Source organism: Pipistrellus hanaki (assembly GCF_964339955.1).
Source record: "Pipistrellus hanaki genome assembly, chromosome: 4".
Taxonomy (NCBI): domain Eukaryota; kingdom Metazoa; phylum Chordata; class Mammalia; order Chiroptera; family Vespertilionidae; genus Pipistrellus; species Pipistrellus hanaki.
The window spans coordinates 39,063-100,010 of NC_140506.1; the positions used below are offsets into that span (position 1 = coordinate 39,063).

At 49.0% G+C, this 60,948-nt stretch overlaps 1 protein-coding gene across 2 annotated transcripts; it reads right to left on the reverse strand.

Moving 5' to 3' along the window:
- Positions 1–25,344: 25,344 nt before the first annotated feature.
- RAB3C (RAB3C, member RAS oncogene family) lies at positions 25,345–60,652 on the reverse strand. Of its 2 annotated transcripts, none has more exons than XM_084880655.1 (5): positions 60,401–60,652; positions 50,523–50,750; positions 38,700–38,818; positions 28,776–28,900; positions 25,345–26,301 (listed from the first exon to the last, which is right to left on the reverse strand). In XM_084880655.1, the coding sequence occupies exons 1-5, from the start codon at positions 60,416–60,418 to the stop codon at positions 26,114–26,116; spliced, it is 678 nt and encodes a 225-aa protein (XP_084736781.1). In that variant the 5' UTR covers positions 60,419–60,652; the 3' UTR covers positions 25,345–26,113. The 2 variants fall into 2 exon arrangements, with proteins under 2 accessions (XP_084736781.1, XP_084736780.1); XM_084880654.1 differs by lacking the exon at positions 60,401–60,652 and adding an exon at positions 59,603–60,048.
- Positions 60,653–60,948: the final 296 nt, after the last annotated feature.

Genomic DNA, 60,948 nt, shown 5'->3' on the forward strand with positions numbered 1-60,948 from the left:
AAGAGACGGCAAACACAAACACATGAACGTACAACAAAAACTTGCTTGAAAATAACTTAAATCTGCAACGTTGAAATCAACAATACTGGAAAACATGGAGACCGGTCGTGGAGGAAATATGGCCAAGGACAACCATCATTATTATAAGAACCATTGAAAAAAAAAATAGGACTGATGACACATCATACGTAAATATGGTTTCTCTTTCTCTCGGGGGCATGATTCGGTGGCTGCGATGGTCACAATTAAAAAATGCACACGAGACATCTTCCCATGGCCATCCCCATCCGACACTTCGAAAATCTCAAACTAACTCCAGAAATTTATACACAAACCCGTGCCACAACACAAGATATTGGAATACAACAACACTTACAATTACCTTCACGCTGCTACGCACACTCCTTTTCCATGGACAACCTGCAGCTTCATTCTTTTCCGGCTTCACAGAGTCACTACACGAGCCTTGCAAAAAACGAGCCATATCCCACCCACACTCACTTGTCCGGGAAGATGGATGGCCATCCTTTATTGGGAGCAAGTGGCACTTCTGAGGGAGAGAAAACATAGGTGACATGAAATACTAATAACGAAAACATCAACAATATCACCATGCTTTCCTTCTATCACGGACGTACTGCGTACATACACACAGAGAAAACACACTTGCTTGGGTTCACGCTCCACACACAAACTTGGCACCTCATCTGCCGCTGGAACCATGACAGGGGAAAAATAAGACACGGATACCGATTCATACACCACACAAACACTATAGGCATGCAATACTCTCGGCATGAATGTATGAAAATATAATGGGTGCTCTGCGGGAAATACACATTCACTTACTCAAAAGGATTCGAAAAAAGGGCTCAAAAAAGTCATAAATAATTAACTAACTCAACTAATCACAAACCATACAGACACCAGGGAAACTGCCAGGAACACCCATGATGCGAAACACACTCAAAACTTCAAAAAACATTGCATGGCCACTACCATGCACAAAAATACATTGCCTGTTCAGGGCTGCCTCCTGCCCACCCCTTCCTGTTGTGCCATGAGTCCAACCCTCTCCTGTTCCTCCCCTTAAAAATACCCCCAGACCAGCCACGTGCCGCCGATCTTCCATGTCCAGGTGGCAACCCGGCTGGGTCAATCCCCCCTCCCAACTCCTTCAATTCTGATTTCTCTACCTCCGTAATGAGTCTCGTTCATTACTGGGGAATAAACTTTACTTTAAAACTCCTTAGTGGTCAGTTTCCTGCGCCTCAAACCTTACAACAGGAACATGCAGCAGCACACTGGGACATTTACTGCACACTCCGCTACCACATAGGACGTCAATGAGACACTTCGGTGCTGCACAACACAGAATTCAGAAAATACCAAAAATCATGCAAGCCACTTCGAAACATAACCTATCAAGGCACAACGTGGCATCTTCTTTCCGAATTCAAACGACCTTGTCCATCTCATACACCAAGAGAGCAAGAGGGGCAACACATACAATCATCAAACAAATACCATCTTTCACTATTCAAAAACCAATCAACACAATTTCAATATGGATAGTTCTGCCTGGGTTGCAGGAAGTCTTACAAAAAAATAGCAAGAAAAACATCTGCCGGGGGAAGGGGTGGAAATTTAGCAGCCTCTCTAACCCCTAACACACCCATTCCACCTCATGCAAAAAAAACTGCTGCACTTAAGGGTGACAAGCTAACCACACTCCGACAAAGGAATACCCAGGCCTCTTGCTCTCAGCCATCCAAAACCAACACGGACCTTCTTCACTAACCAAAGCAAGGAAGGACACAGTTTGACCGATTCTCAATCTCAAATACACGGTTTTACACAAACCGACAGGAAGGGATTGGACACAATACACAAGATCAATAAAACACCCTTTTGCTCAACATGCTCACAACACATCAGCATGGCATCAGCTTACACTGTTTATCAGCATTCTGTGCAATTCTGGCACAAACATCAGCACACTTCTCTCAACAGCACACTGCCATCTCAGCAAGGAAGCATCATCTCAAATCATTCCATCACTTCAAGTCCATCATTCACACTATCCAACCATCAAGTTTGCTTACCTGAGGAAAACAGAAAAAAAATGGGCAAAGGCTCACAATGGCTCACCACGTGGGGAAGGCCGAAACACACAAGAGAACATGGACATTGCTGAACAGTCAATTAGCTTACAAGGACCTCACTAGCCTGCAAAAAAAAGACCACAAAAAAAATGACCACAGGACACTTCACCACACCACACAGGACACAAACGCACAACACACAGAGCACAAAAAACACAAACGGACCCTCACCTACCTACACAAAAATAGACCACAGGGCTGGCCCTGCCCGCAACTGCCTCCATGCACCCACTAAAACAAACCGATCCACAACGGCTCCTTCAAACACAAGCACACGGTCCAGTACAAAAAATGGGACGAGGAGGATCTTACCTGGCCCAAGGAGAAACACACAGGGCCAAGGTCATCAAAGCTTAAGCATGGATTCCGTCAGCCAGCCGCACACCACAGAGCTGAGCCTGGAAGGCTCCGGCACCCAAAGACGGAGCTCACTTACTTTATAAAGGACTTTGGTCGGCAAGTTTAGGGGTGGAAACTTCTTCCTGCATATTCTGAACTAACGGAGACAATGCCAATGGCATTACTGAAAGGGACAAGTACTCTTATACAAAGGGAATAGCCTGAAAAAATGGCCGAAACAGCCACTTCCACTTCCCGGGGGAAGGACAGCAGCAACTCCATGGCTCAATCAAATCTAACAACAGACACCCATGAAAATTACATACTCACACTTCTACAAGGAGACGCTTACTGACACTTCCAATAGGCAGTTGCTGAGCATCAACAAACCAACATTTCATAAGAAACCCACCAAACAGGCCAACAGAACAATACAACCACTAAGGACCTGGGGAGGGGAGCTGGCAGGCTCACAAATGAAAGCTTTAAAAACTAAAGGATACCAGCCTACAAACAGGTCTATGCACATACCACAAACAACACATATATCTATCACAACAGCGTTTCCTATCCCCATCTCTCTAGGGGAGGACTACCTCCTTCTCTGGCCTTTTACCATTCCTTTCAGTGACATTCTCACACAAGCACATCTCTTAGGAGGGAAATTCCAAAAAACAACAGAAAATCAACAACAATTTACAAAGGATTAACAAATTAAAAGTTGCTTCAACTGCCACTATCTCAACTACATATTGATTTCATAGCTCTGACCATTGAGGGCCATCAAGGTTGGCCAGCTCATTTCACATATCATTACCAGAGAGAATCTTCACTTTCCAGCACTTCGGCACTGGAAGCCTTACTACAAATCCTGTCTGCCTGCACAAATAAAGCACAAACACCTTCAGCAAAATAACCTCACAACCTCCATGTGCTCTTACACTCTTCAGTTGGGCATGCACGAAAAATATCAACAGCAATACAAACTCTCTAGCATAGAAAAAGATACTAAAAGCACACCCTACCCTCCCGGGTCCCCTCCAAGAATTACACAAGCCCATTGCATGCCACAAAATCGTCTGCTGCAAGTACCCTTTCACATACAAAACCAATACTAACATTTCCAATCAAACGTGTCCCCAAAGAGCCTCACTCATGTTCCCACCCATCCCACCTCCCTTCCACAAAAAGCTAGTGCACCCAGGCCACTGCAACCACTGTCTGCACCTTGGCTCTTCCACCACTCTCAGCAGCAGCAGCAGCAGCAGCAGCAGCAGCAGCAATACAGGCCCTCGGCCATTCAGAAAGGAGCTCACACACTTACACAGTCCCCGATTCGGGACACGATCCTGGACGGCTCAGAAGCGCACATTGCCATCAACCCTGCAACATGACCAAAGCTCCATGCTCCACACCAGCAAACAACACAAACCAACTGCAAAGGGCCCTGTCCCCAAAGAGCCCTACACTCACAAACCCACAACCAACCATAAATGCACAACATAATAATAATAATAATAATAATAATAATAATAATTACTTTCTCCTGTACCAAAGAGACAACTGTCCTTGCACCTTGCCCACCAGCTCAGATGTTCACCGACTCCGTGACCTCATCTGGACACTGACTGACTCCAAGCCCTAACCCCAAACTGCCCTCTCAGCAGACACGGCCGAAAACAGTGAAGGAAAACAAATCACCTGAACCTGACAGCTTCTCGCTCTTACCCACACTCCTCCCACTATCACCTCACCAAATCCACTTGCCCTTCTCCAGCTAGGCTACAACATCAATAAAACACAGGGACGTCACCCCAACAACGCATGCCATCCAAGATGCCTTTCAAAACACATGGCACCCACAAACCACCTGTCCTCACACCACACCACTCAACCTTAGCATTCCTTACATCCAAAATCAGCACAAAACAATCTACCTTGCTTGGCTCCTCCTACACCTGCCTAAATCTTTGCATTCCTTCAAAAATCAGCACAAAACACTCACAACTTGCTTGGCTCCTCCTACACCTGTGTACACTCACGCCTCACTTGCACAAACCTGTCCTACAACAATACACACACCATAAAGCGTCCTCCATGCTCCTTCAAGACCAACAAAACAACCCAATGCAAAACACTAGCCACACACACCTACAGGTAAACATTGGCTCACCTGAGGATGGATCCACACCCACAAAGCCTGGCCCAGAGACTTCCTCCCCGTTTCAAAAGCCCTATTGTCATGCACACACCAACAACTTCCAGCCTTTTCAACAGCCCAAGGCCTTTTGCATTCAACCTCCACCTGGCTTTCCTCTAAATGGCCCATTGGATACTCCCTTTCCAGAATGCCCTAGGGAGAGAAACAGTGCTTGAATATCAATAACACCCTCCACACAAGAGACTTCCTTTAAAATTCTTAAAATTGGAAAAACTAAATCAACACAAGCACAGGCATCAGAACTCATGGCCTGAACACACAATAGAAAACATCAACGATGAAAATGGCAATTAAAAAAAATTAACATCTTAACACAATCCCACAGTTAAAGGACACGTTACCATCAAACATCCCAAATGCTTCCACTGCCGAGCACACAGGCCATCCAGGATACCACCTAACCAATGACACAACAAAGGACATGGACAACACTTAAAATTAAAACTTGCAGAAAACGGTTTGGCTCAGTGGATAGAGCGTCAGTCTGTGGACTGAAGGGTCCCAGGTTCGATTCTGGTCAAGGACATGGACCTTGGTTGCGGGCACATCCACAGTAGGGGGTGTGCAAGAGGCAGCTGATCCATGATTATGTATCATTGATGGTTATAACTCTCTATCCCTCTCTCTACCTCTCTGTAAGAAATAACATATATTAAAAATATAAAAACTTAAAACTTGACACAATACATACCACTATCTCAGGACTCAAAAATGCCTCCACCTAAACCCCAAACAACCTCATCTCATGCCACCCTCACCGAGACCCATGGCTCACCTCACCTCTCACCACAACACAACCCTTGCATGCTCCCACCTCCAATGGAGCACCACATGCACGTGCGTGGAGTCCACACTAACGAACGCACCATTCCAGGTGGACAAAGTCGTCTCAGAGGGATCAATAAACAACACTATTTTCCTTACTTTGAAATTCAACATTAGAAATGCTGCCAACAGCATGCACGCAGGCTCCTTCACACACACATCCTCATGGACGGAAAATGGGCACCTGGCTTGCCAAACCACACTGTTGTGGGGTCGAACCCTGGGTTCAAAATAAGACCACCGGAGGCTGATTAATTAATTTTAAAAAAGCAGGCAAGGATTTATTGACTGGCCAGGACAGCTACAAGAGCACCACACGCAGGTGGACTACAAATGACTGCACTGTTTCAGGGGTATGCAATTTCTTTTAAAGGTTTAAACCACAAGAATTTTCCTTTTATTCCTAAAATCCGAAAGACTACATTCTAAAGAGTGGGGACAGCCCGCAGGGTTGGTTCCCAGTCATATCCTGCTGGACATTGGAATGTGGCCCTAACTTGCGATAGCGATAACACAGAAGCAGAGCTCACCGGTTACTCTCTAAAGGTTATCTATAGTTTCTATCCCTAAAGTTACTGAGTCCGTGGGAATCAATCTCCTATGGTCCTGGTCCTAGGCAAGGGAAAATATGCCTTAGCCTCCAGGTCTTCACCTGGAAGCTGAGGTAAGTACCCTGTGTTTTAATCAGATGCAGGGGCCAAACTAGAAGGGTTGAAATTCAAACAGCAGTTTTTACCAAAATATGGTTGCCACTATATTTCAAACACACTAAAAACTACACAAGCACAACTCAACAAATTTCATCTGCACTTTCAACTCATGGAGCTAATGAGTCAATGGCAAGCAATCTCCTCTGCTTATGGCCCACAGCCAAGGAAAATTATCTTACCTTAAAGGTATCCATCTGGAACCTAACCCAACTACCCTATTGTTTAAGCAAGCAACTGAATATACAAGCCACGTTATCAGGCTGAAAATTCAAACACTACTTTTGACCTCAGGATGCTTGCTACCATACTTTCCAGATTAAGAAAAATTTTTGAATGAATCCAAATTTTAAAAATGAACACACACAGAAACAAGGAAACGATCCAACTTCCTGGTTAAAAACAACCATGGAACGACTGGGACGACCACGGCACTGTGACTGGGAGAAAAACCAACAACACGTGGGAGATAAAAAAAAAAAAAAAAATAATAATAATAATAATAATAGCGACATACACATAGGACAATCTCATGGCATCGTTTCTTAAAAAGAAAAATATAAAAAATCCCCTGAGAAAAATCTAAAAGCCCCCTGATACAATGGCCCTGCTGCCGCTATAAACATCTCTCCTCAGACCTCCTTGCTAACATGGAACTTTTACACGACCATGACAACCACACAACAGAAACAGGGCACACAACAATTTCCACGCGTGGACACACTGCTCTACAAAATGCCGCTTTGCAACACCTGGTTTCACACATTGTCACTCAAACAAGGACACGCACATGCACCAGGTGGAAGAAACCAAACCACACAATTCTGGGCACTTGGGTGGCTGGGCTATTTGGCAAAAAAAGAACAAGGAAATTAGGCAGCTGCAGATGACTAAACACTCGCCATTCACAAGAAAACCACTTCTCAGCCCACACAGGGGCCCGGGGCTGCGCCCTCAGGGGGACCAAAAATGGAACTTCCAACTCAATACCACCTTTCACAACTAGGTCCTCAAAGATGCAAAACAACAATGGCCCACTTAAGATGCAAACGGCTTGTCCTCAGAGGACACATGCCCACCCCAGGACGCAGATATCCAGGAACTCCTTTGCATTTCAGCCTTTGCATTCATCCACAGCCTGGAAGGGGGGGGGGGGGGGGTTGTGACTAATTTTCTTCCTTTGGCAATGTACCAAGCACCACTGCCCTCAAAAGGCCAAAGAAACTGAACTGAAAACAACACAGGAAACACAACCACAACTCAACCCACAAATAACACCCCAGCTGATTTTTCACTACAAAAAAATGCTCCACGCACTTCCATACCATCAGGGAATCAAGCCAACTCAACACTCAATCCTCCCACTCAAACCGCATCTTAGGGTTTGCCCAGCAAGCCCAATGCACGCCACCGCTTCATCCTGCAAACCTTACAGGCACCACACATCCCGGAATAGGTACTCAACAAACGGGCCTGAAAAAAATGCCAATGGCTGCCTTCACAATGCCAAATCTGGGAGGGAAGGGGGGACACAGGTCCACAGGGGCTGGGACCAGGGAACATAGCCTCCTCATGCCTCAGGGACATCGCCTCCTAAACACAACACTCACTCCACAGAAAAACCTTCACATTCTTCACATGACAATGCAATCTTCTTCACAAGGAATCCCAATCTACAAATAATACACCTCTTATGGATCACACATCACACTATTTCTTTTAAAATGAAAATAAAAAATGAAACCTCACAAGTGGCTCCGAACAACATTTAGGAAATCTTAGCTCGGTTATAGCACACTTAGGAGAACAAAACATTACCCTAAGGGAACAGGGTCACCACGTGCCTCCAGGAATTTCACAAATAACAGCACACCTTTTCCCTTTCAGGAACCTCACCTGGGATACCCCCTTGAAAAGGCCCCCTACAAAGGCCCACATAGGCCCTATCAACATCCCCACATCACACATCACAAGGAAATCTCGACTAAAAAACAACACACAAACATGTCTCATCAGCGAGGACTTGGCGACACCTGCTGGCGAACACAGGAAACGCCTTTACAACGACAGACCTCTGAGGACCATGGGAGCAAGTTGACAACAGGACGGTCTTCTGCTCTCCTACATCATTCTATTCCAACAAACATAGCTTCAGTACCAGAATATATTGCCTTTAAAAATTCTTAGCTTGTGGAAAAACGGTTTGGCTCAGTGGTAGAGCGTCGGTCTGCAGACTGAAAGGTCCCGGGTTCGATTCCGGTCAGGGGCATGTACATTGGTTGCGGGCACATCCCCGGTAGGGGGTGTGACAGAGGCAGCTGGTCGATGTTTCTCTCTCATCGACGTTTCTAGCTCTCTATCTCTCTCCCTTCCTCTCTGTAAAAATCAATAAAATGTATTTTTTAAAAATAAATTAAAAATAAATAAAAATTCGTAGCTTACTAAAATAACCTTCACACATGGAGTGCAACAAAATAAACAAAAAGGAAAACCTTCACGTTTCTTCACTTCTCTTGCACCACTTCATTTCAAACTATTACTCATTTTGGGCTTTCAATGTCACACGACTCACAAAATTAACCAATGATCACGTTGACACATTTCAAAGACGGAAAACGGCACATCAAGCCCAATTTACAAAATCACAAATTCAACTAAAAGAACTAGGGATCACACATGCTGAAAACACAATAACGACAACACCTTCACTCACACTCAAGGCACCTGGGATGCAAGGCTTGCAATGCCACATCATTAACACTCAATAGCACCTCCATCCCGCTGCTGCTCACTCATCACACCATCAACTTACAACTTACACAGCTCAACATTCTCCACTTCACTTCAAAAAAGAAAAGGGGGAGAGGGACAACATCTCGCTCAGGGTGCCACTCGGTCATCTCACAGGGAACTGCCATACAAAACCCTACGGATAACCCCTTGGCAGCCATCAGATAAAAGGGGTGCACAACCCACAGCAAGAACGCTCAAGAATGCAAATTCTCCCTCATCAGGGATTCTACAGCAGCATCCATCGATATTTCTCTCTCCTCTCTCTCCCTCCTCTCTCTTCCTTTAACAAATTAGAAAATAACTTTGCAATACATTTTTAAAAACACTAAATTTCTACAACAAATTACTCAGCGCAATCTTTTTCTAACACATTTACATGGAAAAAAAGGCATGTGTCCACTATGAACAACCTTCACAAATAACACGCTCCACACTATGGACTATCCCCTACATCGGCTGTCTCCAAAGTACACAAGGCCTCATCAGGGACAGCATTGCCTTCCCGAGACAACATAAATAAATACATACAGAAAAAAATACCTCCACAATCTTGCCCTCCAGCTCAATGCCTCATGCCTGATTCGCTCAGGACCACCTACAACAGACTGCCTGCCTCAACCAGACCGCCCTCCAGGGCAATCCATGCCTCCCTCAAAATTCACCGCCTCTCCAGGACCATCTCTACAACAACATCTTCTCGCAACACCCCTACTGCTCCATCCACTGCCTGCTCCACAATTGAGGCCTCCAGGAACTCATGGCCTTACCCATACCCACCTCTGGGAAAAAGCTCACTTACTCAACGCAACCAAAAACCATGCCTGCGCACCGATCAGAAAAGCGGCCCTTGGCGTGGCTGGGCCGAAAACAGCTCACAAATACACACCTGCCACTTCAGTCCATTCACCAAACCAATCATTGCACCCCTCGACAGCACCCACGATTGCCTACCTTTCTTTGGGGCCTTTTTTTTCCTACACACATGTTTGCGGACCTCAAGTTTCAGCACCAAGGACAGAGGCACAAAGTCTGATTCCGCGATGGTCCACAAAACGCCAGCAGAGGATCGCTTGCACGCAGGACAAAACTCACAGCCATTGCACCTTTCCTCAGCCAACCACACTCTCTGGGCGGTCCAAACAAAACAAAAACCCTCAAAAATAGAAAAACACAAAATGCCAACTTCCATCTGGCGCACTCACGGCATTTAACACGTAGGTTGCTCCTCACCTTCATGGCCCTCTCTAACATTCACCTTAGCCTGCCTACAACACCCACAGCCTATTGGCTTGATAACAACACTTCTTCCACTCTCACTTCCAAAAATTGTCAAATTCACACACCGGGCCCTCTTAGCTGTGTATCTGCTTCATACTCATACAAACACATTTTCTTCTTTCGTCTTTCACACAAACTGCAGGAGAGGCAGAAGCAAGCAGCACACACATACAAACATCCAGATCAAGGACAGCCCCCACAATTCCTTGCCTCACCTACTGGCAGGGGATCAAACCCAAAGCCAAAAAGCATGTGAGCGACGCCAGAAAGATGAAGGACATGTGTGTGGCAGCTCTCAATACAAGCATCCAGCTCCTTCAGGAGGACTTACACAGGGCTCAACAAGCACTGGCCATGGCCCTGCACAAGCTACAAGAAGCACAAAAGGCTGCCGATGATAGCAACACAGGAAGGAAGGGGGTACAAAACTGGGACAGGAAAGAGGAGGACAATATGGACATCCACGACTTGCAGCTCAAACACGCCAAGCACATTGCACATGAAGCTGACCGCAAATACGAGAAAGTAACTCAGAAGTTGGCCATCCTGGAGGGCCAGCTGGACACAGCGGAGGAGCTTGCCCAGGGGTCTGAACTAACATGTGCTCACCTGGAACAACAACTCAACAATGTCACCGACAACCTCAAATCGCTGAAGGCTGCTTCTCAAAAGGATTATCAAAAGGAAGAGAAATAGGAAGAAGGAATGAAACTTCCGTCTGACAAATTCAAACAGGCCAATACCCGTGTGGAACTGGCAGAGACAACATGTGCAAAACTGCAAAAATCGATTCATGACCTGCAAGAAAAACTCGCTCAGGACAAAGAAGACAGCGTGGCCTTACATCACACACTGGATCACTCAATAGATCAACTGAACTATAGAGAAGCACAACACAACAGTCTCCTTCCAACAGAACCTCCAGACCTCCATTTCTTTCTCTTCTCTTGGAACAAGTTTCTTTTCTTATTGCATCGAAAGAAATTAAGACTATGGGACCAAATAGTTTGGACTGCAGAAACTTGAAACGTCACTTAAATTGAATTCCTTCCCCTCTTCCACAAATGGCACCATATTTTTCAGCTCTATTTTTTTGCTTTAAATCCCATGGATTCCTAAGATAGTCAGGGTGTTTCCTACCCAACATTAGTGTCTTAACACTCAGGCACATGCTTGTTGGGACATTCCAAAACACACTCTAGTATATACTCACTAGACAATTGAAAAGCTTTAACAATACAACCACTGTGCCACTGTGGCACACACTAGAGGAAGCCAGGGAACATCACATTACAATGGCTGGGAATTTGCAATCCAGAGGGGAAAAAAATTTGCAGAGAGCCTATTGTGGCAAGTCTCAAACCATACATACATTCATCATTCTGCCTCTTTAACACACTCTACTGGGCACAGCATCCTTGGAGCAAACAGAATGACAATAATTGCAAAATACAACATGGACTCTGATTTCAGGACATCCACTCAGCAGCAATGAATTTGGTCATGTTCACAAACCCATACCAAAACCACTGCTAGCCTTCAAGAATTGACCAACATTTTTCTAGTAAACATGGGCCACAAGGGTCCTCTCTGGCCCTACACAGAATGGAATCACCATAACTTATCTCCTCTGCACTTTGGAAATGGTAAAGTAAACATCTACTTGCTTAGGCCTTTCGTTCCTGCATCAGGAACAAGTTCATAAAACACTAGCAAACTCCTCATTCCACTGGATAGGCAGCATTTTTACAGACAGGGCTGGCTGCACATATGGGCTTTCTTATAATTTGGCTATCTTGCTTAACATCTCAGCGGAAACATTCCATATTCCCCAGCAGTGGACAATCAAGTGGAAACTTCTGCCTAAAAATCACCCTGATGAGACTTGCAAATCAAAACAACAATGCAGTACCATCTCACACCTGTCAGAATGGCCAACATCAACAAATCAACAAACGACAAGTGTTGGCGAGGTTGCGGAGAAAAAGGAACCCTTGTGTACTGCTAGTGGGAATGCAGACTGGAGCAACCACTGTGGAGAACAGTATGGAGCTTCCTCAAAAAACTGAAAATGGAACTCCCATTTGACTCACTAATTCCACTCCTAGGAATATATCCCAAGAAGCTAGAAACACCAATCAGAAAAGATATATGCACCCCTATGTTCATAGTAGCACAATGTACAATAGCTAGGATTTGGAAACAGCCTAAGTGCCAGTCAGCAGATGATTGGATCAAAAAATCATGGTACATCTACACAATGGAATACTATGCTGCCATAAAAAAGAAGGAATTCTCATCATTTGCAGCAATCTGGATGGAATTGGAGAACATCATGCCGAGTGAAATAAGCCAGTCAGTGAAAGAGAATAACCTCACTCATTTATGGATGATAAAGAACATTATCAACTGAAGAACCAGATGATAGATATAGAGACAATAAAGCAACAAGAAGACTGTCAAATTAAAGAGGGGAGGTTAGGGAGATCTGGGGGATAAGAGATCAAGCAAAGGACTGGCATACAAGCATATGTAAGTATGCATGCATATAACCAATGGACACAAAACTCTGGGGAGGGAGGGCATGTATGGGGGGGGGGGGCAATGGTATATGTACAAAGATAATAATTTAATTTTAAAAAATTCAAAAAAATAAAATAAAATAAAAATCACCCTAATTCTTTTTCGACTCCTCTGACCCTCACTCTGATTTATTATGCATCACACTACCAGGAGATACACTAGCAAATTGTGCAATTCAATAAAACCCACACTTTTCATTTACATTCTTGCAACTTATCATAGGGAATAGGATCAATTTTTCGACATTTGGGTCAAATACATTTTTAAATAAACTAAAAAAAAAAATGTTCCTTCACTGGAAATCACACAAGGGAACCTTCTACATGCAGGCACACACTCTATACAATCAACACCCCGCACAGGCCACCTTCCTGTTTACCCCTCACAACATTCAGGACTCCAACAACCAGCTGCAACGCCCAGGCCCTGCCTACAGACACAATGGAACATGGGACCACACAGCTAAAGACATGGACAGACAACTGCTTCTCCACATACTGCTCTTCAGCTGCAACACATGCTCCTCAAATGTGCTAAGGACCACACGAAAGCCTTCCTAATCTACACCCGCCTCTACAAACTGCAAAAATGCACAATGCTTCACCTTGACCTGGGACCTGCTGTCTGGCTGGGGCCCTCCCAAAAATAGTGCTTTTAAATTCACAATTCAGGCATGCTTTGGCATCATTTACTAGAACTTCTATGCTGATATGTTAATTTCCATGCCAATGAATGCAAATAACGCTTAGGGGTATGGAATACATACATACATTTTGGGAAATGGGCAAGTAGGCTCAGACTGACCAAAAGGCAAATACACTACAAACATTAAACAATTTCTAAAAACAAAACCACAAGCAATACAACATACACAGCTGGGCGTGTTCAACAGGATCCTCTTAGCAGCATAAACATGGAAACCTCACACATAGACGCTATAAACAAAAGCAAAGCCTCACTGCCATCACCTGTGCCCCCCGCCCCTCAAATCCTACAGGTTGCTGTGGACCCTACCCTCCCGCATCACACCTGGGGAACTGTGCTCACCTTCTGCATGCGCAGCTCCCCTCACTCTCAGCCTCACACACTCTCAGCCTCACACATGGCCGGCTGGAGCTCTGACCGCTGGGGACATACGATAGGACTGCAGCAGCAGCTCCTTTTTTCAGGGATGTGCTTTTCACTCTTGTCACACACCATTGATTACAGAATGCATCTTTAGAATGGCCTCAGAAGAAACATTCACCGTAAAAAATAAAAATTTTGATGAGCTGAAACCGGTTTGGCTCAGTGGATAGAGCGTCGGCCTGCAGAATGAAGGGTCCCAGGTTCTATTCTTGGTCAAGAGCATGGACCTGGGTTGCGGGCACATCCCCAGTGGGGGGCGTGCAAGAGGCAGCTGATCAATGATTCTCTCTCATCGATGTTTCCAACTCTCTATACCTCTCTCTTTCTCTCTGTAAAAAATCAATAAAAAATATAAATATAAATATATATATATAAAATCTTACTGAAACTGGTCGGGCTCAATGGATAGAGCATCTGTCCCATGGATAGACAGTGGACTCAAGGTTCATTCTGGGTTCATTCTGGTCAAGGGCATGTACCTTGGTTATGGGCACATCCCTGGTGGCGGTGTTCAGGAGGCAGCTGCTCTGTGCTTCTCTCTCATCCACATTTCTGTCTTTATAGCCCTCACCCTTCCTCTCCATAAAAAAGAAATTAAATAGATTATAAAAAATAAAAAAATAAAAATATTTGCATTTCAAGCTCTTCGCAAGCATTCAAGTCCTTTCTCTAGGAAGCCTCACCAAAGTGGCTCAGGACTTCATCAACAACCTACAACCATGACCAATCTCGCTTCCTTCCTTTGCAAACAACTGCAAAACGATCCAGGATGGCATGCTCACCTGTTTCTCGCCACATGTGCACACAACTTTTCAAGTGACATACTGGGAACATTCACAAACCAGAATTCTCACTACCAACAAGGAACCAAACTTGGGCATGGTGGCAGTGAAATACGAGATCTTTTGCGGGGAGAAGAGAACGATGACCACATGCCACACATTACCCATAACACTTCACTGGGCACCAAGACACAGTGAGACTTAACAAGTTGACAGACATTTCCCAACTCAACCATTCAGACGGATCCACTTTTTAACAAGATCATTGAAGTACACTTACAAAGGAAACTTTGGACGACAAATTTCATTCACTCAAATAAAAAGGATTGATAATACAAATGGTCCACACATCACACATATCACTGGAGCCTACAATTTACTACTCAAATAACAACTATAGACAATACATTGGACATCATGTTCAAACCCACTGCTGTGCACATGCATGTCCAGAAACCTCTTCTGTCTTGCACAAAGTCATCGTGAAGTAGGTGGTGTGTGTGAAAATGAGCAACACCAGCCAGAGCCCATTCCTTCCACTTTGTCGGGGGTGTTTCTCTTTTCCTTGTCCATCTGCACCACGGAAAAGGAAACAGTCAGTTAATTTAAGAAATTAAAGAAAGAAAGAGACCAGAGGCAGCAAGAGACTCATAGAGCTGGTAGCAAGGTGTACACCATTCTCTCTGATAGAGAGGCAGAGAACACTAAGCCACGCAGCAGGTTTATTTTTAGACCCCAAATTACCAGGAAGGAACACCAAAACTTGGGATCAAAGGAGCTTATTTGCATTCTTACCTAGGCCCTAGCATTCCTGGATTTACATATCTAGACCCACCCCTACTGACACCTGCACAAAGATAAGTCAAAAACTGAATAACACCCCCCCCCCACGACCTCTTGGGGGGTGGTGGTGTGTGTAACCAGGGACACAGACTATGACAGTGCTTCAGGCTCAGCTGACAATTTAAAAATATCTTTTATTGATTTTTCACAGAGATGAAGGGAGAGGCATAGAGAGCTAGAAACATCCATGAGAAAGAAACATCCATCAGCTGCCTCCTGCACACACCCTACTGGGTATGTGCCCACAACAAATGTACGTGCCTTGACCAGAATCGAACCCGGGAATTTTCAGTCCGCAGACCGATGCTCCATCCGCTGAGCCACACCAGTTTCGCCTCAGCTGACAATTTAAAGAATGTCCATGTGCCTTCCCAGGAGGCCCTCTACACCACTTAGCACATGACAGCAAATATCCCTCTTTCCTCTAGCAAAACATAGCCGATCCATAATAACCATTCGTCTTGGATCTTGCTCTCTCCCCATCTCTTACTTTAGGAAATAATAAATATCCTATCCAATAAAACAGGAATATGAAAATTCACCATCAATCCAACACACAAGATGGCCACCATCACGGGGTAAAACATGGCTGCCCCCATGTGGACACAACATGGCCACCACAACACGGCTAGCAGAGGAGAGGAGGGGAGTTGTGGCAAGTTAGGGGTGACCAGGCTAGCAGAAGAGGGCAGTTAGGGGTGAACAGGACAGCAGAGGAGGGCAGTTAGGTGTGAGCAGGCCAGCACAAGAGAACAGTTAGGGGTGACTGGGACAGCAGAGGAGGGCAGTTAGGGGTGAACAGGACAGCAGAGGAAGGCAGTTAGGGATGACAGGGACAGCAGAGGAGGGCAGTTAGGGGTGACTGAGACAACAGAGGAGGGCAGTTAGGGGTGAACACATCAGCAGAGGATGGCAGTTAGGGGTGAGCAAGCCAGCACAAGAGAACAGTTAGGGGTGACTGGGACAGCAGAGGAGGGCAGTTAGGGGTGACCGGGACAGCAGAGGAGGGCAGTTAGGGGTGAGAAGGCCAGCAGAAGAGGACAGTTAGGGGTGACCAGGCCAGAACAAGAGAACAGTTAGGGGTGACTGGGACAGCAGAGGAGGGCAGTTAGGAGTGACCAGGCCAGCACAAGAGAACAGTTAGGGGTGACTGGGACAGCAGAGGAGGGCAGATAGAGGTGACCGGGATAGCAGAGGAGGGCAGTTAGGGGTGACCAGGACAGCAGAGGAGGGCAGTTGGGAGACACCAAAAGAATAAAGAAAGGCAGTTGGGGGGACCCAGGCCTGCAAGAGAAGACATTTGGATGGGGACCAGACCTGCAAGGAGAGTACTTGAGGGGGAACAGGCCTGCAGGGGAGGTAACTTATGGGAAATTAGGACAGAAAGAAGGGCGGTTAGATGTGACCATGACAGCAGAGGAGGGCAGTTGGGGAGGAACAGGCCTACAGGGGATGGCAGTTTGGATTGGGCCTAAACAGGCAGTCATACATCCATCAAGGGGTCTCACATTGCAAAGGGTGCAGGCTGAGCTGAGGGACACCCCTCTCCATGCACAAATTTTGTGCAACACACATCTAATATTTATTTATTTTTTTTAAATATGTTTCCACAAAAAACTTGATGGTGCATCTTTTTCTCCTGGTAGTAACCATGATGACCCTGCATCTGGACGTACCATCAACAAACACAGCCCACACAGTACTGGTGGCATCAGGAAAAGACACCTGCCCACCAATGGCTGCCTTGTCAATGGTGACCTCCCCAGGACACACGCCTTCAAGAATGGCAGCCTCTACGGGCCGGACTCACAGAGGGAACACACACCTTCACAATGGAAGGGCACCACCCAAGCCTCCCTTTGCAGGGCTGGGCCAGGAATGGGTGTCAAATCCACAACAGGGACTTCAGCCCACCCAGGGGAGAAAGGATTCCCGCCATGGACACACTCCAGGGTTGGGAGGGTTTTCTTTCTTTTGGCTTTTTGTTCATTTCTTTGTTCCTGTTTCGGCACAATTATTCCTCGTATAAGCTGCAATTTCAGCAACACGGACACAACCACAAGGTGTTATTTTTGGAATGGCCACAACGATAACATGGTAACTAGGAACCAGGAACCTGGGAATGGAAACGAATGACCTCCTGGTTCAGAGGTCCAAGCTCAACCACTGAACAACACCGGACGGAGGGCATGCGGTGGCCTTAATGGTCTCCTCTGCACTTAAACCTACAAACGACAAACAAAAGAATGTTGGCTTGGAAGTCAGAGGTGAACTTACCAGGCACTAGAGGCTCCGGGGCCTCCAGGAGGGACTCTGTGCTCGAACCCTCACCCCCAGCCTGTGAACCTGCAGCCATGGTCAGGCGGCCCCAGGACAGGGTCCTCCCGAGACACTAATTCCTATGCCTCCTGAAGAGCCCCCTCCCAGGCCTACTGCCACTGCCCCTCAGCTGATAGGTCGTCCCCACCCGCAGCTCTGCAACCTGGCACAGGCACCACTGTGGTTCCCTTAACAACAACAACAAAAATATCTTTTTGAAATTGATTTCAGGGCGGGAGAGGAATATAAAGAGAAACATTCAAGATGAGAATAACTAACTGGTGCCTCCTTCACAACCACACCGGAGATGGAACTTCAATCTAAGAATAGGACCCAGGACAACCCAGTTCCTAGGTCAAAGCTCAATCACTTAACCACACTGCCCAGGCACACACACGTGTATCCACTCATTCAGCAAAGTGCTAAGAGTCTGTGACAGGTTCCAGGAGGGGGACCGGGAGGGGTGAAGACTCCATGCAAAGGGCACCTCTCACGGGAAGGGGGTGGCAGCTCTGGCCGCCTGCCGAGGGCATTCCTGGGACAATGGGCCACATTGCAATTCCATCAGAGGACTGGATGGCAGACACGCATCAGCGTGAACACACCGATGCTGATCGTTGTGCAGGAGAAGGCCCTGGTTTATAGGAAATTGCCCCTGCTATTTGGGAGGAAAAAAAATTATAATATTTGCCGGGTCACAGGGTATCACACGGGTAATTTCAGATGGCTAGTTTTGCTTTGAGATGGCTAAAAAAAAAAAAAAAAAAAATTAAGTTACGCAATTCCAAAGATATCCACAAGGTGGCGCGATCAGCCCACAAACTGGTTTTACCAGTAGTACTGGTTAATAATAGGGATTTTTTCCCCCACATAGATGGAGTTATTACCCTGTTTCCCCAAAAATAAGACAATGTCTTATATTAATTTTTGCTCCCAAAGATGCGCTAGGTCTTATTTTCAGGGGATGTCTTATTTTTCCATGATGAAGAATACAGTACACATTTATTGTTAAATGAAAATAAAAGAAATTTATTACCTGTATAAGGTATGGTAGTACAGTAGTTGTCAACACAAAATGGTGATTTCCCCCCATAGATGGAGTTATTTGTAATGAACTAAAAATTCCTGCAAATGCCACTTATTTTTTTTGCATTAAACTTGTCATTTTTAAGCGTTAAAATATCTGATGTTAGCACCTTCAGAAAATATAACATGAAGTTTTGAAGATTATTTATTCAAAATAACATACATATCAATCGAATATATATAAACATATGTGCACTTGGCATTTTGTTTAGTGGAATTAAGAAAGTTTTTCTTTTTTTTTTACTATATTATGGATCTCAGAGGGGAAGGGAGAGAGAGAGAGAGAAATACCAATGATTAGAGAAAACTATCCATAGGCTGCCACCTGCACACCCCACTTTGGGGATGGAGCTCACAACCTGGCGTGTGCCCTGACTGGGAATGAAACTACCAGCCAGGGAGGGACTGAGGGAGGGCTCCAGGGCGTGTCTGGCCCATCTTGCTCAGTCCCAATTGGTGGGACACCAGCAGCAAGCTAACCTTGTCCGAGTGTCTGCCCTCTGGTGGTCAGTGCATATCATAGTGACTGGTCGACCAGTTGACTGTCTGCTCCCTGGTTGGTCAGTGCACACACATCTTAGCAAGTGGTTGAGTGGCCATAGCATATCATTATCATATTACGCTGATTGGTTGAATGGATGAACAGACGTCCGTACACCTAGCATATTAGGCTTTTATTATGTAGTATTATATAGGATGTGGGATATATTTCTCCTCCTTCATTTTGTGCTGTTCCACTTTCTTCTGATCATGTGTGTGTGTGTGTGTGTGTGTGTGTGTGTGTGTGTGCCTGTGAGAATAAGGAGAGAAGGGAGAGGTCAGAGATTTTTAGAAATGGATTTGTGCCCTTTTCTGTTTTTTTTTTTTCATTATGACTTAAAAGCGCAAATGAAAAATCTTCAGGGAGACAATGGTATCTAATGAGGTGATGACTCCAGGGATGCTTGGCCTCCTTCAAGTCACAACAGGCAGAAAGTTCCTGACTTAAAAGGTCACAAGCAACACAGTTAATGCTGATGCCTACGTCGAAATTCAGATGTTGAGAACCCATAGCCCTAAATGAAAATCTACTCACACTCTGTCTCATGTTTCTCAGCATTGGGCCTAGACGAGGAACATCATGGGAAATGGAAATAGGCATCCTAAGATGAACAATAATACCAATTGAAGGGGGATATACAAATTATCAGACGAAGGCTGGGAAATTCAGGAATATAATCTCTTAAGATATTTATTGTAATCTCCAAAAATTAAAACAAGATAAATCCAAAGAACCAAAACCACTTTCTATACAGAATTCACATACAAATTTAATACCTAATAGAGCACATACCATTCTGACACAATTTTGGTAAAGAGAACTAAAACTTTACAATGTGAATACAGTTTATAGCTTTGAACCAGACAGGAGCCCTGTGGATAGGTGGGGAAGGCTGTGTTCTGAGTTGCAGTTTTCAACCAAACGCCACACCCACTGGAGGGAAGCACGGAGCTGTTGCTAATACTTGCTCAGGACACGCTCCACGGTGCCCCAAGGAGCCGGCACCATCACAGAGGGAGCTTGTCTGTCACCCCAGGACTCTGGCACAGAGAGCACAGGCACACTCCGGGCGCCATGGCGCCCTCTGCGGGTGGTGGTGGAGGGAACAACCCTTGGTGCCTGGGAACAATGTCAATGCTACTAACATGGCTTCAGGACGATGCGTATTCTGTGGCCACGTCTGGGGCTGCGCAGCACAGAGCGTGACGGTGCTGCAGCCTGTCTTCCTTGTGGGACAGAAAGAGGCAAACGGGGGGCGCGGGGGGGGGGGGCGGTGGAGGGGTTGAAGGGGGGGCGGGGGGGTTGGATGGGCCCATTTGGCTCGGGAGAACAATGACTTACAGCTGCCAGCTGTCCTCTTTCTGTTCATGAAGAACAGCCGTCCCCGTCCTGCTACGTGCTGGGCACAATCTCCTTGGGTCAGATTCTCCCGGGGCCACCTCTGACGTCTTCCATGGAGTCATTCCCTCCATCAGGCAGGCCCCATTGCCTGTGCCCTCACTCCTGCCCTAACTTCACGTTTAGATAGCATCCTGCCCACTACCCGCCGCCTCCAGTCACCACGCTGAGTGCTGGGCACATGGGCCTCGGCAGCTGTGCGATGATGGAATGAACATTAAAACACTCTTATGATGCTTCTGATGGCTGCCAGCTGGCATTTTTCTTCCCTTAATTTGGTACAGAGCCATCACTAACCACCAACTTCCTCAGTTGGTTTGAGAGCTGAGTAAGAGTTTCTGGCTACCCCAGGTAAGCCAGGCTCACATCCCAGTGGGCGCCCAGAGCCATCGGACATGACTAGCAGGTCCTCACAGGCGATGGCCCAGCAGAGGAAGGAGCGGAGGCCATGCAGGAGGTGCCGATGGCCACGCCGTCAAGACACCGCTTTTCGTCCTTCTGAGTGAATGAGTCCTCTGTTGGAGGTGTTGTGATGTCCTTTGCTAACTGAGGAGGCAAAGCACGACCTTAAGATGAATCTGTGCCTAAAAACTGGGATGGCAGAGAGGAGTTCAAGGTTGTTGCCCCACGTTAAACATCACAAACATAAACAGTCGGAGTGTTCAGAACCAGCCACCAGGCCTGTCGCTGGACTTTGCATCGCAGGGAGCTCCAGGCCACGGCTGCGGGGCTGACAGATCTCAGGGTGCACGTGAGGCTTTGCGACACCAAAGTGATGTGGGAACATGGCTTTTCTATCTCCACATCCCTGGTGACAATTGAGAACTGAACGTAATGTATCATTAGCTACAACCTAAAAAGACACGACTATTTTAGGATTCCCAGGGTTGACAGTGTTACATTTGCAAACAAAATACAATATTGAGTTACAATAACTATACATACAAATACAAGAGTGAAAATTCTTAGTAGACAGAACATGTGATCAACATTTCTGAGAATAAAAATGACTTTTCTTATGTGCATATATTTTCTTAGGTAGCTAAATTGGCCTCTTAAGGCTAACGGGGAATTCTGAATTAACAAGAAAATTGCTATATAAAGTAAACTAACAACCATTCTGTCTTAAAAACAAAACCCACAATTCTAAAAGGCAAAATTGACATACTTTTGCAGGTACTAAACGTTTGGTCTCATAGGAAATAAAGAAGTTTGAGGTAGCACAGAGGAGAGTCACACGACACGATAAGGTACTGACTGTAGAAAGCACACGCTAGACACAGCTACAGATCATTTAAGTAGGTCACACACCACCCACAGCACTTTGCACATTCATTATAGTTCACTTTCACTCATTTATATACACTGAATAAGTCATTAAATATTGCACTTATTGGCCCATGAACCCTCAATTCTGAGGTGTTGAAAATAGGAAAAAAATCTATTTTTGTAACATATCTCATGCAACATTTAAGACATTTCAGTTCCAAAAACACCATTAATAGTTGTACATGTGGACAGTCCAAGGGCGTCACATCACATCTGACATTAAGGACATATTCACAGGAACACGAAGACCTTCCATCAGCACACGTCCTAGGGGTGATGGGACGACGCCCGGAAAATCACCGAACGGTGCAGAGACCCCCTTCGCTTTGATGAGGCGCAGGAAACCCCTGGACGGACACAGGCCACGCTCACCTCCCTGAAAGGCCTGGGCTTGCAGCTCACACACCGAGTGCCAGGAGGAGTGCAGCCATGAGCCACAGCGACCCTTGGCCACCAAAAACACGGATGTGGAAAATGTTCATTAAGAAATAAAGTCACAGCCAACTCTCAATTTTCCACAGTGAAGGGAAGTATGAACTCTGGAAAATGAAATACAAGGTAAAGCCCCACCTCACTTCAGCAAGTGACGCCCGGGGCGCTGCAGGGCAGGGTGGAGGAGAGGGGGGAACGCGGACGTCCCCGCCAACGTGGCCATGCGGTCCTGCGAGGCAGCGCGTTAACACACGCAGCAACGCACACCCAGCGGGAGAGGAGAGAGCTGTACACAGAAAGCTCGATTTGCCCACCAGATAGATGGTCTGGTCTCAATGCCTGAGCTCTAACATAGTTTCAGAAAGAATGCATTTTGTCTAGAATGTTTGCAAAATGGGTTTTCGCTATATCCTCTTTTTAATGGGAATCAATTGTGTGCACAGACACCCAAATCAGTGTGACAATCTGTTTTAGAGACCTTTAAACAGTTGTGAGTGACAGCTGGAGTGTAGCAAAAGCTCCCTTTTTCTAGCACTGAGCAAGCGCAGAATACAGGCATCTCCCTTCGTGAAAAGTGTGTGCACATGTCTCTGCATGTGTGTCTGTGTGTGTGCATATGCCCATGTGTGTGCACATGGGAGAAACACTGAGTTTGTGGCCCAAGTGCAAACATTTTCACCTACCAAAAAGGGAAATAGTATTTGACTGGAGTGTCAAGCATTTCTATAGACTTGAGAGAAAACAATGTTTATTGATGAGACACCAACAAGAATGGGTAGATTTGTCCTCGTTACACTCTCCAGACCTAGCTCTGCCCTCGGGGGAGGCTATTCTTGTGGCCTCTGGAGCCTTGGGTGCCTGCAGGGATACTGATGGTTTTCTCTGGTCATAAACTTCATCTTTTACTCAACTTGTTTCACTTCGTTCCAAAACATAAAGCAGGTGCATGTCTTTGACTGGCTTTGGTCAAAATTCACCTAAAATATAAAGAACTCTAACAAGCTGACCCTAATGGTCAGCTCAGCAGCAAGACTCCACGCTGTCCTGGTGAGCTGTGGGGTGCAGCTGCTGTGCACGGCGGGGGCAGGGCGGGGGGCGAGGCTGCCACACGGTGGGGCTGTGCCTTCCGGGGCCACGGGAAAGGCCCCGAGCACCCTGGCAGAGCACAGGGAGGTCCTGGAACCACACATGCAAACTTACGTGGGAGGATTCTCCAGACACAGGCCGCTCCCCAACCCCCAGTGGAGCCTCTCAATAAGATGAAAACTAAATAAACACTTTGTCTGGAAGGGATTTCAGTCATGACTTCAAAGTTATCCCTTTTCCATATGCAGCTGCTCCCTCCGCCCTGAGACAGCCTGGCGGAGCTGGACACATTTCTAATGGAGTTCCAGGGCCTGCAGGCTGGCACCAGGCAGCAGAGGGACGCGTGGGGACCCTAAAGAGGAACCTGGAGACTCTGAAATGTCAGCGAGGCAGAGGAGCTACTTGCGGAGCAGCAGCATGAGCTCCTCCTGTCCCAAGTGGTCCTTCTCAGTCACCTCAGGGGTCATGGGGGGACCCCGGGGACTTCCCATTTAGGACTTAAACTTCAGCACCTTACACCCCCGCATTCCCCCCAGAGGCTGAAATGCGGATCTGCTCCATGGATGCCTATCTGATGAAACCACCTCAGCCCCATGTTTCCATCTCCTTAGGAGCCAAGGAAACATCCCCAAACCAGAGTGCTCGGCAGTACTTACTCAGATCAGTCAAGGTTTGTCTCTGAAAGTAATGGCGGGGGGTGGGGGGGGATAGGTGTCCAGAGGAAGAAAAATCCGGTTGAAACACTAATTGAACAGCATCAAGGACCACGATGCATGTCTGGTATCCACAAGTAATGGGGGTAGGGTGCATTATGGGGATAGTGTGTGCTATGGGGGTAGTGTGTGTTATGGGGGTAGTGTGTGTTGTGGGGGTAGTGTGCGTTATGGGGGTAGTGTGTGCATTATGGGGGTAGTGTGTGTTATGGGGATAGTGTGCGTTATGGGGTTAGTGTGTCTTATGGGGGTAGTGTGTGCGTTATGGGGGTAGTGTGTGTTATGGGGGTAGTGTGCATTGTGGGGTTAGTGTGTGTTATGGGGGTAGTGTGTGCGTTATGGGGTTAGTGTGTGTTATGGGGATAGTGTGTGTTATGGGGGTAGTGTGCATTGTGGGGTTAGTGTGTGTTATGGGGGTAGTGTGTGCGTTATGGGGGTAGTGTGTGTTAGGGAGATAGTGTGCATTATGGGGTTAGTGTGTGTTATGGGGGTAGTGTGCATTGTGGGGTTAGTGTGTGTTATGGGGGTAGTGTGTGTTATGGGGGTAGTGTGCGTTATGGGGATAGTGTGCATTATGGGGTTAGTGTGTGTTATGGGGGTAGTGTGTGTTGTGGTGGTAGTGTGTGTTATGGGGGTAGTGTGTGCTATGGGGGTAGTGTGTGCTATGGGGGTAGTGTGTGCTGTGGGGGTAGTGTGCGCTATGGGGGTAGCGTGTGCTATGGGGGTAGTGTGTGCTATGGGGGTAGTGTGTGCTATGGGTAGTGTGTGTTATGGGGGGCTAGCTAGTTAAGTGATGAAGGAGTTCATTCTACAACTACTTACACCCTTGCTGTCAGCACTCCTGTTGCACAGCCTTCAGTGGAATCCTTCCGGTCAGCCAGCACCCTCCAATGCCCAGTGTGTCGGGAAGCATCAGTGGAAAGAGCAGTCCTGGGGGCTGCCCTGCATTGAAACGTCTAAGCCACGATCAGCCTAGATCAATTTTAGCAGGCGAATATCAGTCTCTTAGGAATCTTGAAAGGGCCTTAAACAATATTTCAATTTCTTTATAGATGGTGGTATCCCAGTTATTCATAACTAGACACGTTTCTTATATAGTCACCTGTCCTGAAAACGGCGATTTACTCAGAAAGCATGAGTCCTATGCCTGCTTGATTTTGAATTAAGAGTAAAGCAAACAGGTATCCTGAGATCTCCCGTCTCCCCTCCCGACACAGCCACGCCTTGTTACCATCCTCTCCAGGGACCAGGGAATTCGAGCCCAAAGCCAGCAGAAGTGGATGTACAGCCTGAGGTCCCAGCAGTAGCCCAGCGAGAAGAGATCTGGAACATAAAGACCCTAGAAGACAAAGCACAGGTCACACGCAAATGCCAGGTGTGTGGGTGGAGTCTCGCGGATTGACGATCACGTATTTGCCCATTTGCACTCAGGGAACTGCCCAAGCATTCAGTGCATGGAACAGTCTTCGACACACAGCTCTCCCCGTCTCTGAGGCGGTGAGTGCAGGCTGCTGGCCTCCCGTGGATGCTGCTGGGCTGGAGGGATTAGCAGCCACAGCCGGGCTGCGGCGGGGGAGGCGTCTCCTGCAGCCTCGCGCTCTGCTTCGCGGCAGTGGCGGCCTGATCGGTGTCCAGACTCTCAGACATCTTGTCGCAGATGACGTCCACCAGGCGCTCGAATGTCTGCTTCACGTTAATGTTGTCCTTGGCGCTGGTTTCAAAGAACTCGAACCCTGCAGAGACACAGGAAGCAGAGCCGGTCATTCTGCCAGGCGGACCAGACTGGGGTGGGTTAGAACGTGACGGTAGGACAGGGGGTGGGGTCTGGTGGGGAAATGTGTGCTGCCCTTTCCACAAACCCTGGGCTCGGGGATGCTCAGGTGCTTTTTCTCTAGGATCCTCCTGTGCTCCCAGCAAGGCTGCACAGCCGGAAGGAGCCCTCGCTGGGGTCAGGAGCCGACACTCAGGATCCTTGACACAGAATTTGTCTCTCCTTCCTGGTCACCGTGGAACCTTGTGAAATCTTTCCTAGGACTGATGTTATTTTGCGTTTTCTTCCTTCCAAAGAAGATTCTACCAAAATAATTAATTTTCATAGTTATTCCATTAATTTGAAGCTTAGATTCCTGTGCAGAGTCTGTTGTACCAACTTGGTCCAGCTCTCAGTCTGTGTCCCCAGTGGAGGGTTGGAGGGGGGCTTGGTGAGTGTTCAGGATCTGAACGGCCACCAGGGGCGCTACCGTGTCCTTGAGTTCCTCAGAGCTGTGCCTCCTGCAGGAAATGCCTGAGTGGGATTAGCCGACCAGCCTTCCAGGGCTTTGCCCAGCTTGTGTCTCTTGGTGGTAACATTCCCAAAGCTCTGTCATCTATCGGATGCTCTCACAACATCTAGGGAAGGACCCTGAGAAATTCCAAATGAGCAGCTAGAATGTCAAGTATAAAAACGCAGGGACGGTTTCACACTTTGGACGTGTGGAGGCACCTGGGCCCAGGCAGCTCGGCATGATGCTCCCCAATCAATCTAATCTCTCCACTCACACCCGCTCCTCCTCCAGGTGTGCCAATCAGTGCCCATGATTGCTCTGATCACTTGGGGATATTGATTAAGGATGCAATGGGTTGAACACAGAAATACTTCCCTAATCTAGTCTGCATTTACACCCTGTAAGTTCTCTGTTACATCTGGCTGCAACTCAGAGGAGCCACGGGTTCAGAATGATTAAATCTGTGATTTCACCCCAGCTCCTGGGGCCAAGGGCAAAGAAGGGACTAATATTCTGCATCCATGTCAAAATCCCTCTGGCAGTTCTTCAATAGCCCTGAAGGGTAGAGCACAAACAGCCATTCTCATGTGTTGGGATGAGACTTGGTGGTGATACGTATAAACAGATGGCTCACCTGAGCTTGAACCACACTGGCTACTCTGAGTCCATGACTAAAGTCTATGTGACTGGTGGCAGGACTTGAGCTGAAGGACCTCGAGTAGAGCAAGGTCAGTGAGACAGGGACGGACACTTCAAACCCTCTTTGGCTGGTGTTTCTCTTACATTCTGCGCTTCTTTACAGAATGAGTGGAAAGAGTTCTCTTCTGTCTGTGCAGCCCACAGGCCTGCATGGTCTGGATTTCAAAGGGTAGTGTAGACCCAAGAACCACCCCTGGGTGGAGCTGGCAGGTGGACTGGCCTTCGGGGGTTCCCAGTGCTCATGGGACTGCTTCCTGTCTCAGACGCCAGGACCCACTCAGGAAGCCAGAGCACTGGCCTGAGACTTTGGAGACAACGATCTCTCAGTTCAGCACATGGTCTCGGCTGCTGGTTCCAGCCTCTCGTCTCTCTGCCCACACGTCCCTCTTATCGGCATGACTCCGGAAGCACTGACCCGGTGGCATCCAAAGGATTTGGCCATCAGGACAGCCCGGAACCGCAGTCTGAGTCCAATGTGACTGCTTTTCTCTACTGCAGGTGCATGCTTTGAGGTCATAGAAGGGGCCTTGGCCCACCAGGCAGAGTGCTCTCGTGCCCTGACCTAATGAAGATGATTGGATTTGACACTAGCATTAAATGCAACAAAAGCAAGAACAAAACCAACAAAATCTAAACAGTAATAACAACAAAACAAGTGGGACTACATCAAACTAAAAAGCTTCTGCACAGCAAGAGAAATGATAAAATGAAAAAGCAATCTACTGAACGGAGGCAAATATTTCCAAATATATCTGATAAGGGTTTAATATTCAAAATATGTAAAGAGTGCATACAACTCAATAGCAAAAAATCCAATTAAAAATGGACAGGGGGTCTGAACAGATATGTTTTCAAAAAAGACGCACAGTAGGCCCAGGAAAGATGCTTAACAACAATGGTAACAGGGAAATGCAGTCAAACCCGAGGAGATGCTGCCTCACGGGACCGGCAGTGCGCACCACGTCACGGACGAGGAGGAAGACTTGTGAGGATGTGGGGAAGGGAGCCCGTGCAGAGCCTGTTTTCACGGAGTAAGAACGGGGCCCTAGACTGGGTCACAGTCGGGCGGCCCCGTTTGCTTCTGTGAGGGGCTTGCACCCTCATGATGCCCGAGTGTGGGGGGACCCACTCGCCCTGAAGGGTGTGCGGGTCCCCACGGCCAGGCTGACCGACTCCACCAGCCCATCACCCCACGCAGCTGGCCTCGGGGACTGCCAGCTCCTGTCCTCATCGGTGCCGCTTACCAAGCTGTTCTCCCAATCGCCGGCCCCTCTCCACTGAGATGACACGCTCGTCCTCCATGTCACACTTGTTCCCCACCAGGATCACCTGCGCGTTATCCCAAGAGTATGTTTTAATTTGAGTTGACCTAAAGGAAAAAGAACAGGCAAAAAAGTGATCAGAAGAAAGTGGGACAGCACAAATGAAGGAGGGAAATAAATCTCACCCCTGCTGATAACAGTAAAAAAAAAAAAAAAAAAAAAAAAAAAAAGGCCCAAATTTAACACCAGAATGAAATAGTATAATGTCACCCATCAGCACTTATCGGGAATAACAAGTCAGAAATGAAGGACCAGCCTTTGATTCCTGGTCAGGGCACACACCTTGGTTGCGGGTTCGATCCCCAATGTTCGATCCATGATTCTCTCTCATCACTGATATTTCTATTTCTCTCACTCCCTTCCTCTCTGAAATCAATAAAAAATGTGTTTTTAAAAATCAAAGTACAAAGGCCTGCGTGAAGGATTCTTCTGCATTTGATGAGCTGATGACTATTCCTCCTGTTCCCGCTTCCCCCTTCACAGCTGAGTGCACCCTGGCCCAGTCTGCCCAGATAGCCTCTGTTTTAGGAGAAAAAGTTCCGTTTTCTGAGAAACCACTCAGTTCCAAGAAATCTATCACACAGAAGCCTAATTTCCCTTGTTACCGTGACAACTGAATAACCTGTCAACTGGGCTAGGAATGGGGAGGTAATGGTAATTTTTAAAATGAACTATAAGAACTTGTAGTCATTTTTAAGAGAAAAACGACAGGTTGATCAATATCAAAGCTACAGTACAATGGGCTGGTGCTTTAATTTACTATACACAGGAAACCTAGGATTCAGAATAAATTTCCATGTGACCAACTCTTGATTTTAACTTAGATAATAATTACAACAGGCAATATTTGCAGGTGAGTGTCCAGTTTGTATTTGTTTCGTTAATTAATCCTTAGAGCCACGCCGGGGACACTGTTCTACCCACACTGCACACTGAGGCAGTGAGGCCGGGGCAGGTGAACCATTTGCACATCTGGAAACAGAGCGGCAGTAGCAGCCTCAGACGACCCCCCGCCCTCCGGCACCGCTTGTCACAGGCAGGCAGGGGGGTTCCTTCAGGGCCTCAGGTGTCACGGGGAAGCCGAGAGGAGCAGGTCTTCATCTCCCTTTGTGAGGGCAACAACCCTGGCTCAGGTGGGAGACGTCCCTTGCACTGAGTGGTCAGGAGAGAGGGGACACGTCGAAAAGCAAAACACCTGACGAAAGTTTCCAGGAAAATACCTGCAAAGCGTGAAGAAGGGGAGCTTGGGTGTGTCCTTACCAGCAAGTTCCAGATCCTTCTGGATTATTAAACAGAAAACAGCCATGAGCTCCTTCAGAAAGCCAACCACTCTGCCATGGAGGGAGGTGCCCAGAAGGATGTGCGAGGGGCGGGCAGGGTTAGCTCAGGGCACCGGATGCAGCGAGCTTCCAGAGGAGATGGAACCATCTAGTGAATGTGATCTTAGCTCCACCTCGGAGGCACCAGGTTTTCTCAGAAAAATCCGGGGACGTGAGCTTCCTAATTCTGGTGCCTGAGTGAATGTTCCCCTTAACGACAGCGAGACAGGGCACATGCCCCTCCACCAGGAGCAGAGGCAGCGCTCTGTGCCGTGCGGATCCGGGAACCGGTGGGTCCCGGTGAACTACGGTGTGACTGATCCTGCACATGGGAGACCTGGGCCCGCTGGGCTCACAGCGTGTTATACAGAAACCCCACGTGCCTCCAGGGGCTCAAACAGAGCGGTGCCTCGGGGTGCGTAGGTCGCCCCCTGCTCCCGCGGTCTTCGGAGCCATGCCTGGCCTGGTGCGGGGAGGCCTGGGCAACCCTGAGCTTCCAGAGAAGGTTCCCCTCGGGCCACAGCAGGGGCCACCGCCAGAGAGGGGCAGTCAGCCTGTGTGAGGGGTGGCTGAGTCAGGGACAGGCTTTCCCGGCTGGAGGGCCAGTGCCTGTGCCATTGGCCTCCTCTGACCTCGGCAAACCTACCCGGGATGCCAACACCTCTCACCAGGTTCGTGGGGTGCCCACTTCTGCCAGAGACCTTCTCAGCGCCTCGGGCCCGGGCTCCTGGGAGGAATGCTCAGCATGCACACATTCCCCTCCCTCACCCCCAGGAAGGGAGTGAAGATGTGCTCGGCCCGTGAGGAAGAAAACCAACCTGCAGCAACGGGATGTCAGCCTGTTCCCCAGCCTCGGCCTCACCAGCGAGGCCCCACCAGCCGGGCTGCAGTGGGCGGGGTGGGCTCAGGAGGTCACCCGACTTCCTGACTCCCAGCATCTCTTCACAAACAGTCTCAGTCCCAGGTGAGGCCGTTCTTCCTCCCAAACCCAGCTCAACGCTCTCGACCCCATCAGCTAAACGACAATGCGCTTTCCCTTCGAGAAGCTCCACTGTTGTCCCCGTTCTTATCGGACTGAGGTCCTCCCCGGGCACCTGTCCGGATGGGAGCGAGTCCTCGCCTGCGTGTTTCCATGTGTTCCCTGTTTGGATCAAAATGGCCCTGCATGGGGGAGGCTTTCGATCCCCTCCGTAGGGACCACCTCACTTCTTTGTTGGACACGGACACACGTGGACAGAAGGTGGCTGCCACCACTGAATGTGCGTGTGGAACGATGATTTATTTCCCAGTCACAAATGCAGCTCCTTTGGGATTCACTTTAAACTCAGTGAGATTAATGGGATCAGAAGCAAGATGCTGGTCACCATGGTTACTCAGCAAATAGCAATTAAGCCAGATCCTACCAGGTCCTCTCAGTCATTAAAAATCTGTTGTCATTTAGAGAAACACAAAACCAAAACAATCCCCTCCAAGTTTACATATTTCCTACGTTTTGTATTTTTTTCTTTCTCTCTAAACATACATTTACACACAAACACACACCCACACACAGGGTTTTTGCTGAGTTGGGTTTGTTTCATGTCACGAGGCAGCAGGGGAAGAGTTTTCATGTTTGATGCAGAGACGACCGCCCTCGGCACAGGTCACGGTGACTAAGTCCATTCCTTCTCCCGTGCTGGCAGCATCACTCCGCGAGCCCAGCCTGTGCCCGGGCGCGGCCAGCTGCTCACAAGGCCCAGCTCAGTGCCCATGTGGGCCTCGTGGCCAAGAACTGCTGGCCCCCTGCACCTCGAATGGGCCGCATGAGGGACACCGGGAGCTGGGAACAGGCCTCTGCCGACCGACCCTGCTGGGAGCTGGCTGTCCACATGCCCCCCTCTCTGGCTCTCCCTGCACCTCTCTCGCTGCTCACTGCTCTGCGGACTCCAGATTCCTGAGGGAGTGTCCCAGCCTCCTGCTGCTCCCCACACAGGACTGACTGGCCCCTCAAGTTATGTTTTCAATCATCCAATCAGTTACTGATTCCATGTTTCTTAGCCCTTAGAGAGCTCTGAACAGTGCCTGCCACTGAGAACATCCCCTCAGAGCCTCCGGGACCTGGTCCCAGGAGTGGAAACAGCCCCGTGTGGTCTGCCTCTCCCCTGGCTGGGACCCGGCACCTCTGCCCTTTCCAGTGGCACGGCCCAGCCTCACCCAGAGGAAGGAGTCCGGCCTCAGGAGGCAGCTGGCTGGCGGCAGGTCCTGTCCTTGCGGCTGGGCCCAGGCCGTGGGCCCCGAGCCCGAGTCCCGCTGGCCCTGGTGCACACGCTGCGTCTACACCTGGGCCATGGGATTTCTCGATCAACGGGGAGACGACGTAGCCCCGAGATCCGTCCAAAGTAAAAACACACTCGGCCGAGTCGTCCGTCTTCATGGCTATTTGTACAGCTGGGTCATAAAGACCATCTGCCAAACCTGAACATGCAAACAGCCGGCAGCTCCATGAGATACACCTCCCCGAGGGTTCAGACGAACACGTGAAAGTCCAGTTCGGTCCGATTAGACTAGAATATGTGACTCTAGTTTGGTCCGATGAGAGCAGAACGGCCGGGTTAGAATTCTCGTCGCCTAGAGCCGGTCTGGTCAGGACTCCCAGGCGATGGTCCTGGTCTGGGCACGGGACAGCGATTTGGATGTCAGGCGCTGCTGGGGTCCCACAGTGGAGACCTGCCGCCCGGCCTGTCCAGGACAGGCCTCAGTGTCTGCAGACCTCTCCGCTGCACATAGCCACCTGGTCCCCAGGAATCTCACCTCCTTAGACACTCAGGTGAGAGGAGCAGACGGGGGCTCCCCCAGGTGCCAGTCTGTGTGGGCTTGCCGCACGCTGAGGCGAGGACCCACCTCCGCGGCTGACGCCTCCAGCCCCTCAGACGACTCCGCCTGCCTTTCTCCTCCCTCCCGGGCCCTGACTCCATTGGTTTCCAATGGAGGGAACTCTTTAAAGACAACCTTTCCTTCTGGCTTAAGGAAATTTTCCCTAAAATAAGCTGTTTTATCCAGCTGCATACATTAAGTCAGTGTTGGAACTTTTCAAACCATAAGCTGATGGGCTGTAAAATTCTGTGCTCTAGCAATTTATTAATAGAAAGGACTCAACTCTGGATATAAACTGTGAAGACAAAGAGTTACATAAATTATCATATTAATATACGTCTTTAAAGTTAGCAGTTTATGAAGTAGGGAAAGATAAGAAAATAATTCCAATTCCAGCAGAGCACCTATTTTTCACATTGCTTAATTATATGATATACAATCAGGAGTGCTGGGCTGTCCTTCACTCCTGAACAGGTAACAAATCTATCAAAGATAATGAAATATGGTAACAACCATACTTGGGTACAAACTGCTGTTTGAATTTTAACCCTGCTGTTATAGGGTAGTTATCTCAGTGGAGACCTGAAGGCTAAGGCAATTTTCCTGTGCCTGGGACCATTAATACAGGAGATTGATTTCCACTGACTCAGTAGCTTCAGGGGTAGAAACTATAGATAACCTTTAGAGATTAACCTCTGAGTTCTGCTTCTGTATTATCAAGATAGGGCCACATTCCAATGTTCCCAGCCTTTACAATTTAGAACAAAGGAAAATTCCTGTGGTTTGGACCTTTAAAAAGACTGCCTACACCTGGAACAGTGCAGTCGTGTGGCCTCAACCTGCATGTGGTGCTCTCACAGCCATCCTGGCCAGTTTTTCAATAAATCCTTGCCTGCTTTTTTTTCAATCATCAGCCTCCGATGGTCTTATTTTGAATCCAGGGTTCAACCCCACAACAATGCCACATTCAGGACCAAGCCCAGAGCAACTCAGGGTTGCAGGCTGAGGGTAGGTATTGGATGAGAGGTGGGATTAGGGATGGAACCAGAGATACAAATATTTGTTTTTCTATGACTTGCTCATAAAAAAGGAGTATTCTGACACTCTGACATCTGCATCTGAGGGGCTGTCTCCCCAGGACCCTGTTACACCGGCCTCTATGGTTCACCTCAGGAGCGAGGAGGCTGGTTTGAAGGTGTGGACGCCAACAGGTGTGGTCATGGTGGGCATGGCCGGGGCGGGTGAGCCCCACTCGGGTATAAGCCTTTAGGAACGTTTTCTAAAAAGTGCTCTTCACAGAAATGCAATACAATACTGTACTCTAGGGGTGTCGAACTCAATCAGAGAAGGGGCCAAAATCTAAAATCCAGCCTAAATCGCGGGCCGAATGGTTTACTGAACAGTCATAAACTGACAGCGGAGTGCAGTGATGACAGCGCGGTGCAGGCCACATTGCAAGGCCTGGCGGGCTGGATTTGGCCCGCGGGCCTTGTGTTTGACACATGTGCTGTACTCTGTTCTCCGAAACTACTGAAACCCAATGCATCATTTTTAGCATCTAGTTTTCTGTGTTTTGTAATGTGCATTCTAGATTGGCACAATAGTATGTGCTCATTATTTATAAATAAATAAAGGAATGCTTTATAATGAAGAATCTGGTCAGTCTTCATCCCCAGTTCCCAGCAGGTAACCTCTGAAGCCAAAGTGAATGGAGGGTCTGTTATTCGTGATAGCTCTCTAAAGCAGTGTTTCGCAACCTTCTCTCATGATGAGAATCACCTGGTGGAGTTGTTAAAACACAGATTCCTGAATCCCAACTAAGAAGTGCTAAACTAGAATTTTTGAGAACATATAGGTAAAATTGCATACCTAACTTAGTGCTCTGTATTAGTGCATCTGTGTTAGAGCACTAGTTAAGTATACAATTTTACCTATATGTTCCCAAAAATTCTAGTTTAGCACTTCTTAGTTGGGATTCAGGAATCTGTGTTTTAACAACTCCACCAGGTGATTCTCATCATGAGAGAAGGTTGGGAAACACTGCTCTAAAGCACTCCTGAAGGTTTATGCTAATGACATGACCCACCTGATAGTTAATGCTAACGAGATGACTCACCCGATAGTAAACTTTATGCTAATGATATCGGAATTGGGGAGGGATGGTCATGCCAGGAAGACCAACCGTGTGACCAGACTGTTGGCACTCTGAGTCCGTGACCCCAGGCTGCCTTCTCAGGAGGGGGCCAGCCTGGGGCAATGGTGCAACTGGTCACCCTCCGCAGTGAAGCCCCATGGAGGTTGGGAATCAGACCTGGGGGAACCCCCTGGTTGGCAACGTCTCCCTGAGGATGGCTGGGTCCCCACCCGGACTCTACCAATCTCACCGTCACCATCGCTCCCTTTGGCTGGTTCTGAGTCGTATCCTTTTGTTATAATAAAACAAACCACAATGGTAAGGACAGCACTTTCCTGAATTCTGTAAGTCATCCTAGTGATGATCAAATCTAAAATGTTCATGGGAAACCCTGAAGGTATAGCCAGGGGATCAGCAGTGAGGAGGCCCTGGGACCCCCCATGTAAAACTAGTGTCTGAAGTGAGGGGTCAGGCCAACCCATGGAGGACCGTGCCTTTCGCCTCCTTTGTGACTACTCACATCTCGTAGTTGCTATGAGGATTGAAAACGTGTGGGAACCACCGAGCTAACCACTCAGGCCCTGCAACCTCTCTTCCCTCACTGGCATCCCCTGGTGGTTGCTTTGGGAAAGAAAAGTATCCTAAAAATCTGTGATATTTACAGATCAAAATTAGGTCATAGGGCACAATACACTACGGGAGCAGCAGGAACCGTGGCACTGTGGGGCTGCATGGAGTGCGTGACTCGTGCTCCGGGAAACGGTGGCACAGGAAGACACAGCCAAGTGGCAACAGCACAGTTTTGTCTGAATCTAACGGAGTCCCACACTGTGCGCCATGACCATCTTCTCTGGCGACAAGAAAGGACCCTCCTGTGACAAATGTGCTATTTTCTAATTTCCTCTTTTGAATAGTTCCTTTTAATGTCTATTTATTTATGTGTATGTGGGAGTGCAGGGTGTGGTTTACGACTGGACACAGGATAAATACCTTAACGAATGGAATTGCAAAGGTGCTGTCCCAACCGCAGTCGGAGCCCCACCAGGGCCAGGGCCCACGCTGGGCGGGCGTTGTCAGGTGAGAAACACGAGAGCAGGCTGGGACTGTACATGTAGACCTGTGACGGGGCCTCTCTGCTCACTTCCCAGGGCGGCTGCAGAGCGCACCCCCTCACTGCCGGCCTGGGTGTTAGAAGGTGGGCCCAGCGTCTGTGCGGGGAATGAGCGCGCTCGCTGCGGGGCAGCAGCCTGGACGGAGATCCCGTTCACGGGGCCTGAACGGCCCATGAGGGTCCAGGAAGCCACAGTGAGCGGCCCATTCAAAGCCCAGGCTGTTTCTGAGCTGGATCCCCCTCCCCCAGGGTCGCTGGAGGCAGCGGATCACCCAGGGCTGAGCACGCGCTCTCTTCACAGGGAGCGTCAGCAATGTCCCTCAGATGGACCCCCCAAAGACAGGCAGCTGACTTAACAGGGAAAAAGGTCTATCGAAACAGAGACACCCCGGGGGAGTCTGGGAGAAAATGCCGGTATCTGCAATAAATACTGTGACGCAAACCACACAGATGAGTCTGTTCCAGAGAGCAGAACGAGCAGCACCGTGTGAAGGAAATGCTTTCACCTGAGAGTCCAGGTCTGCCTCTGACCTTCACGTTCCCCACGGCCACCTGAGGGCGGGCAGAGCCACGGGACATACTTCCCGCCCTCGCTTCCCACCTTCAGAGCTCAGCCAGGCAGGAGGCTCCTGCCCGCAGCTCCCCCTCGGACAGTCTGCACGTTAACCCTAACGCCCACTTCATGCTGTCTCCACACCAAGAACTAGCTTCTGGAAAAGTCTCCACACCTGAGCTCACACGGGGAAGAGACCGTGCAGGGCACGCGATGTGCTTGGGGTCTTATGTCAGTGTCTGAAAGGAGGCACGTGCCTTCTAAGTACAAAGGCGTGTGCAGCTTGGACTGTCTGTACAAGGAGCGTGGGCCACCCCCGTCAGAGCAGCCGGCATGGCTCAGCGGTTAGAAACTGGAAAACAGCACCCAGACACAAAGACGTCGCCTGGGCGATTCCTGGTTGGGCAAAGCCTGGGTTCCGGGCTCTATCCCGCTGGAGGCTGTGCAGGAGGCAGCCAATCAATGTTTCTCTCTCAACAATGTTTCTGTCTCCCGCTTCCTTAAAAAAAGAAAAAAGAAATGTCACCGCTCAGATCTGGGACAGGAGAGGCTCCCCGATGCCCAGGTGGGAGGGGAAACTTGGGGTCACCCCGTCACTGCCCCTTGGAGCTGCAGCGGACCCAGGTGGGAGCTGAGAGGACCTTTGACCTTGACTGAAGTCAGGAAACACTGAGCAAATGCCCACCCCCCTCAGCAGTCCTCAGACTAACTTCATTTCCTGCCTAACGAAGGTCACCTGCATTTCAGTGTGTTATTTGCTCTTGGAGGAAAAGGGGAGAGAAGCTAAAGGTTGCATGTTTGAAGGTGAAGTTCTTCCTAGTTAAGGTGCTCAGAATGGCCCAGAGTGAGTTATTAAAATGAAAGGAAGATGGGTCAGGCTTCTACCCTTGGTCTGGTGGTTTCTAAAAAACATCAATCTGCCCACCAGGTTTCCTGCCTTAAAACAGCCATCCTATCGACAGCTCTGCATCGAGCCATAAAGCTGGCCTGTAGATGGCTAAGGTGGGCATCAGCCAGCAACAGTCCCAGCAGCCGAGGTGGCCTCGCTCTTAGGACGGGAGCTCGGGTGCTCGGGCCAGCGGGCTGAGGCAGGTGGAAGTGCCCTCGGTGCGGGAGACCCCGAGTCCTAGAGGGGAGAAGCTGAGCCCCAGTGGGGAGACTCCGAGTCCCGGTGGGTGAGAAGCACCGCTGATACAGGACTCGAGGTGCTGACCCCGGCCTGGCCCACTCGTGGTAATGAACTCAGGGACCTCCTGGTTCCCCGAAGCTGGAGCTAAATTGGCTCTTCCGCAGAGGACCCGCCCGTCAGCCCTGAGGACTGGACTCAGGGGAGGAGCCACCCAGTCCTCCCTGGAGCTGGCGACCAGGCAGGGCCATCCTAGGCGGGAGCCCTGTGCACATCACGCAGCCACACAGGATTCAGATGTGCGATGCGGCTGGGTCAGTACAGGCTCTGGGTCACCTATCCCTTCATCCCAAACCTTTGAAACATTTCAATTTAAAGAAAACCTGCATCAACGTGGCCACATGGCGCCTGGGCTACAGCAAGCTGCTGTGTGAGGTTCCTCCCAGGAAAGGCCACGAGCCTGGCCGTTCTAATGCAGCTTTGCTCGCAAAGCCAGTGGGGCTGGTCTGGGCGCCTAGACCCACGAGGTAGATAATGACCGCCCACCACGCACTGTTTTAGAGTCACAGTGATGGACCCGGCCCCACAGAGCCAAGGAGACAGGACGCCAGGCCCTGAGGGACCGCGTGTAGAACACCACATCGGGCCCTACATGCCACTCGGGGTGCTGCTGGCGCAGGGCTGCCTAGAGGACACGTGTGAGAGCCTGCTACCCCATGGGCAGCCACTGAGGGGGAGCTAGCCACTCACCAGTCCTGCACGGCGTTGAAGGACTCCCCGTTGGTGATGTCGTACATCAGGATGAAGCCCATGGCCCCGCGATAGTAGGCTGTGGTGATGGTCCGGTACCGCTCCTGGCCAGCCGTGTCCTGGAAAGAACAGTACAAGCTCTGAAAATAGGCCATGCATGTTTTGGAACGTGATGAATGACCCCCAACAGGCCCAACGGAGTCTAGCTGTAGCAGCAACACATAGCTGCTATCTGCCTCAGTCATGTCTTTCTGAGTCATTTTCATGGGTTACGTCTGCAAATTATGAAAAACTGTTTTTTGGCAAAGATCCACCTCAAAGCACCTTCTACTAGTTCACTCCCACTGGCAGCAGCTCACTGTAGAAAGTGAAATGAAAAGAAATATTACACACATCCAATTCTGTGGTGTTCGGTGCAGGTTAAGACAGAAGGTTGCGTTAGCTTCGTCCTGTGTGACTGCCAGTGTGTCACTGTGGGGGCTACGCTTATGGGAAGGTCTCTGCGTGTACAGCAAGCACTGGCACTCGGTTTATTCTGCTGTAAAGTGAGGTTAGATCCTTCTCTGTGCAGATGTCGGCCTCAGACAGACCTGGAGCTCCTGCCTGTCCCTTGGTCCCGGAGACCCATGTTGCAAGCCCAGCTGCTCCGGAGGATTAAGGGCATGGAACATGTGGGCCTGGCACACACCCAGTGGTATCAGACAGCCCCACAGATGCAGGCCCAGCCACAAGAGAAGGCCTGGGAGAGCCAAGTCTAAGCGTCACCGGAACAGCCTGTGTGGGTCACAGAGACTGTGTCCTGTAGCTCAAGGCACTACTGCCCACACAGGGCCTGGTTGCCGTGGTCCCCAGCACCCCAGACGGGCCTGGAATCCCTCCACAGACTGGCACTTTGAACCCAGTTTGTGCGGAAGTAGGATCTTCCCCTGCCTGCGGCCTCCTCCCCTTCTCCTTACTCAGTGTGCTCCCCAGTTATCCCAACACTCATCAGGCCTGAAGGGAAAGCTAATGTTTCAAATGCCCACAAACAGGTTTCTCATCATAGAGTGAAGCCAGCATCTCCTGGTCTCCCCATGGGGATGGCTCATCTCTCCCCCTCCCGCTGCGACGCTACCCCGCCCTGGGTGAGCAGCGGGGACTCAGGGCTGCTCCCAACGTCCCTGATTGGAGTGGTTCAGTCTGAGTTCAGAGAAGGTGGTGGGACCAGACTGAAGAAATCGCACATGGTTTGGGAGAGCGTCAGGTGTGAAACGGGAGCTGATGCCGTGATTTTGGCAGCACCCGCGAGGCCGTGGTGGACAGGGATCAGGCCGCCCTGGTTAGAGGTGCTCATTCGATAATATCAGGGAAATAAGGCTCCAAAGGGCAAGTGAACACAGCACGGAACCCAAAAGAGCAGAAACAAAGCAACCCTGTGTGGAGAGCCTTCAGAACCCACCGGGGAGGAAGACAAGCAGTTTCCAGCACAGGGCACTCGGGCAATTCCTCAGGTGCAGAAAGATCCTGTGCGCACAATGGAGTGAGACACTCACATCCCAAGCTGGGAAACACATTCACACTGTACCCGAGACCAAGAGTGATATCTTCAATATACCAAGTGGTGTTAGAAATCATACGGATTAGGTTAAATATTCCAATTTTAAAATGTTTTGTAAACTGGCACATTAATAGCTAATTATTTCATAAAAGAGCTGAATCCCAAGTATAATAATAGGAAGACAGCCCTAACTGGTTTGGCTCAGTGGGTAAGAGCGTCAGCCTGCAGACTGAAGAGTCCCAGGTTAAAGGGCATGTATGTACCTTGGTTTCGAGCACATCCCAAGTAGGGGAGTGTGCAGGAGACAGCTGATTGATGTTTCTCTCTAATTGATGTTTCAAACTCTCTATCCCTCTCCCTTCCTCTCTATAAAAAAAATCAATAATATATATATATATATATATATATATATTTTAAAAAGACAAAATGCATAGTTTCACGTCTATACAGAAGCTACCTAGCCATTATTTAAACATCTTTTGTACTTCTCTTGGTAACTACACTAATAAAAGAGTAAGATGTAAATTTACCATACATTTGCGATGCCCACCAGCCAATCAGGAGCGAGTATGCTAATTAACCCAACAAAGATGGCAGGTTAATTTGCAGATGCAGGCGCCAAGTGGCAGAGGGCTGGGCGGGATGGCATTCCACACTACCCCAGCCACTTGGAGGACACTGGGCAGTGTGGGAAGGCGGAAAGGCAGCTCCAGCCGGAGCAAAGGCAGTGCCTGCAGCCAGGGTAAGGAAGGCCCATTCTTGTACAAATCTTCGTGCACCAGGCCTCTAGTTTTATATATTATAAAAAGCATGGATATCATTACTGCATGTAATTGGGACAAATACACACATTTTTTTGCCAGAAGGAAACCAATCTTGAACAAATTCCCAAAGACTATGTTTGGGAAATAAGGTGTAGTTGGAGACTGGGTGATATATTTTAGCTCATTAGGGAACAGAACGTCTCATAACAACTCATTCTGTCTTAAAACTCCCACAGTGACTTGAGTTCTGATTTTCCAGAAAATTATCTAAATTTTCCTTTTTTCAACTGTTAATTAACTTTAAATGACTTTCTTCTTCTCTGGGTAAAAGATTCTCTGGCAGCAACTGAGCAGCTCTCTTACAGGCAAGGACCCCCACCCCTCCCACTCTGCACAGCACCTGTGCCCCATCCCATCGGAGAAACAGCCAGGAGAGCTGGGGCCCGGTGCCCTCTCCCATCAGGCATGTCCTTGTCAGGGCCTAGAGTCGTGCAGGGATGATGATCCCCACTTCCCCTGACCTTTTCCCCATGGCTCCCCTCAAAGACACAGTAAAGAACCAGCCCTGGTGTCATCCACACACCAATTCTGCAAGGAGCACGCGGAGGCTTTGCAGGGCAAAACCATGACGGAAACGTGACAGGAAACCACAGGAAGAGAGCCAAAACGTGTCGCAATTAAACATGAGAGAGAACAAACACAGCATTCCGGAACGAACATCGAAGCTTCTAGAAGATCTGAAGGCCTAGCAGGGGCAGGACCCTCATTCATCTTGAACCCAGAAACACCATCTAACTAACTGCAGTCACTGACACAGGAAAGCTCTCGGGAGCATGGAAACACACCGAGCAAGGGAGTGAGTGTGAAATGCTGAGTTCCCTCCAAGGGCAGAGGACAGGAGAGAGGACAAAGCTGGGAACAGACACGCTGGCCTGGGCTGGTTTTGGTATGGAAACAATTTCAGGATGATAAGCTCATGAGCTTTCCTCTCCTGTGCCATCAGGGAGAAAACGAGGTCAGACAGCGCTTCACTGCTTCGGCCATTTATTGATGAGGACGGAGGTGATATTAGAAAAAGAACAATTCGCACTGGCACCTGCCCCTCCGTAACCACACGTGGCCGTGGAGGCGAGTGAACGGCCCCTCCCCTTCCTTTGCTGGGAAATGGCTCCAAGCCCTGGCGCTGCTGCTCCCCTGCCCAGCTCATCCTAATAGCGGCAGCGGCCTGTTTTCCGTGAACACAGGCTCCTGCGATGGAAACCACCTGGCACTCTCCTGCGGAGAAAACAAGGGACAAAGGAGGACCGAAACACAGCTTTCTCCCAGGAGCTGTTTTGGTCTCCCTCTTTACGAAAGTAAATCTCTCCAGTTGGTTTAAATGTTTTGATTCTCAATCAGGTTTTTAGAACAAATGTTCAGGTTTTAATGACAGGTTTGATTAGCAAACACTTGACTATCTGTCAAGAAAAGGACTGTGAAATGAGAAACATTTGCAGCTTGAAATATAGAAGCTGGAAACATTTCCGTCTGAATTTTGACATTTTTGTCTTTGTCTTGAATGTATTTCTCTGCTATAACATGCTTTTTACTTTAAAATCTGTGCTGCATTTTCCATCCCTGAGGAGGCCCTGTGGAGACAAGAGGCAGTTTTAACACCGAGGAGACGGCTTTCATTGTGAGGTCTGGGCTCTCCTGTAATTGTTTTCTGTCTTAGTGGTTCCTTTCCTCTGTATTGGATTACACGGAAAATGGAAGTAGCCATTAGTAAAGAAACATAACTCAAATATCACCACAAGCAAAACACATTTATTGAATGTCCAGACAGAGGAAAGTAGATTGAATCCTGTACACGAAAAAGTGGGTAATTTTATATTTGGAGAAACCAAACCAAAACAGACTGCTGTTGAGACTGTCAACAAAAATAATGTAAATGCTTTAAAGGAAGCAGCATATAGCAACCCAATGGGGAAGGCCATGGACGGAGGCTGAGGAGATGGCAGCACAGACACACTGTGTCTCCAGCCAGTGGCTCCAAATGCACAGCCCATGAGCATCAGCATTCAAGCAGCAAGGAACCCTTCGCCTGGACGTGGCTAAGTTCTACCCAAAACAACTCTTCTGAATTATCAACGAAAGATGAAATCACGCTCAGTATCTTGACTATATAATGACTGATTCATTCATTCTTCATTCATTCATTCAATAAACATTTAGTGAATGCCTATTACCAGTTAGGTACTGTGCCAGGTCCATGTTAATTTATTTTATCTATTCTAGATATATTTTTGTATATTTTAAACTTCTACACACCAAAGCATTTCATTAATCAGAATGTCACATACCCTACATATCTACGAAAGATGAGGTAACTTCTAAAGAACCAGCAAGGAGAGCAATTTAAAATGGCAACTGAGCCCTAACTGATTTGGCTCAGTGGATAGAGCATTGGCCTGTGGACTCAAGGGTCCCAGGTTCGATTCTGGTCAAGGGCATGCACTTTGGTTGTGAGCACATACCCAGTAGGGAGTGTGCAGGAGGCAGCTGATTGATGTTTCTTTCTCACCGATATTTCTAACTCTCTATCCTTCTCCCTTCCTCTGTGAAAAAAATTAAAATATTAAAATAAAATGGCTAACGAGACCAAACCACCCATTACAGCCACTGCCAGGGGTTCTGTGAGGAAACTGTGACTGTGACCTCACTTGGGAACAGGGTCTTTGCCGGTGGAGCAAACTGAGTTCACATGGAGGAGGTGGCCCTGATCCTCTGACATAGCCCTTTAAGGAGAGAAAACAGACACAGCCCCACGGGGGCCACGTGACGGCTGAGGCAGAGTCCGATGGTGCAGCCACAAGCCAAGGACACAGTGACCCAGCCTGGAGCCAGTTCTGCCTGCACCTGACAGAACCAACCCTGCCGATACCTTAACAAAGGTTTGTAGCTTCAGAACCATGAGTCAACCAATGTCTGCAGCTTTAAGGCACCCAGCTGAGACTTCATTAGGCAGCCCTAGGACCCTGGACCCGCTCTGCAATCTTTATGATGAGGGCAAGAGCAATATAAACGTCACATCTTCCCACATACCCACTCACTGCTTGTAATTTGTGAAGTAGGTTAACATAGTTTCCATGTGTGAATCCATGTAGGTATTCTAAAATGTTTTAATATATTCCATTTATGTAAAAGAAATTCTGGTCAGAAAAGGTGAGGTGATTGATATATCTTATTGTTTTAAGACCCTGGCCAGTATGGGTCAATTAGACACGCATGGTCCCATACAGCCAAAGACTGCCAGTTCAATTCTGGTCAGGGCACATGCCCGGGTGTGGGCTTGATCTCCGGGGAGGGGGTGGGAGGGTGGTGATGCAGGAAGTAGCCGATTGGTGTTGTGCTCTAACATTGATGATTCTCTCTCCCTCTTCCTTCCTCTCTCTCTAAAAATTAATAAAAAATAAAGAAGCAGATCTTCCCATCTTAGCACATATGTGCAGATGTTAGAGCAACACTGCAGCCTGTGGCAGAGGGACACGCTCTCCCTCGGGGCCCCCAGAGGCTGAGCCGCTGCCACAGGAAACCCTGCACCTGGCCATGAGGCGAGGTCTCCACCAGCACCTGCAGAACGCTGCCTGCACTCGGCACTTCTCTGATACGGGGTTCCTTCCCCAAAGCTGCGTTTACTTTCTTCATTTCCATAAAGAGGCAGGCACAGAGCAGCGTGGACTAGTCTTTAAAAATAGGGAGGGAAGCAGGATGCTTAAATATTTTATGCTTTCCTGGCGACCATTTATTTTGGGAATGAAATAAAAACGTTTTCCCTTACCTCAGGCAGTTAATCTTCTGAGAAAACATTCGCAGTTATTTCTGGAGGGTTGATTTAGAGTGGGTTTTATTTTCTGCTTATTCTCCTATATTTCATTTTTCATTTTCTTCAAAGGACTTTTATCTTTTGTACTGTTTCTTTTTGCCCTGGCTGGTGTGGCTTAGATGGTTGGGCATCGTCCAGTGCACCAAAAAGCCACCAGGTCAATCGATTCCCGGTCAGGGCACATGCCTGGGGTTTCTGGCTCTATCCCCAGTAGGGGGCGTGCAGTAGGCAGCCAACGGTTGTTTCTCTCTCACATCAATGTGTGTGTCTCTCTCCCATCCTCTCTAAAATTAATAAAGATAAATAAATCAATAAAGCTTATAATGTTCCCTTTAGAAAGAAAAGGAGGAACAGAGGGAGGAGGAAGTGGAGACGGTGTTTGAGCAGGAGAGGGACAGAGAGCCCCTGGCGAGTGCTACTGCAGACATCGGGCTGGAATGCAGAGCTCCAGCTGCCACGGGTGTGGTGCTGGGCATCGAGAGGCTCCTAGGAAGCCATGCTGTGGGCTGAGCTGGCAGGGGGAGAGGGTGAGCCGCACAGGAGAGAGGGCAGCCTTCCTCAGTGCAGAGGGTGGGGCCGCCTGTGCTGTCCGTGTCGGCAGGTAGTCTGCAGGACAAGCACACAGCCTACGTGGCAGTGACCGTAGGGGCCAGAAAGCACATGAAGTGGGCCGTGACCAGCAGCTGAAGGTTCACAGGGGTCAGAGGAAATAACCAGGCGCACCCACGGTGCCGAGTGCAGACTCCAGGGTGTCTGCGGGTGTGGGACTGGGTCACGAGGGAAATGCATTCGTTCTGAGGGCTGTGGTCACAGAGCCTTCAAGCCCCATGAGGACAATGACAGCCTCATGCTCAATAAAGCACCCTCGCTATCCTTTGGTACAGGTTTGAATAGTGACTACATGTGTGTCAGATGCAGTGTGTAAATCTATACGCATGTGACATACGTGAAGGCCCAGGGAAGTCTCATGACACTGGTGAAGCAGGAGAGCGCCTGGTTTGACTTCCATCAAATGGAACGTCGCTGTCACCTCCACAATGAAAACGGGCGCCTCGCTGCCCCGGCTGCCCCTTCACGGCCGTGTGTCCCGTGGCGCCACTAACTTCATGCTGGGCCCAAGTGAAGTCCCCACTGCTGTGCTGGCCAGAGACAGCGCTCCTGAGCTTCCGCTCCGTTCCCAAACATCACCTCAGCAGCTTCCTTTTCCCTGAATGTGACTTTCTAACTAGTATATATTGTCTAAATACACACCCATTCCTGATAAATGGCACATCAATTTATTTATTTTTTGACAAATACATTAGCTACACATTTAAGTGCACATAACATTCTACTAGCTAAGCTTGGAGGATAGAAAACTCTGCAGTAAAAAGGGACACACCTCTATGTGGGGATGTACTGACATTGTAAGCAACCCGACTCCCTCGTTACTGTGCTGCACACGCTTTGTGTTTTTAAGTGTCACCCATCAGGAACTGTCTTCATGCTCTAACACGTGACTATTTAGTGGAAACCGGCAGGTTTGCTTGTCCATGGTGCTCTGTCCTTGAAAAGGTCACTGTTTGGTTAGGGTGAGTCTAGACTGATCCCCCCAGTCCAAGAGCGCCTGCATCCATCAGAACACAACCTCATGGTACGAAGAGGAGAGAGTGACTCACTTATGGCTAAAGAACAAGATGGCCAGTTCCTCACACTAATCCAATCAGGGGCAAATGGGTTTATCTGACCTGTTTCTCCAGGGATTTCATAGGTGAGCAGAGTAGAGAAAATCTAATTCAAAACATTAGGAAAAAAATACAAATGCCCATTTTGGGATCTCACCTCAACATGTTAGCATCACTAGGCTGTGTCCTGGGTGGGCAAAGAGTCCACCCTGTTACTTACAAATTTGTTCCCAGAGAAGTATTGATAAGAGTCCTCTTCTCTTGCCCATTTGAGAAGAAGAGCAGCCCTAAGAATTAAACTGCGTTTGTGTGTTGTGGGGTAGAGGGTTGGGATGAGGAGGGAGGATGAGAATGAGAAACAAAACAAAGAAAAGAGAGACACAAACAGCCATAGAACTCACAGTTGTCAGAGGAGTAACTGCTAAAACTTCTGTTAATTAGCCCTAAAAAAGAGACCAGTCAGGACACCTGCCGATGGTTACTCACTGCAGTTTGTGTCTGCCGGGCACTGTGTGCACATACACACACGCACGGTGTACATGCAAAGACAGCCAGGCCAGCACCATAGTTCTCCTTGCCTCACACGGTCATCGGCCTGGTTTCCTAGACCTTCCGTGTCTAGATAGAAACCCCAGTGAATGAGTGCTGAGGGCTAAGTCCTTCAGCAGAACTACCAGGCCTGCCACCTGTAGGATGGAAGACACCTGTGCAATGTGCTCAGTTCCAGCGACAGTCACCAATCACCTGCGACCTGCTGATCACCTCCTAGTCCAGAGGAGAGGCCCAAACTCACCGGCCCTTATGGGGTTCCAGATGGGCTGCAGAGGGGAACCAGTCCCTGGTGACCTGACAGAGGCTGGCAGGTCCTGCTTCCTCCCTTTCCCTGGCCTTGTCCTGAGGACTTCTTTAACCTTTTTTTAAAATATACTTTAGAGAGGGATGACAGACTGAAACATCAATGATGAGAGAGAATCACTGATCGGCTGCCTCTTGCACATCCCCTGTTGGGGATCGAGCCTGCAACCCGGGCATGTGCCCTGACCTGGAATCAAACCGTGACCTCTCAGTGCATGAGAGGATGCCCATCCAACTGAGCCTCACCGTCCAGACCCCACTCACCCCTTCTTCCTTCATTGATGGAGCTCCTCGGGTCCCTCTACCTCTTCCCTTTGGCATTTCCTCCCACAACCTGCCACGTCCCAGCCACTTCCCTCCTTCCCTCATCCCGACGGGGTGATTCTTGCAGCCCCAAGAGGCACACGTGATGCTGAATCACAGGCAGCATGAGAACTGAAAACTGGAAAATCTAATTTGTAGTGTCAGCAATGCTGGTAACATCTCTATAGTCCTGGCCAGCCACCAACTCTGCCCATACCCTTGGGCCTCTGCCTGCCACAGGCTGGGGTCCGAGATTCCTGCAGCCATGTGTGCCCTATGGGCAGGTGTGGGTCCTACAGCTGGTGTGGGTCTTACAGCCGGTGTGGGCCCTGCAGCCAGTGTGGGCTCAGGTATTTCTCAAGTGAGGTTGGCCCACTCACTCTGAGTTCTTGGTGAGGATGGGTTACTAGTGAAGATGACACTGCTGACAGGTTTTCCTCGAGAAACCTCATGAATAACAGTTTCCTTGAAACTCATGGGAAGGGCTAACTCATATTCTTAGGGGCATTGTTTCAATATTTCCAAACCGACGATGGGGAAGAGAATCACTGTTTACCTTATTAACCCTAAGGCTTCTGGGCCTCCCTGACCAGCGCTGGGGGGTCCATGGGCGGTGGTGACTGAGCACAGGCTGCTAGTGTCCCATTCTGGCTCTGCCTGCGACCGGAGGGATACAGCTGGGATTCATGTCCCTCAGCTTCCCTCTATGAAATGGGAACAGCATGTAATGCTGAATAACAGGTTGCTGTTGAACCGGGCAACTGGTCCAGCCCAACGTGACATTTGCTTGATGGGAAGCTCTGGCTGCCACCCTAGCACTGGTTCTACACGGCTGATCTGCTGAGCCTGCACGTGACGAAGTCACAGATACCAGACCTCCATGGGGCCGGGCGTTCAGCCTCAGGCGCTAGCTCACGGAGGACGACAGCACTCACAGGCTGTGCCCAGGGCTCCATCCAGGCTGGGCACTCCACCCCCAGGGCTCCTGGCCCTTCGACTTCCCGACGCAGCTGCCTTTTTAACTGAGTTTTAACTGCTCTTCCCACACTCACTCTGGTGGTTGCTTTAACAGAGTTAAGTCTAGTCACCAGCCACACTGTGCCCACGAGGGTACAATACGCAGCCCGTAAAATTCAAGGCATGGCGACCAGGAGGAGGAGAGCGGGCGCTGCTCCTGTGTTACACACCCTCCTGTGGAGGAAGCTGAGCTCTGCTCAGGGGGACACTTACAGAGGAGCCAGGAAAGCAGTGCGTGGAGGTTCCAGCGTCATCCACCCTCGTGGTGCTGTGCTCTTGATAACCAAGGACACGGTTGACACCAGTGTTGACTTCATTGCTCTCGTCCCCCAGGAAACTCGCTCTGGTGTCTGCAATGCCCCAGAATACACAAGAGCGGCAGCAGTGACGTGAACCGAGAAGGTGATGAACGGGAGCAGGAAGGCTTTCAGGAGCCAGGTCACACGTGGGTGGCTAAGGAGGGCCCTCAGGAGGCCCTGAATGCCTGGAAGCTGGGGAATCAGGATGTTCAGCCCTGCGTCCACCAGGAGCCCAATCAGGCACTTGTGTGTATGTTTTCTCCTGGGAGCAATTTGCCTAAATTTGCAAACGGAAATGTGGCAGGTTGACCAGCGGTCCGTCTGACCAGCTATTCAATAATTACCAGTTACATACAAGCGGGACCTGCCGCCTGTCTGTTGAAATCTTAGGTTCCCAGGTATGGGTAAGGGGAGGGTCCACTAGCAGGTGATGGAAGTCCTGTCCTTGAAGACCTCCATGCTATGAAACCCATGTGATTCCTACACGGAGGCCTTCCCATGGCCTCAGGGTGCAGGACACCCCCACTCAGTGCTGCTGGTGATGCCTATGGCTGTTTTTAGGGCCCAAGTAAAGTCTAATTCTTTTCTCTCTCCACGTTGTCTTCAGAAATTGTTCTTCTATTTCATTATTTCATAAAAATTGGAATGCAAGTTGCATTGGCTATAATGTTATCAAATTGTGAAGGCTGGATGCAGATTATAAGGTTAATTAAGACAACAACCATCAATTGTCATCTACATCAAAGTGTTTTCCCTGACAAAGCAAGACTCTTATTTCCCACAAATCAGTGCTCTCCTGGGAAGTGGTAGGTGTAACAGGATGAGTTGTGAGAAGCTGAGTCAGAGAGTAGCCTTGGGGCGTGAGCTGATAATGTGTGATCTGGAGTTGAACCCAGGGTCATGATGAGGAGGGGATAGTGGACCTTCAGTACATGGAGAGGTGGAAGCTGAGCTCACAAGTCATTGATGCACCGGAACTATGTAAACACTTTCCCGCCTGTCAGACTTTACCTCCTCGCTCGCTTATGCGGATAAAAATAGGAGAAGCCCTGCTAATTACAGTGAGAGGAGCCCAGGAAATGTTATTAGAAACAGGGATCTGTCTGGACAACACAAGAAGTAACTAGTCACCTCGGTATCCACATGCAGGGTTCCTGCAGCACAGGAGCTGAGAGCACACACTGCCTCATCTCCTTCACGCCGGAATTCCCAAAGAACTCCCCTATTTTCTCTGCCATGCAGTCTCTTCTTAAGAACAGGCAGACTCCTGACACCGCCACAGGAGCTCCTGCCACAGGCCGTCTCCCTCTGCTCCTGACCTCCCAGGGATTGGCTTGGGATCCGTGAGTCCAACACAATGTGTGGGTGGCAGCTGTCTGCTGACCTGTCGGCCTGACCACCCTTAAGTAACACCAGAGCCTCAATTTTAAAACTCCCTCTTCCTCACGAGCTGCCGGCCCAGGACCAGAGCCCACATGTGCCACACCCAGGACCGAGCACGCTCAGCACAGCCACTTACCCAGATCTGAAGCTTGATTCTCTTCTCATTCTTGAACACGGTCTTCACTTTGAAGTCGATGCCCACGGTGCTGACGAAGGCAGACGTGAAGGAGTCGTCGGCATAGCGGAACAGGAAGGAGGTCTTGCCCACGCTGCTGTTGCCGATGATGAGCAGCTTGAACATGTAATCAAAGTTTTGGTCCGAGGAGTCTTTCTGGCCAGACCGGGCGTCCTGGGTGGTGGCCATCTGTGGGGGAACAAGGAGAGGTCAGCCCACCATGGACGGCAGCAGCTCCCGCTCACATGGGTGGTGAGCAGATGTCAGGCCCTGGGGGCGGGCAGTGGCTCTGTCCCTGAGGCGTGTCCATGGCCCTCGGTGCCCTGCAAGGTGGGGCAGGCCCACAGCCGCCCCTCTGCGCTGGCGCTGGTCCCGCTCGGCACTCAGCCAACCCGAGCACCAAGGGGACACCCATGGGCAACATGAGAAGCAAAGATGTAAGGGCGGCTGGGCATGTGGGCTCCGCTCCCACCGCCCCCAATCCTCCCCGGAGAAGGCAGCACCACGGTGCTGCTTCCCGAGGACCAATGACTAGAGGCTCCAGCCTCCTGGGCAAGCACACCCCGGCGTCTGTGTCCTCTATTCCTGTTGTGTTACAACAGCGGCAGAATACACGGCAGCTCTCCCAAATTGAGAACAATGACATGGCAAGCACATACGGTTCACACAACGTGCCGGGAGCCATCATTCCTTTACCCTCACGACTGCGCAGGGGGCGGGGCCTCGTTGTCCCAGCATTAAAAGGAGGGCTGGAGGCTCAGCAACATGGAGCAGAGAATGCTCTGTGTTAATCACACGTGCCTCTCAGAGGCTGTGACTTCTCTTTCTTTTTAATGATCGTCCTAACATCCCTGGAAACCAAGCAGCCTTCCTTCCGGTGCCATCAGGCTCACACTGAAGAGGCATGTGGAACACGGAGTCACTTAGTCTTCCTGCCCCTTTTCTGATGCCACGAATTCTCCAGTGATCACTACTGGTCACCGGCGCCATTTATAATGTCAGTGAAATGGAATGAAATAAGCATCCAAGGCCTCCGCCACACATCACAGGCGCCCATGGTCACTGCACTGGACAGGCAGGCACCAGCACAGTCCTCAGGACAGAGTCCTCAGGGCAGAGCAAGGCCACACCGTCCTTTCCATTTCCCACAGAATCGGATCAACATTACAGCTTCCGGGGGAGGGGGGACAAAGAGAGGGGCCAGCGGACAGGGGGCAGACACTAGAAACAGAACCGAGTGCTCAGCCTCTCCCACACCAAGGTTGTTGTGGTCAGGTGTACGATGTGCGTGTGCCTGTGCATGTGCGTGTGTGTGTGTGTGTGTGCCTGTGCCTGTGCATGTGTGTGTGCTTACAGACATCTGAGGGCCACAGAGAAAGGGAGATGGTGAGATAACATATTCCCTTTCGACAAACACTGCCAGTAGGAGATCTCAATTGTGTGTGTGAGAACAAGGACAAAGGAAAGCCAGTCGACATATAGCATGCTGGTTGCACTCACACTCGCTTCCTAAGTAACCACGCAGAGGTCTCCAGTCACTACGACGTGCACAGCGTTGGCCAGAGGGAAGGCTTGGCCACTAAAGGGCAGGTGCCCCCACTTCCCTTTCTGACTCAGGGCAAACCCAGGACTTAACCCTGACGTCTGGCGAGCCAGGGGGTGTGGCTCTGAGGCCCCTGGTGCCCAGACCTCCTGGGGGCTGATGCCAGGCACATTCCTGCCAATGTCCTCCCAGCAGGGAACTCTCACCTCATGCAGCTGCTCAGCCAGCCTGCCAGTGCCTTTTGGGGAGCCTGTCACCATCTCTATGGAAACCAGCCCAGATCTTGGTTCTGGGTTGGCCACGTGCAGTCAGGCACAGTGAGAACAGACACCCCAGGGCAGCTCTCCAGGGACAGGAACTGCGCTGTTCATCCTGCGCTGCTAATGCTCTGTGCTGGGAGCAGGGAGGAGGGTGGCACAGAGGGAGGGTGGGCACAGAGGGCTGGGGTGAGAGAGGCAGAGCTGCGGGGATGGGGACCCCGAGCCTCTGAAGGGTTAATGAGAGGAGTTTGCTAACCACTATTCTGGAAGATTTTTTTTTTTTTAAATATATTTTATTGATTTTGTACAGAGAGGAAGGGAGAGAGATAGAGAGCCAGAAACATCGATGAGAGAGAGTCATCGATCAGCTGCCTCTTGCACACCCCCTACTGGGGATATGCCCGCAACCAAGGTACATGCCCTTGACCGGAATCGAACCCGGGACCCTTCAGTCCCCAAGCCGACGCTCTATCCATTGAGCCAAACCAGTCCCGGCAGATTTTTTGTTATTATTTCCTCGTTTATATCCCCAATAAGACTTACAGAGAGCCAAGAAGCTGTGCATGGGAATGCACGCGTGTTATTAAACTTTGAAATAAGGTAAATCCTGGCTCAGAGGGTGGACAGAGGCTGGCGCCTTGCTGAGGACAGAGACGAGGCCAACACGGCCCCAAAGCATCACCTGCTCCTGCTGGGTGGTCCCAGCGGCGAGGCTCACACAGACATCTCTCCGGGGTCGAAGCCCCACGTGTGGTTGGCACAGGGGAAAGTGTGCCGCTATGTCCTAACACACGTGACTGATTGTAAAGATTCCTGAAAGGCTCAGTACTTTTCACATAAATTGTCACACACACAGGTCTCCCCCATCCTGGCCCATCCTTGGGCAATTTATTTTTAATAGAAATGTTAATCTTTATATTGACCCTATTACATTTTCTTTTGTTTGCTTTTATCTGTGATTTAATTCAGATCTGATCATTTTATGTCCTTTCATAAAAAATAGTTATCCATTCCATATTTGTGTCATTTATAAGTTTGATCAATAAGAATTTAATGTATTCATTGAAGACCCTGATCAAAATGCAAATCAGATAGAAGACAAAACAATGACTTTATTATGGTGTTGAATGTGTACATCCATGCATGCGACCTCTACAGTGGAGGTCTTCTCTGAGGAATTGGCCATCTTGGCACAAATCCTTCACCCTGGGCGCTGAGCTTTGCAAAAGGTCTGCACACTGGATGCCTGCTGCCCAGACAAGCTGAGTTCTGGAAACTCTCCCCCACCCCACCCCCACCGGGGAGAGGCTGGGCCCACTGAGGGCTCGGCTGTGATGTGACCCCTTGTAACTCCCTGTCAGACATGAGCAGGTCCACCCAGTAAGAAGAAGGCACTGTGTCCTTCCTTTAAAAAAAAAAATTAATTTCAGAGAGGAAGGAAGAAGAAGAGAGGAACATCCATGAAGAAAAGAATCATTGATTGGCTGCCTCCTGCACACCTACTATTGGGGACTGAGTCTGTAACCAGGGCATGTGCCCTTGACTAGAATCAAACCCGGGACCCTTTAGTCCACAGGCTGATGCTCTATCTGCTGAGTCATACCAGCTAGGGCAGACAGCATGTCCTCAGAGCAGAGCGGGGTCCTGCTCAGCCAGCTGTGGAAGGTGGCCTTGACCTTCTCCATCAGTCATTTTGAAAATAACACAGCTGTACTCTGCTTCCCATGCACCATGAGAAAGCACTGGAGCTGCAGTGCTGCCTCCAACTGGAACCGAGAGATGAAGAATGTCTCTCGCAAGAGTCCCTTCCAGATAACAAGTAAGAAGGAGACCTAATGGACACACCCAGCTATTCATATTCATATAAGGAAAACCTCCCTCAAAAACACCTAGTGAAATACTCTAAAATTCCCACTGAGGGGAAACCAAATTTTAATATTAGTATATGTGTTTCCCAAGAAATAGTCATCGTTCAATATTTAAAAAATATTAAATGTTATTTTTAAATATTTAAGCTCTCAAAAAATGTCTCCAGAGATTTGCTATAAAGATTCCATCTAGGATTTGACTTTGGGTGGTAAACTCATACAAATATATTAAGAGTATGAATATTCAAGCTACACACTGGCAGAAAATATTTTAAATATACTTAAAGAACTAATTTCAAAATTATAAAGCTCTCCTGCCACTAAACAATAAAAAGACAGCCTGACACAGACAAAAGGCTGAACAGATATGTCAGAAAGGGAGACATACTGATGGCCAGGAAACAGATGGAAATATGCAAAGCGTCACTCGTCATCAAGAAAATGCAAATTCATGTCACAGGGGGACACCACAGAGCACCATGAGGGGGCTGACATTAGAAAGGCCACTGACACTGCCAACACTGTCGAGGCTGTGGGGCCACTGGAATGTTCACATTGCTGGTGGGAAGGTCAAACGGGAAGGTCAAACAGGAAGGTTAAGATACTACACAGGGCTCCAGGTTTCACTGTTCTTTATACTGTTGAACATGCACTTACCTTTGACACCAGCAATTCCACTTCTAGGCATTTACCCAAGTTATATGTAAATCTCGTGTTATAGAAAGACCAATGCAATAATGTTTACAATCTTCTTCGTAATAGCTTCAAATGGGAAATTACCTCAAGTCCATTGATGGAATGGATTGAAAGAGTATGGCAGATTGATACAACTGTATAATACGCATCAATGGACTGTAGTGAATTATTGATAAATGCAACAATATTGGATCCTCGAGACTCTACTCTGAGCAAAATAAGCTGGACTTGAGAGTGCCTGCTGTATGTTGTACAGTATTTTGATATTGCATATTTTATAGAACTACTTAAAGTTCTACAATAGAACTGATTTAAGTGAAAAAAGTTAAGACTATTGTGTTAGTGGATTAGCTGGAAAAAGAACATGAATGAAGAAAGTGTGGGGGTTGGTTGGAGATGTCCTATATATTTAGAGTGGTGTATAGTACAAAGGTATATCCATTTACCAAAGTTCATCAAAGTGCTCACGAAAGATTTTTGCATTTCAATGTATATGAATATCTCAAAAAAATATAAGTGAACAAATGAGAAATGCTGAAGGTCTATGTCATTCAAAATGAATCTTAACGGTGTGATCTTCACAGTTACAGCGTCCTTGGCAGTAAACAGTGACCCACTACAATGGTACCTCTAGCACAGAGTGGGGAACATTCCTTCTGCCAAGGGCCAATCAGATATTTATAACATCATTCACAGGCCATAGAGAATTGTCAACTTAAAATTAGCTGCTATAGCTGGTCAAACATTTAATTAACTCACCCCTAATGTCTTGGCAGGGCCAGACAAAATGAGTTCACGGGCCTCATATGGCCTGCCTGCCAGACATTCCCCACCCCTGCTCTAGAACCTTGGAACCCAGTTAGCGAATGAAAAGGGGGAAATGTTTAACCCCCACAGCATTTATTTCAGGTGGCACAACTGAAATAACACAGCTGTTGATAAACAGTAAGCTGAGTGTCCTTGGTGTCAGAACAATCACAGGAAAACCCATCCCTGAGCATGAAAATATCGTTCCTTCCTGGAATATGATGGTGAGGAAAGGAATTTCTAGTTCCAGAATACACTTAAAATGGCAGGGAAGTTGTGGTTACGCATGTAATGAACCCGCACCTTCTTGGACTGAAACGCGGGACTGGAAAGTCATTTTCACACCATAGAGGCTAACCCCCCTTTCCATACTCACAGCGGAAAGGTGGGCACTTAAGAAATTTGCTCAAATGGAGGAGGACCATTTCTCCAATGTCAACCAGGTTTTTCTCCATTTCTGTAAGAGATGGGAACTAAATTTCCATTTCTTATAAAGATAAAGGGATCATCATTGAAGCTAGACAGGGTCAGAAGTTCAACAGTAATGAACTGCAAGAGTGCTATGTCCTTTTCATGGTCAAATGAAACAACGACTGTTTCTATACAGCATGACTATGTTTAATAGCGAGTATGGCTTTTCACCTCAACTTCATCTTCAGCCTGCATCTGTATTCTTTCTTCAATCCTTCTCATTTTTAGCCAAACAACCTCTTTTATTTTTATTTTGTCTTGACACCCTGCTTTATACATTGGGTAGATGTTTTCCTTTGAAATTTGCCAAATAGTCAGAAGGCTCTGCATTGATGAGATGACCTAAAAAGCTTGTGGATAACAAAACTGAACACTAAGCCTTTAATGACAGACGATGGATCCATCCCACTTGGTCCTGTGAGAGAGTAAGCAAACCTGCAGGAAATTAAAATCAGGAAGCAAAAGCCAGCCGTTTTATAACACTAGCCCTTCTGAAATGTTTGGTTTACTTCATACGTGTTTGTTTTATAAACAGAACATAGAGACAATTCTTCCTTCCAAACCGAACGAAGGGATTAATTTACATCAATAGAGCCCTCACTCTGCACAATCCTCTTCCGCATCTTCTTGGGGAGCCCAAAACCACAAGGAAGAGCCTGGGCTCTCTAGACAGAGCTCTGGCAGAGTCTCGAACCCACCATGTTGGGAAAGTTCTTCATTCTTAATAAGCTGCAGTATTGTGGCTGTAATGAGAAATGGTGACCTCTAAGACTGTTTTATATTTTTATACACACACACACACACACACACACACCCCGAGATCTGAATGCAAGGCACAGTGGTGCTTGGTGCAGACAGAGCTCTCAATGAACTAGAATTTGTTCGGTCGGCTCCTGAGTCAAATGACAGTTTGTCCATCAGTCTTTGCCTCGTGAGCACTGCTCCTGCCCAGGTCACTCGGCCTCCGGACTGGTGCAGGCACTGAAGCAGCAGGCACACACTGACCATCTCCTGCACTGGCATGCGAGCCCATCACTTGGAACACTTAACCAGTGCAACTCCTGGTTATTTAGTTATGAAGGAAATACAGGTGCCAAGTATTATCACTGTACATTATTTTAATAGTCACTATAAAAACAATTATTATCCATCACTTTGTATCAACTCAAAGAGCAATAGTTTAAAAAAATATATGCCTATGTCAAAAACAACTACCTTGAACAGAACACCTTTAAAAGACCTTCTATAATTTTCCAAGGCTTCTTTTATTTAAGAAAATAAACAAGTAAAATAGGAAATCAAGAATTAAAGAGCTCATTTTGTTCCACATCAATAAACAAACTAAATCTTTTTAACTGCTGAAAAGAATCTTAAGATAATGTAATCATCGGATGAAATTTTGCTTGTTACTCATATTCCAGAAACCTAAGTAAAAATTGGGACGTATATTTAAAATAAGGATGTAGTTTATTCAGTTTTAAAAGAAAAGAAAAAGAAATGTCAACTATTTATCTCATTGCATTTTCATATAGTAAAGTCTCCCAGAATAGGATTGTGCTTCAGAAGTATGGGTGCTGAGATGTTATTGGCACTTAAGAAATATAATGCATGTTTATAGGTTTTATTTTTCTTATCATTATGTTTGAAAACCTGATTATAATGTTTTGGCCACCCAAAACAACAATTTACTTGTTCAATTGAATCAATGAATGTGCTTTAAATAAATATATTACAGAAAATTAGATTTTTTTATTTCTTAAAATGTCCATATTATTCATGATAGTTTTGGGGCATTTAATTTTTTAAATCTCAGAAATCTAGTCCAATGAATAAAGTATATCATAAATTTGAAAATAATTGCATTCCTGAACAAATTTATTTCATCACCTATTTTTATATTAATTCTTCATTTCAGTGCCTACTATATAGTTATATGAAATAATTTAAAACATTTCCTAAGGCATTAATTTCATTCAATTTTGTAACATTTTAGTGACCCTCTAAAGATTCTAAGCAACTCTTGTACAAAATAAAAATCAAGATGCAGTGTGTTTTCATAATTTATTTTGACTTCAGTGCATATAGGGGGTTGACTTAACTACTACCCATCTACCTGCAAACTCCATTGTCAATGTTTACTTCTAATCAAATACAACTAATTGAGCCAGTTAGCTCCTGGCAGGATTGCCAGCAAGGGCAGATTATCATAAGCCAATACATCCTAATTGCCACCGCCTGTCCCTTTATTGTCTGTCCAGATTGTTTTCACATCAGTTCATAATGAAAAGCCAAGTCACAAGCAGAGTGACAGGAAACACACAATGGGGCGCGGGTCCTCTGGAAGAAATCAGGTTTCCAGTAACTCACAAGGCAACTGGAGGGCTTCCATCACATAGCCCTTCAACAAAGAGATCCTACAGACTGGATTTTTCATTAACAACCCAATCACTGTCTACCTTAATGCACATGGCCTACAAAATGGATGAAAGGCAAACAGAGGCATATGCTCAACGCCCTTGATTCATGAAGAGTATCAGTGGAAAACGTTTAAGCAGGAATTACGGTCAAGTATTTATACTATTGGATGTGGCAGCAGAGGTGGGTCCTCGGAGAGACACCAGTGGCAAATGGAGAGCCCCACTCTCCTGCAACCCCACCCCCGGGCCTTTCTGCTGTGCGCGGCGGGGAAACAGGCCGATGCCCTGTTCACCTTTCACCATCTTCACTTGAAAATAAATGTAATCGCGATGCTCAGGCCCTGCGGCCAGGGAAGCGACCCCAGGGGGAGGGACCGGGCCCAGCGCTGGGGGGAAGCAGGGGCTTGGGGGCAGGAGGGAACCTCTGGGGTCAGAGGTGAAGGGCAGGGCTGAACCTGCCCAGTCAAAGGTGAACCTGCCGGGGTCAGAGGTGAAGGGCAGGGATGAGCCAGCCTGGGTAAGAGGGCAAGAGCCTCTCGGGTGCGCCAAGCCCTACGCGCCCTTCCCCAACCCGCACCCCCCTCCCCCGCCCCCGTGCTGGGAGGCTGTGCGGGCCCTGACGGAGGGCGGGCCGCGGACCAGCACACGCCGCCCCTCCTCCTTCCCGCTCCCCGAGGCGCTCGGCCGTCCCGACCCCAGGACCGCTGGGCGCCCGCTGGTCCGACGCCCGTGCGCGCCCCGCGGCCACAGGCCCGAGGAGACGGTGACAAGCCCCGCGCCCCGAGCTGCGGCTCCCGGCTCCCGGCTCCCGGCTCCCGGCTCCTGGCTCCCGGCTCCCGGCTTCCGGGCGCGCTCGGGTCCCTGCGGAGCCCCAGCCCGCACAGCCCGCGGCGCGGGGACCGTGTGTCCGCGCACCGAGTCGCCTGGCCGAGCACCCCCGGTCAGTCCCTCCGAGGCCGCCCGCTCCGCCCAGACCCACCTGCACCGGAGCTTCGTGCCTCATTGTTCTCGGTCCTCGCTCGCGGGGACGACGGCGCTGGCCGGGCACGCGCTCCCCGCTCCGCTCCGGGTCCGCCGACCCGCCCGAGATCAGCACCGGCGCTGTCCCCTCCTGAGCGCATGCGCACTCCCGCCCGGCGCGCGCGCTCCTGGGAGTTGTAGTCCGAGCCCGGGATGTGTCCTGGAGCCTGCGAGCCTGGAACTATGACTCCGGGTGATTCAGCGGCCAGACCGCCGCCGCCCCCGGCCGCTAGGCCCGTTACTTCTACAGGGACCGGGCTCAGCCCGGCCGCCCGTCCTCCACCTCCACCCAACCCCCGTGCAGGCGACCGTGACCTCAGCTCGGCTCACAGCAGGCTTCTGGTTCCACTGTATTCCCGATAGGAGCGCTACCCGGTGCTGAAGACCAACAGCAACACCCAGGACCGCTGGACGCCCGCGCGGGTCCCACTCTCCGCCCTGCACCTGCCGCCCCAACCCAGAAAATTTATTCCACAGACAAGGGGGCTGGTGTCATACTGTCACCCCAAAACGCGGAGAGGACGACGGGCAGCACTCACAAGAGCAAAGTGGGTGCCCGCACAATCGCGCGCACACACACCCGCTCACACGGACACACCCTCACACGGATGCGCGTGCACACATAGGCACACGCGCGCGCGCACTGTCACATGCATGCACGCGACGCTCAGGCGTACATACACACACACACACACACACACACACACACACACCGGTCCGAAGGCGCTGCCCGCGGAACCCCGGGGCCCTCGCTCACCTTCCCGTACAGCTCCATGGCGGGCGCGGCCGCTCCGGGTCAGGCTCCTGCACCCGGAGGCGCCGTCTCTGCAGGAGGCGCACACACTGCAGCACAAAGACGGGGAGGGAGGATGACGGAGGGAGAAGGGACGTGAGCGCCCGGCTGACGCGGACAGAAGGCTGTTCCCTGGGAGGCGCGGGCCGTCCAGGCGCCACCAGAGGACGAACGGGCTCGCAGGACCCGCGCCGGGGCCACCGAGCGGGCAGCCCTGCCCACCCCGGCGGGCTGCTCACCAAGGCCGGCCCCACAAAGGGAGCAGCACAGCGCGCATCGCTGGAGCCAGAGCCGGCACTGGAGGGCAGCCCGGCTTCATCACATGCAGCCACTCTCCCGCCGCTCGCATGGCTTCACTATTGCAGCCACCTTCCCTCTGGGTTGGCTAACATGTGTGGCCGTCCATGTTCCCTGCACCGCCCACAGGCAGGACTGTCCCATACGGTGGTGTCGCTGAGGTCCGAGGGGATTGCTATTGGAGGCGGGTGGGAAGGAAGGAACTTGATGTAGTC

Bases quoted from the DNA above. Each gene is read 5' to 3' on its own strand.
- RAB3C (XM_084880654.1), bottom strand. From the start codon at position 59,626: ATGAGGCACGAAGCTCCGGTGCAG. The intron at 38,819-50,522 runs GTAAGTGGCTGT...TGTTCTTTCCAG, and splicing joins GAATCAAGCTTCAGATCTGG to GACACGGCTGGCCAGGAGCG. The intron at 26,302-28,775 runs GTAAGCGGCACC...GTGTCTCTGCAG, and splicing joins GCGATTGGGAGAACAGCTTG to GGTTCGAGTTCTTTGAAACC.